General features: G+C 48.6%; 6 protein-coding genes across 10 annotated transcripts; 5 read left to right on the top strand and 1 right to left on the bottom strand.

Annotated features, from left to right (window-relative positions):
- The first annotated feature begins 22,125 nt into the window (after positions 1–22,125).
- Positions 22,126–23,578, top strand: LOC100656375 (interferon-induced transmembrane protein 2-like). The gene is made up of 2 exons (XM_003423068.3): positions 22,126–22,386; positions 22,977–23,578. The coding sequence occupies exons 1-2, from the start codon at positions 22,201–22,203 to the stop codon at positions 23,166–23,168; spliced, it is 378 nt and encodes a 125-aa protein (XP_003423116.1). The 5' UTR covers positions 22,126–22,200; the 3' UTR covers positions 23,169–23,578.
- Positions 23,579–25,923: 2,345 nt separating this feature from the next.
- On the top strand, positions 25,924–28,473 carry LOC100656086 (interferon-induced transmembrane protein 3-like). Its single transcript, XM_010602255.3, has 2 exons — positions 25,924–26,582; positions 28,138–28,473. Exons 1-2 carry the CDS (start codon positions 26,319–26,321, stop codon positions 28,291–28,293), a joined length of 420 nt encoding a protein of 139 aa, XP_010600557.2. The 5' UTR covers positions 25,924–26,318; the 3' UTR covers positions 28,294–28,473.
- Positions 28,474–31,053: 2,580 nt separating this feature from the next.
- LOC135231599 (interferon-induced transmembrane protein 3-like) lies at positions 31,054–33,602 on the top strand. The gene is made up of 2 exons (XM_064287474.1): positions 31,054–31,712; positions 33,268–33,602. The coding sequence occupies exons 1-2, from the start codon at positions 31,449–31,451 to the stop codon at positions 33,421–33,423; spliced, it is 420 nt and encodes a 139-aa protein (XP_064143544.1). The 5' UTR covers positions 31,054–31,448; the 3' UTR covers positions 33,424–33,602.
- Positions 33,603–36,508: 2,906 nt separating this feature from the next.
- On the top strand, positions 36,509–38,703 carry LOC135231598 (interferon-induced transmembrane protein 3-like). The gene is made up of 2 exons (XM_064287472.1): positions 36,509–36,841; positions 38,368–38,703. Exons 1-2 carry the CDS (start codon positions 36,578–36,580, stop codon positions 38,521–38,523), a joined length of 420 nt encoding a protein of 139 aa, XP_064143542.1. The 5' UTR covers positions 36,509–36,577; the 3' UTR covers positions 38,524–38,703.
- Positions 38,704–40,529: 1,826 nt separating this feature from the next.
- On the top strand, positions 40,530–42,164 carry LOC100655803 (interferon-induced transmembrane protein 3-like). Its single transcript, XM_003423067.4, has 2 exons — positions 40,530–40,908; positions 41,541–42,164. Exons 1-2 carry the CDS (start codon positions 40,645–40,647, stop codon positions 41,730–41,732), a joined length of 456 nt encoding a protein of 151 aa, XP_003423115.1. The 5' UTR covers positions 40,530–40,644; the 3' UTR covers positions 41,733–42,164.
- Positions 42,165–46,535: 4,371 nt separating this feature from the next.
- Positions 46,536–47,831, bottom strand: LOC100655518 (interferon-induced transmembrane protein 3-like). Of its 5 annotated transcripts, none has more exons than XM_023542198.2 (3): positions 47,383–47,828; positions 47,026–47,174; positions 46,538–46,900 (listed from the first exon to the last, which is right to left on the bottom strand). In XM_023542198.2, exons 1-2 carry the CDS (start codon positions 47,634–47,636, stop codon positions 47,066–47,068), a joined length of 363 nt encoding a protein of 120 aa, XP_023397966.1. In that variant the 5' UTR covers positions 47,637–47,828; the 3' UTR covers positions 46,538–46,900; positions 47,026–47,065. The 5 variants fall into 5 exon arrangements, with proteins under 5 accessions (XP_023397967.1, XP_023397966.1, XP_023397965.1 ...); XM_023542197.2 differs by having other exon boundaries at positions 46,539–46,858; XM_023542199.2 differs by lacking the exon at positions 47,026–47,174 and having other exon boundaries at positions 46,536–46,900; positions 47,390–47,831.
- Positions 47,832–69,205: the final 21,374 nt, after the last annotated feature.

Below are 69,205 nucleotides of genomic sequence, written 5' to 3'. Positions count from 1 at the left end.
ATTAATAAGTTGCAAGAATCCATAGAGAGACAGCCTGTAGAAATCCAAAACATTAACAACAAAATTACAGAATTAGACAACGCAATAGGAAGTCAGAGGAGCAGACTCGAGCAATTAGAATGCAGACTGGGACATCTGGAGGACCAGGGAATCAACACCAACATAGCTGAAAAAAAATCAGATAAAAGAATTAAAAAAAATGAAGAAACCCTAAGAATCATGTGGGACTCTATCGAGAAGGATAACTTGCGGGTGATTGGAGTCCCAGAACAGGGAGGGGGGGACAGAAAACACAGAGAAAATAGTTGAAGAACTCCTGACACAAAACTTCCCTGACATCATGAAAGACGAAAGGATATCTATCCAAGATGCTCATCGAACCCCATTTAAGATTGATCCAAAAAGAAAAACACCAAGACATATTATCATCAAACTCGCCAAAACCAAAGATAAACAGAAAATTTTAAAAGCAGCCAGGGAGAAAAGAAAGGTTTCCTTCAAGGGAGAATAAATAAGAATAAGTTCAGACTACTCAGCAGAAACCATGCAGGCGAGAAGGGAATGGGACGACATACGCAGAGCACTGAAGGAGAAAAACTGCCAGCCAAGGATCATATATCCAGCAAAACTCTCTCTGAAATATGGAGGCGAAATAAAGATATTTACAGATAAACACAAGTTTAGAGAATTTGCAAAAACCAAACCAAAGCTACAAGAAATACTAAAGGATATTGTTTGGTCAGAAAACCAATAATATCAGATACCAGCACAATACAAGGTCACAAAACAGAATGTCCTGATATCAACTCAAATAGGGAAATCACAAAAATAAACAAATTAAGATTAATTAAAAAAAAAATAATAATACACATAACAGGGAATCATGGAAGTCAATAGGTAAAAGATCACAATAATCAAAAAGAGGGACTAAATACAGGAGGCATTGAACTGCCAAATGGAGAGTGATACAAGGCGATATAGAACGATACAAGTTAGGTTTTTACTTAGAAAAATAGGGGTAAATAATAAGGTAACCACAAAGAGGTATAACAACTCCATAACTCAAGATAAAAGCCAAGAAAAACGTAACGATTCAACTAACATAAAGTCAAACACTATGAAAATGAGGATCTCACAATTTACTAAGAAAAACGTCTCAGACCAAAAAAGTTTGTGGAAAAATGAAATTGCCAACAACACACATGAAAAGGCATCAAAATGACAGCACTAAAAACTTATTTATCTATAATTACCCTGAATGTAAATGGACTAAATGCACCAATAAAGAGACAGAGAGTCACAGACTGGATAAAGAAACACGATCCATCTATATGCTGCCTACAAGAGACACACCTTAGACTTAGAGACTCAAACAAACTAAAACTCAAAGGATGGAAAAAAATATATCAAGCAAACAATAAGCAAAAAAGAAGAGGAGTAGCAATATTAATTTCTGACAAAATAGACTTTAGACTTAAATCCACCACAAAGGATAAAGAAGGACACTATATAATGATAAAAGGGACAATTGATCAGGAAGACATAACCATATTAAATATTTATGCACCCAATGACAGGGCTGCAAGATACATAAATCAAATTTTAACAGAATTGAAAAGTGAGATAGACACCTCCACAATTACAGTAGGAGACTTCAACATACCACTTTCGGAGAAGGACAGGACATCTAAGAAGCTCAATAGAGACACGGAAGACCTACTTACAACAATCAACCAACTTGACCTCATTGACTTATACAGAACTCTCCACCCAACTGCTGCAAAGTATACTTTTTTTTCTAGCGCACATGGAACATTCTCTAGAATAGACCACATATTAGGTCATAAAACAAACCTTTGCAGAGTCCAAAACATCAAAATATTACAAAGCATCTTCTCAGACCACAAGGCAATAAAACTAGAAATCAATAACAGAAAAACTAGGGAAAAGAAATCAAATACTTGGAAAATGAACAATACCCTCCTGAAAAAAGACTAGGTTATAGAAGACATCAAGGAGGGAATAAGGAAATTCATAGAATGCAACGAGAATGAAAATACTTCCTATCAAAACCTCTGGGACACAGCAAAAGCAGTGCTCAGAGGTCAATTTATATCGATAAATGCACACATACAAAAAGAAGAAAGAGCCAAAATCAGAGAACTGTCCCTACAACTTGAACAAATAGAAAGTGAGCAACAAAAGAATCCATCAGGCACCAGAAGAAAACAAATAATAAAAATTAGAGCTGAACTAAATGAATTAGAGAACAGAAAAACAATTGAAAGAATTAACAGAGCCAAAAGCTGGTTCTTTGAAAAAATTAACAAAATTGATAAACCATTGGCTAGACTGACTGAAGAAATACAGGAAAGGAAACAAATAACCCGAATAAGAAAAGAGAAGGACCACATCACAACAGAACCAAATGAAATTAAAAGAATCATTTCAGATTACTACGAAAAATTGTACTCTAACAAATTTGAAAACCTAGAAGAAATGGATGAATTCTTGGAAAAACACTACCTACCTAAACTAACACATTCAGAAGTAGAACAACTAAATAGACCCATAACAAAAAAAGAAATTGAAACGGTAATCAAAAAACTTCCAATAAAAAAAACCCTGGCCCGGACGGCTTCACTGCAGAGTTCTACCAAACTTTCAGAGAAGAGTTAACACCACTACTACTGAAGGTATTTCAAAGCATAGAAAATGACGGAATACTACCCAACTCATTCTATGAAGCCACCATCTCCCTGATACCAAAACCAGGTAAAGACATTACAAAAAAAGAAAATTATAGACCTATATCCCTCATGAACATAGATGCAAAAATCCTCAACAAAATTCTAGCCAATAGAATTCAACAACACATCAAAAAAATAATTCACCATGATCAAGTGGGATTTATACCAGGTATGCAAGGCTGGTTTAATATCAGAAAAACCATTAATGTAATCCATCACATAAATAAAACAAAAGATAAAAACCACATGATCTTATCAATTGATGCAGAAAAGGCATTTGACAAAGTCCAACACCCATTTATGATAAAAACTCGTACCAAAATAGGAATTGAAGGAAAATTCCTCAACATAATAAAGGGCATCTATGCAAAGCCAACAGCCAATATCACTCTAAATGGAGAGAACCTGAAAGTATTTCCCTTGAGAACAGGAACCAGACAAGGATGCCCTTTATCACCGCTCTTATTCAACATCGTACTTGAAGTCCTAGCCAGGGCAATTAGGCTAGACAAAGAAATAAAGGGTATCCGGATTGGCAAGGAGGAAGTAAAGTTATCACTATTTGCAGATGACATGATCTTATACACAGAAAACCCTAAGGAATCCTCCAGAAAACTACTGAAACTAATAGAAGAGTTTGGCAGAGTCTCAGGTTATATAATAAACATACAAAAATCACTTGGATTCCTCTACATCAACAAAAAGAACACCGAAGAGGAAATCACCAAATCAATACCATTCACAGTAGCCCCCAAGAAGATAAAATACTTAGGAATAAATCTTACCAAGGATGTAAAAGACCTATACAAAGAAAACTACAAAGCTCTACTACAAGAAATTCAAAAGGACATACTTAAGTGGAAAAACATACCCTGCTCATGGATAGGAAGACTTAACATAGTAAAAATGTCTATTCTACCAAAAGCCATCTATACATATAACGCACTTCCGATTCAAATTCCAATGTCATATTTTAAGGGGATAGAGAAACAAATCACCAATTTCATATGGAAGGGAAAGAAGCCCCGGATAAGCAAAGCATTACTGAAAAAGAAGAAGAAAGTGGGAGGCCCCACTCTACCTGATTTCAGAACCTATTATACAGCCACAGTAGTCAAAACAGCCTGGTACTGGTACAACAACAGGCACATAGACCAATGGAACAGAATTGAGAACCCAGATATAAATCCATCCACGTATGAGCAGCTTATATTTGACAAAGGACAAGTGTCAGTTAATTGGGGAAAAGATAGTCTTTTTAACAAATGGTGCTGGCATAACTGGATATCCATTTGCAAAAGAATGAAACGGGACCCATACCTCACACCATGCACAAAAACTAACTCCAAGTGGATCAAAGACCTAAACATAAAGACTAAAACGATAAAGATCATGGAAGAAAAAATAGGGACAACCCTAGGAGCCCTAATACAGGGCATAAACAGAATACAAAACATTACCAAAAATGATGAAGAGAAACCAGATAACTGGGAGCTCCTAAAAATCAAACACCTATGCTCATCTAAAGACTTCACCAAAAGAGTAAAAAGACCACCTACAGACTGGGAAAGAATATTCAGCTATGACATCTCAGACCAGCGCCTGATCTCTAAAATCTACATGATTCTGTCAAAACTCAACCACAAAAAGACAAACAACCCAATCAAGAAGTGGGCAAAGGATATGAACACACATTTCACTAAAGAAGATATTCAGGCAGCCAACAGATACATGAGAAAATGCTCTCGATCATTAGCCATTAGAGAAATGCAAATTAAAACTACGATGAGATTCCATCTCACACCAACTAGACTGGCATTAATCCAAAAAACACAAAATAATAAATGTTGGAGAGGCTGTGGAGAGATTGGAACTCTCATACACTGCTGGTGGGAATGTAGAATGGTACAACCACTTTGGAAATCCATCTGGCGCTATATAAACAGTTAGAAATAGAACTACCATACAACCCAGAAATCCCACTCATCGGAATATACCCTAGAGATACAAGAGCCTTCACACAAACAGATATATGCACACCCATGTTTATTGCAGCTCTGTTTACAATAGCAAAAAGCTGGAAGCAACCAAGGTGTCCGTCAACGGATGAATGGGTAAATAAATTGTGGTATATTCACACAATGGAATACTACGCATCGATAAAGAACAGTGACGAATCTCTGAAACATTTCATAACATGGAGGAATCTGGAAGGCATTATGCTGAGCGAAATGAGTCAGAGGCAAAAGGACAAACATTGTATAAGACCACTATTATAAGATCTTGAGAAATAGTAAAAACTGAGAAGAACACATACTTTTGTGGTTAAGAAGGGGGGAGGGAGGGAAGGAGGGAGAGGGTTTTTTATTGATTAATCAGTAGATAAGAACTGCTTTGGGTGAAGGGAAAGACAACACTCAATACACGGAAGGTCAGCTCAGTTGGACTGGACCAAAAGCAAAGAAGTTTCCGGGATAAAATGAATGCTTCAAAGGTCAGCAGAGCAGGGGCAGGGGTCTGGGGAACATGGTTTGAGGGGACTTCTAAGTCAACTGGCAAAATAATTCTATTATGAAAACATTCTGCATCCCACTTTGAAATGTGGCGTCTGGGGTCTTAAATGCTAACAAGCGGCCATGTAAGATGCATCAATTGGTCTCAACCCACCTGGAGCAAAGGAAAATGAAGGACACCAAGGTCACATGACAACTAGGAGCCCAAGAGACAGAAAGGGCCACATGAACCAGAGACCTACATCATCCTGAGACCAGAAGAACTAGTTGGTGCCTGGCCACAATCGATGACTGCCCTGACAGGGAGCACAACAGAGAACTCCTGAGGGAGCAGGAGATCAGTGGGATGCAGACCCCAAATTCTCTTAAAAAGACCATACTTAATGGTCTGACTGAGACTAGAGGAATCCCGGTGGCCATGCTCCCCAGACCTTCTGTTGGCACAGGACAGGAACCATCCCCGAAGATAACTCATCAGACATGAAAGGGACTGGTCAGCGGGTGGGAGAGAGATGCTGATGAAGAGTGAGCTAATTATATCAGGTGGACACTTGAGAGTGTGTTGGCAGCTCTTGTCTGGAGGGGAATGGGAGGATAGAGAGAGAGGGAAGCTGGGAAAATTGTCACGAAAGGAGAGACTGAAAGGGCTGACTCAATAGGGGAAGAGCAGGTGGGAGTACGGAGTGAGATGTATGTAAACTTATATGTGACAGACTGATTGGATTTGTAAACGTTCACTTGAAGCTTAATAAAAGTTAATAAAAAAAAAGTATATATAAAAAAAAAAACTATAGCCTTCAGCATGGATTCACCTCAACATGAAGAAAACAAAAATCCTCACAACTGGGCCAGTAAGCATCATCACGATAAACGGAGAAAAGATTGAAGTTGTCAAGGATTTCATTTTACTCAGATCCACAATGAATGCCCATGGAAGCAGCAGTCAAGAAATCAAACAATATATTGCATCGGGCAAATCTGCTGCAAAAGGCCTCTTTAAAGTGTTGAAAAGTGAAGATGTCACCTTGAAGACTAAGGTGCGGCTGACCCAAGCCATGGTATTTTCAACTGCCTCATATGAGTACCAAAGCTGGACAACAAATGAGGATGACCAAAGAAGAATTGATGCCTTTCAATTATGGTGTTGGCAAAGAATCTTCAATATACCATAGGCTGCCAGAAGAATGAACAGGTCTGTTTTGAAAGAAGTACAGCCAGAATGGTCCTTAGAAACAAGGATGGCAAAACTTTGTTTCACATACTTTGGCCATATAATTAGGAGGGACCAGTCCCTGGAGAAGGACACCATGCTTGGTAAAGTAGATGATCAGCAAAAAGAGGAAGAACCTCAATGAGATGGGTTTACACAGTGGTTGTAACAATGGGCTCGAGCATAACAATGATTGTGAGGATGGCACAGAACTGGACAGCACTTTTTTCTGTTGTATGTATGGTTGCTATGAGTCGGAACCCACTTGATGGCACCTAACAACAACAACAACAACAATGGTGTGAGGTAAGGATATAACTTCATTCTTCTACATGTGGTCATACGGTTGTCTCGACAGCATTTGTTGAAGAGACCAATAGTGCCCACTGGATAGCCCATTGGATGGACTTGGCAGCCACGTCAAAAAATCAATTGACTGTAGACGTCAGGGTTTATTTCTGGACTCCATTGCATTCCATTGATCTATATGTCTACTCTTATGGCAGCGCCACACTGTTTTGATTACTATAGCTTTGTGGTTTGTCATACTGTGGGGGCTTGTGTCTTGGTGTGATGCTGGGAGCTATGCCACCAGTATTCAGATAATAGCAGGGTCACCCATGGAGGATAGGTTTCAGCTGAGCTTCCAGACTAAGACAGGCTAGGAAGAAGGACCTGGCAGTCTACTTCTGAAAAGCATTAGCCAGTGAAAACCTTATGAATAGCAGCGGAACTTTGTCTGATATAGTGCTGGAAGATGAGCCCCCCAGGTTGGAAGTCACTCAAAAGATGATTGGGGAAGAGCTGCCTCCTCAATGTAGAGTCTACCTTAATGACGTGGATGGAGTAAAGCTTTCGGGACCTTCATTTGCTGATGTGGCATGACTCAAAATGAGAAGAAACAGCTGCAAACATCCATTAATAATCGGAACATGAATGTACAAAGTATGAATCTAGGAAAATTGGAAATCATCAAAAATGAATTCAAATGCATAAGCATCAGTATCCTAGGTATTAGTGAGCTGAAATGGACTGCTATTGGTAATTTTGAATCGGACCATCATATAGTCCACTATGCTGGGAATGACAACTTGAAGAGGAGTGGTGTTGCATTCTTTGTCAAAAAGAACATTTCAAGATCTATCCTGAAGTACAACGCTGTCAGTGATAGGAAAATATCCACATGCCTACAAGAAAGACCAGTTAATAGGACTATTATTCAAATTTAGGCACCAACCACTAAGGCTGAAGATGAAGAAATAGAAGATTTTTATCAGCTGCTGCAGTATGAAATTGATCAAACATGCAATCAGGATGCATTGATAATTACTGGTGATTAGAATGCGAAAGTTGGAAACAAAGAAGGATGATCAGTAGTTGAAAAATATGGCCTTGGTGATAGAAACAATGCCAGAGACTGAATGATAGAATTTTGCAAGACCAGAGACTTCTTCATTGCAAATACCTTCTTTCACCAACATAAACAGTGACTATACACATGGACCTCACCAGATGGATCACACAGAAATCAGATTGACTACATCTGTGGAAAGAGACCATGGAAAAGCTGAATATCATCAGTCAGAAAAAGGCCAGGGGCGGACTGTGGAACAGACCATCAGTTGCTCATATGCAAGTTCAAGGTGAGACTGAAGAAAATCAGAGCAAGTCCACGAGAGCCAAAATATGACCTTGAGTATATTCCACCAGAATTTAGAGACCATCTTGAGAATAGATTTGACGCATTGAACACTAATGACTAAAGACCGAATGAGTTGTGGAATGACATGAAGAACATCATACATGAAGGAAGCAAGAGGTCACTGAAAAAACAGGAAAGAAAGAAAAGACAGGAAAGAAAGAAAAGACCAAGATGGATGTCACAGGAGACTCTGAAACTTGCTCACGAACGTTGAGCAGCTAAAGCAAAAGGAAGAAATGATGAAGTAAAAGGACTGAACAGAAGATTCCAAATGGCGGCTCGAGAAGAGAAAGTAAAGTACTATAATGACGTGCAAAGAGCTGGAGATAGAAAACCAAAAGTGAAGAACACGTTCTGTGTTTCTCAAGCTGAAAGAACTGAGGAAAAAATTCAAGCCTTGAGTTGAATAGCGAAGGATTCTATGGGGAAAATATTAAATGACACAGGAAGCAACAGAAGAAGATGGAAGGAGTACACAGAGTCATTACACCAAAAAGAATTAGTTGATGTTCAACCATTTCAAGAGGTGGCATATGATCAGGAACCGATGGTACTGAAGGAAGAAGCTCTGAAGGCATTGGCAAAAGACAAGGCTCCAGGAATTTATGGAATATCAATTGAGATGTTTCAACAAATGGATGCAGCCCTGGAGGTGCTCGCTCGTCTATGCCAAGATTTATGGAAGACAGCTTCCTGGCCAACTGACTGGAAGAGATCCATATTTATGCCTATTCCCAAGAAAGGTGATCCAACCAAATGAGGAAATTATAGAACAATACCATTAATATCATATGCAAGCAAAATTTTGCTGAAGATCATTCAAAAATGGCTGCAGCAGTATATTGACAGGGAACTGCCAGAAATTGAGGCTGGTTTCAGAAGAGGATGTGGAACCAGGGATATCATTGCTGATGTCAGATGGATCCTGGCTAAATGCAGAGAACACCAGAAGGATGTTTACCTGTGTTTTATTGACTATGCAAAGGCATTCGACTGTGTGGATCATAACAAATTATGGATAACATTGTGAAGAATGAGAATTCCAGAACACTTAATTGTGCTCATGAGGAATCTTTACATAGATCAAGAGTCAGTTGTTCGGACAGAACAAGGGGATACTGGTTGGTTTAAAGTCCTTTCACCATGCTTATTCTATCTGTATGCTGAGCAAATAATACGAGAAGCTGGACTGTATGAAGAAGAATGAGGCATCAGGATTGGAGGAAGACTCGTTAACAACCTGCGTTATGCAGATAACACAACCTTGGTTGCTGAAAGTGAAGAAGGCTTGAAGCACTTACTAATGAAAACCAGAGACCACAGCCTTCAGTATGGATTGCACCTCAACATAAAGAAAGCAAAAATCCTCACAACTGGACCAATGAGCAATATCATGATAAACGCAGAAAAGATTGAAGTTGTCTAGGATTTCATTTTACTTGGATCCACAATCAACAGCCATGGAAGCAGCAGTCAAGAAATCAAAAGACGCATTGCATTGGGTACATCTGCTGCAAAGGACCTCTTCAAAGTGTTGAAAAGCAAAGATGTCATCTTGAAGAGTAAGGCGCGCCTGACCCAAGCCATGGTATTTTCAATCGCGTCATATGCATGTGAAAGCTGGAAAATGAATAAGGAAGACCAAAGAAGAATTGACACCTTTGAATAGCAGTGTTAGTGAAAAGTATTGACTATACCATGGACTGCCAAAAGAATGCACAAATCTGTCTTGGAAAAAGTACAGCCAGAATGCTCCTTAGAGGCAAGGATGGCGAGACTGCTTCTTACATACTTTGGACATGCTGTCAGGAGGGATCAGTCCCTGGAGAAGGACATCATGCTTGGCAGAGTACAGGGTCAGCGGAAAAGAGGAAGACCCTCAACGAGATGGATTGACACAGTGGCTGCAACAATGGGCTCAAGCATAGCAATGATTGTAAGGATGGCGCAGGGCTGGGCAGTGTTTTGTCCTATTGTACATAGGGTCACTATGGTTGGAGCAGACTTGAGGGCACCTAACAACAACAACAAAGCTCTGTAGTCTGTTTGGAAGTCAGGAAGTGTGAGTCCTCCAACTTCCTTTTTTTTCTAAGATAGTTTTGGGTATTCTGGGTCCCTTGCAGATTGATAAGAATTTCAGGATCAGATTTTCCGTTTCTGCGATAAAGGCCACTGGGATTTTGACAGCGATTGCCCTGAATTTTCAGGTCACTTTGGGGATGTTGCCATCTTTATATTAATTCATCTGATCCATGAACACAGGGTGTCTTTACATTTATTTAGATCTTTAATTTCTTTCAGCAATGCTTTGGTAGTTTTCAGTGTACAAGTCTTGCACCTACTTAAACTTATTCCTATTATTTTGTTCTTTCTGATGCTGTTATAAACGGAATCGTTTTCCTAATTTTCTTTTTGGATTGCTCATTGCTAGTATATATAAATACAGCTGATTTTTGTTTGTTGATTTTGTATTCTGCAACTTTGCTGAATTTACTTATTAGTTCTGTTAAAAAATTTTCTGACAATGTTAATTTTACAGTTTATTTGGTTTCAAAAATATCCAGGGATGGAAGCATATCTCCCCGCAAAACTAGGAAGTACTTCCCTGAACAAAAGCAAGCTGAGAGTTTTTTTTTTTTTTTTTTAATAAAAGCAGAGAGAGAGAACAAAACAAAACATCTTTCATATATTTTGAGGTCATATAAGAGCAAGATGTACAAAACGCCTAAACATTCAAACTTATCTGCTCAACAAGGTCTGTTTAATGTCTGAACTAAAACTTCTGCTCACTTAAGTAAACGTGCAAGCAGAAGTCTTGTGGTGAAAAAGAGAGAATTTCAAACAGGGGGCCCCACTGTGGGACTAGCCAAGCTTCTTTAACTGTTTAATTCTTTGAAAGAGATTTTAACTCTAATAAGTCTGGAAAATAAAATACAAATTCAACAGCCCTAACAATTTTTTTTTTTTGTCTGTGGTTTCGTGAAGGTTTTCTATATGTATAAGATTATATCGTCTATATTGAGATATTTTACTTCTTCCTTTCCAGTTTGGATGCTTTTTATTTCTTTCTCTTGCCTAATTGTTCCGGTTATAACTTCCAGTACAATGTTGAGTAGAAGTAGCGAGAGCAGGCATCCTTGTCTTGTTCCTGATCTAGGGAGAAAAAGCTTTCGGTATTTCACCATTAAATATGATGTAGCTGTGGGGTTTTTTGTAGGTGTCTTTTATCAGGTTGAGGAAGTTCCCTTCTATCCTAGTTCGTACAGTGTTTTTTTGTTTTTGCTTTTTGTTATAAAAGGATGTTGAGCTTTTTCAAATGATTTTTCTGAATCAGTTGAGGTGATCAAGTGGTTTCTTTCCTTCATTCTATTAATATGGTATATTGCAGTGACTGATTTTCTTAACTTGGCACTCTTGCATTCCTGGATAGAAATCCCACTTGTTCATGGTGTATAATCCTTTCAGTGTGCTGTGGAGTTTCGTTTGCTGGTATTTTATTGGGGATTTTTGCATCTATTTTCATAAAGGAGATTAGCCTGTAGTTTTCTTTTCTTGTGATGCTGCCTCATAGGATGAATTAGCAAGTATTCTCTCCTCTTCTATCTTTTCGGAAGACTATGAGAAGGATTGGTGTTAGTTTTTCTTTAAATGTTTGGTGGAATTCACCAGTGAAGCCACCTGGTCCTGGGCTTTTCTTTGTTGGGAGCTTTTGGTTACTGATTTAATCTTTTTACTTGTTATATGTCTACTCAGATTTTTTATTTCTTCAGTTTGGTGGTTTGTGTCTTTCTAGGAATTTATCCATTTCATCTAGGTTTCCTAATTTGTTGGTGTATGTGATCATTAAGGTTGTGTGTCAACCTGGCTGGGCCATGATTCTCAGTGGTTTGGCAGTTATGATGTAGTTTGGCAGTCGTATGATGACGTGATCACCTCCATGACCAGATGTGATATAATGTGATCATCTCCATGATGGAATCTGTTGTGAGTAGCCAATGAGTTGAAAGGGAGTTTCCTTAGGGGTACAGCCTGCTTCCAGTATAGGTGAACTTTCTGGCAAGGCTCACAGGTTTTGCTCACTCTGGCTCCTATAGTTGGCTCCTGCTTTTCTGACCTACAGTTTTTGTGACTTGAGCTAGCAGCTTACCTGCTATCTTGCCTGCCTATTTTGGAATTTGTCGGTCTCTGCAGCCCGTGAGCCAGGAAAAGCCTCCAGTCTGACCCACAGATTTGGGACTTTCCAGAGTATACAACCGCATGAGCCATTTCCTTGATATAAGTCTCTCTCTATATATATTTATGGTTGAACGTTGACTAATTGTTTTTGGTATAATGACTCTGTGTACTCCTTCCATCTTCTTTTGATGCTTCCTGCGTCATTTAATATTTTCCACATAGAATCCTTCACTATTGCAACTCGAGACTTGAATTTTTTCTTCAGTTCTTTCAGCTTGAGAAACGCTGAGCATGTTCTTCCCTTTTGGTTTTCTATCTCCAAGTCTTTGCACATGTCATAATAACACTTTACTTGGTCTTTTTGAGCCGCCCTTTGAAATCTTCTGTTCAGTTCTTTTACTTCATCATTTCGCTTTAGCTGCTCAACGTTCGTGAGCAAGTTTCAGAGTCTCCTGTGACATCCATCTTGGTCTTTTCTTTCTTTCCTGTCTTTTCAATGACCTCTTGTTTTTTTCATGTATGATGTCCTTTATGCCATTCCACAAGTTGTCTGGTCTTCAGTCACTAGTGTTCGATGCATCAAATCTATCCTTGAGATGGTACTAAAGGAGGAAGTCCAAGCTGCTCTGAAGGCATTGGCCAAAAACAAAGCTCCAGGAATTGACAGAATATCAATTGATCAATTGAGATGTTTCAACAAATAGGTGTAGCGCTGGAGGTGCTCACTCGTCTACGCCAAGAAATATGGAAGACAGCTTCCTGGCCAACTAACTGGAAGAGATCCATATTTATGCATATTCCCAAGAAAGGTGATCCAACCAAATGAGGAAATTATAGAGCAATACCATTAATATCACATGCAAGCAAAATTTTGTGGAAGATCATTCAAAAATGGCTGCAGCAGTATATTGACAGGGAACTGCCAGAAATTCAGGCCGGTTTCAGAAGAGAACATGGAACCAGGGATATCATTGCTGATGTCAGATGGATCCTGGCTAAAAGCAGAGCATACCAGAAGGATGTTTACCTGTGTTTTATCGACTATGCAAAGGCATTCGACTGTGTGGATCATAATAAATTATGGATAACATTGTGAAGAATGGGAATTCCAGAACACTTAATTGTGCTCATGAGGAACCTTTACATAGATCAAGAGGCAGTTATTCAGACAGAACAAGAGGACACTGATTGGTTTAAAGTCAGGAAAGGTGTGCGTCAGGGTTGTATTCTTTCACCATACCTATTTAATCTGTATGCTCAGCAAATAACCCGAGACCCTGGACTATATGAAGAAGAAGGGGGTATCAGGATTGGAGGAAGACTCATTAACAACCTGCATTATGAAGATGACACAACCTTGCTTGCTGAAAGTGAAGAGGACTTGAAGCACTTAGTAATGAAGATCAAAGACCACAGCCTTCAGTATGGATTATACCTCAACAGAAAGAAAACAAAAACATAAAGACATATGTTGGTCACAACTGGACCAATAAGCAACATCATGACAAACGCAGAAAAGATTGAAGTTGTAAAGGATTTCATTTTACTTGGATTTACAATCAACAGCCATGGAAGCAGCCGTCAAGAAATCAAAAGATGCATTGCATTGGGTAAATCTGCTGCAAAGGACCTTTTTAAAGTGTTGAAAAGTAAAGATGTCACCTTGAAGACTAAGGTGTGCCTGACCCAAGCTATGGTATTTTCAGTTGCATCACATGCGTGTGAAAGCTGGAAAATGAATAAGGAAGACCAAAGAAGAATTGACACCTTTGAATTGTGTTGGCGAAGAGTATTGAATGTACCATGGACTGCCAAAAGAACGCACAAATCTGTCTCAGAAGAAGTATAACCAGAATGCTTCTTAAAAGCAACGATGGCGAGACTGCGTTGTACATACTTTGGACATGTTGTCAGGAGGTATCAGCTTCTGGAGAAGGACATCGTGCTTGGCAGAGTACAGGGTCAGTGGAAAAGAGGAAGACCCTCAACGAGGTGGATTGACACAGTGGCTGCAGCAATGGGCTCAATAGTAACAACGATTGTAAGGATGGCACAGGACTGGGCAGTGTTTCGTTCTGTTGTGCACAGAGTCACTATGAGTCAGAACTGACTCAACGGCACCTAACAACAGTGACACAAGTTGCACTCCCTATAATGTGACAGCACACTCCTCCTTTCCACCCTGGATTTCACGTGTCCATTCAACCAGCTCCTGTCCCCTTCTGCCTTCTCATCTCACTTCTGGATGAGAGGTGCCCATTTAGTCTTATATATTTACTTGAGCTAAGAAGAACACTCCTCACAAGTATCATTTTATGTCTTATAGTCCAGACTAATCTTTGTCTGAAGAGCTGGCTTCAGGAATGGTTTCAGTTTTGGGCTAAAAGAGAGTCCAGGGGCCATGTCTTCCGAGGTCCCTCCAGTCTCAGTCAGACCATTAAGTCTGGTCTTTTTACTAGAACTTGAGTTCTGTACCCCAATTTTCTCCTGCTCCATCAGGGACTTTCTGTTGCGTTACCTGTAATGGTGGTCATTGATGGTAGCCAGGCACCATCTAGTTCTTCTGGTCTCAGGCTGATGGAGTCTCTGGTTTATACCGCCCTTTCTGTCTCTTGGGCTCATATTTTCCTTGTGTCTTTGGTGTCCTTCATTCTCTTTTCCTCCAAGGGTGTTGGGACCAATTGATGCATCTTAGATGGCCACTTTCTAGCTTTTAAGACTCCAGATACCCCTCACCAAAGTGGAACACATAACATTTTCTTAATAAACTTTATTGTGCAAATTGACCTAGTTGTCCCCTGAAGCCATGGTACCCAGAACCCTGCCCCTGATACTCTATCCCTTGAAGTCTTTGATTATATTCAGGAAACTTCTTAGCTTTTGGTTTAGTCCAGTTGTACTGACTTCCCCTGTATTGTATGTTGTCCTTCCCTTCACCTAAGATAATTCTTGTCTACTATTTTTTTTTTTTTTTTTTTAGTTAGTGAATACCCCCTCTCTCCCTCCCTACCTTCGTAACCATCAAAGAATGTTTTCTTCTGTGTTTAAACCTTTTCTTGAGTTCTTATAATAGTGGTCTCATACAATATTTGTCCTTTCACAACTGACTCATCGCTCAGCATAATGCCTTCCAGATTGATCCATGTTATGAGGTGTTTTGTAGTTACATGTTCTTCATCATTTCATAGTATTCCATTGTGTGAACACACCATCATTTGTTTATCCATTCATCTGTTGATGGGCACCTAGGTTGTTTCCATCTTTTTGCTATTGTGAACAGTGTTCCCGTGAACATGGGTGTGCATGTATCTATTCACCAACACTTCATTTTTAAGTACAAATCTGTAACAGTCAAGATGAGCTAGATTGTGCTGTGGTAACAAACAATCCAAGGAATCCCTGGGTGGTGCAAGGGGTTAAGTGCTCGACTGCCAGCTGAAAGGTTGGTGGTTTGAAGTTGCCCAGAAGTGCCTTGGAAGAAAGGTCTGGCAATCTACTTCTGAAAAATCACAGCCTTGAAAAACCCTGTGAAGCAGTTATACTCTGCATACATGTTGTCATGTGTTGGAGTCAACTTGATGGCAACTAACAACAACAACAAACAATCCCACATCTCGGTGACTTAAAATAAAGCTTTGCTTCTTGGCCATGCTACGCCTTCATGTGGCTTTTTGGTCGTTCAGGGTCTAGTATTTCAGTCACTCAGGGACTCAGGCTGGAGGCTCCTCTGAGCATGTGCTTCCATGACTGCAGGCTGGAGCAGGGGAGTGTCACACACAGTTTCTTTCTTTCTTTTTTTTTTAATTTTTATTTTGGTTTAAGTGAAAGTTTACAAATCAGGTCAGTCTCTCATATAGAAATTTGAATATACCTTACTATGTACTCCTAGTTGTTCTCTCCCTAATGAGACAGCACACTCCTCTCCACCCAGTATTTCCTGTGTCCTTTCAGTCAGCTTCTGTCTCCCTCTGCCTTCTCATCTCCCCTCCAGACAGGAGCTGCCCACATACTCCCATGCGACTACCTGATCCAATAAGCTCACTCATCATCAGTATCCTTTTCGATCCCTTAGTCCAGTCCAATCTCTGTCTGAAGAGTTGGCTTTGGGAATGGTTCCTGTCTTGGGCTAACAGAAGGTGTGGGCACCATGACCTCCAGGGTCCTTCTAGTCTCAGTCAGACCAGTAAGTCTGGTCTTTTTACAAAAATTTGAGGTCTGCATCCCACTGCTCTCCTGCTTCTTCAGGGATTCTCTGTTGTGTTCCCTGTCAGGGCAGTCATCGGTTGTAGCTGGGCACCATCTAGTTCTTCTGGTCTCAGACCGATGTAGTCTCTGATTTAATTGGCCCTTTCTGTCTCTTGGGCTCATAATTACCTTGTGTCTTCGGTGTTCTTCGTTCTCCTTTGCTCCAGGTAGGTTGAGACCAATTGACACTTCTTAGATAGCCACTTGCTAGCGTTTAAGACCCCAGACACCACTCTCCAAAGTGGGATGCAGAATGTTTTCTTAATGGATTTTATTATGCCAATCTACCTAGATGTCACCTGAAACCATGGTCCCCAAAACCCCATCCCTGCTACACTGGCCTTCGAAGTGTTCAGTTTGTTCAGGAAATGTCTTTGCTCTTGGTTTAGTCCACTTGTGTTGACTTCTCCTGTATTGTGTGTTGTCTTTCCCTTCACCTAAATTAGTTCTTGTCTACTACCTATTTAGTGAATACCACTCTCCTTCCCTCCCACCCCACTCTCGTAACCATCAAAGAATATTTTCTTCTCCATTTAAACTTTTTCTTGAGTTCTTATAATAGTTGTCTTATACAATATGTGTCTTTTTGCAACTGACTAATTTCACTCAGCATAATGCCTTCCAGATTCTTCCGTGTTGTGAAATGTTTCTCAGATTCCTCATTGTTCTTTACTGATGTGTGATATTTCACTGCACACACAGTTTCCTAAAGATTTTGTCCAGGAGCAACGCCCATCACCTCTGCTTCTATTTCATTGACCAAAGCAAGTCTCATGATCTCACCTAACGTCAGGGCCAGGGCGGGTGGGGAAGTGCTTCCCTGCCATTTGTGCAGAAGGAGGGAAGCTGGAATATTTGGTGAGCAGCACCAATGACAACTATAGTCAAGTATGCAAACTTCCAAGGAGCTGGGGGGTTATAGCCTGAAGGAGAGGAGAGCTAACCTGGAGGAGATGGCGAGGAACCAGGGTGGTCACTCCAGCACCTCTAGGCTCCAAATACCGGGCATATGGGTGTGGAGGAGGGTGGAGCCTCCACGTGAGATGGCTGAGAGGCAGTTTCATCATCCAGGGGAGAGCTGGGTTTCAGGTACAGCAAGAATTTAGGAGTACCCTGTCCTATAGGAACTGTTCACCCTGAAACTCAGGGAATAATGCTTTCATCCTCTGTTCCATCCTCCCCCAAGTCTTCTCTAGTATCTGCCCTGATTTTATGTAGCCATCTGGTGCAGCTGCCCCAGTCTTCAAGCACTGGTTCCCCACTTGTTCTGGCTATACTCTTCATGGCTGCAGCTATCACCACCAACTTCTGAAGAAAGGGCTTGGGGAGAAAGGGACTGTTGCTGTTGGACAAATACCTTGTTGTCAATGTTGCACGACTGGAAAGAGAGGAAATCTACTTTTGGAGATTATTTCAGATCGCTTCTGTGGAAGATAAATGCTACGTGCACCTTATTTTTCAGTGAAGTAAACTCCATCTATTCCACTCCACTTACACCTTGTGTGTAGCAATGATGAGGTAGAACCATAAGTCAACTTTCAAAGCTTCAGCCAGAACCGGCAATAGAATTTTCAGGCCCTTTGCGAAACTGAAAACATGACGCCCTTTGTTTGAGGACAACTAAGAATTTTCAGATGGCAACAGCTGAGCATCAAACCAAGCACAGGCCCGTCTGAACACAGAACTGTGATGCCAGCCCTGCTTCCCGCAACCATAACCCAGCCCAGGGATGGGACCAGACACTGAGAGGGGGTCCTGTGGCAGTGTTTCCTCTAGCTAGATCCTGGATGGGTGAATGAGGGATGCTACAGTTCCTTCTTCTTTGTTCTATTCGTTAGAAGCAACTGTCTACGTCAGCACACACTCAAGGGGAAGGGGATCACCTCCATCCCCTGAGGGAGTCTCAGAGCATTAGTAATCATATGTTAAACCGCCTCAGGGGAGGAGCAGCAGCCTGGCTGAGCCAGGGCCTGGGGCTGGGCTGGAGAAGGTGGGCTGACAGCACATTGAGGCTGAGAGAGAGTTTCAGGGCTGAGACAGGATTCAAGGGCTTGGTTGTGGGAGCAGCCAGGGGGAAAGGAACCCTGATTGGGAAGGAGTATCAAGAGAAGGGACTGCTTGAGCTCTGGAGTCTCTCCCTCAAAGTGGAGTTTCTAACACACAGAGATGAAACTTTCCTTGATAGACAGCTCTTCCTCCAGCCTGGCCACCGCAGGCCTTGTTTCATGAACTTCTGGCCGACCTGGCCTGAGGCTGGTTATCTGCAGACACCACCATGCTCCTCCATCCCCCGCGAGTGTCCAGCCTCCTGCTGGGAGCTCCTGGTCCTGCTCCTGGCCATCATTGACTGCAGAGGAGCCCCCTCTGTCCTCATAAGGCTGCTCATCCCCCAGTGTCCCCTTTTCACACCCCCCACCCCACCATGGGGCATCGCCTGGTGTCGCCCAGGCCTTCCTTTGCCAGGTCACCTAGCCCCTTCCTTTGGCCCTCCCAAGTGTCTTTCAGCCCTCTCCGTCCTCTTGGACCCACCCATCACAAAGCCACAGGTGCAGGGGAGGGATTTTCCTGAAATTCCATCACCCCTTCAAGATAAGGTCTTGTGATAGAGTTTTCCATACCCATCTGGGCTGGGATGTCAGCTGGATGGAACCCTATGTATCTGTGCCTGCTGCCCCGCCCATGCAGAGAAGGCCACAGGGAAGCTTTGTTGATCAGCTGAGTGAATGTACCATCTAGCACCATCTCATTCATGGGATGGTGCAGTGGTTAAGAGCTAGGGCTCTTAGCTATGGCTGCTAACCAAAAGGTCAGCCATTTGAATTCACCAGCCATTCCTTGAAAACCCTCTGGGGCAACTAAGAATTTTCAGATGGCAACAGCTGAGCATCGAACCATGAGTCGGAATCAACTTGACAGCAAGGTTTTCTTTTTTTAATCTCAGCTTGGAGCCTGCATGCAGTAGGTCCTTCCAGGGTGTTTGTTAAATGCTGACCTGTGATGGCCCTCTCTTCTCCCACTTTCATACAGGTGGCTTCTCAATCCAGGGGGAAAGGGCATGACCATGGTAACTCCCAGTGTGTGGGAGTGGCATGATTTGATCCCAGGTCCCTGCCCATCTCCCCTGGGAGGTGACTGGTGCAGAGAAAGAAAACCTGCTTTATCCATCACACAAGTGCTGGTGCTAGGACAGGGCAGCCAGTCCCCGAACCCAAGGCAGCATCCTCTAGGAATGCGGAGAGAGGTACAGGGCACAGATCAACCATAGCATGTCAGTAGATATGAAGAAATGAGCACCCAGAGGCTGGAGAGCGTTGGGTCTGTTTTGGGCAGGGAGTTCCAGGTCCTTTCTGAGGAGGTGACCTAACATAAGCAGCCAACAGTGGAAGTGAGAGTAACAGGGATGTGGCTCATTAAGAAAGAGGTGCCCAGATCCCAGGATGGGGTGGGGCCAGGTTAGGGGGGCTTCTGGGTTTGGGTTGATTTCTCTAAATGGAAGTCCCTGGGATTTGAGCAGGAATGTGGCAAAATTTGATTTTGGTTGTTGCGGTCCCTTTGGCTGCTGTGAAGGCAATAGACCGAGGGGCCAACTTACCTGATGGCAGGCAAAGGCAGACAGGGATCCACTTGGACTGGCTTGGGGGTGGACCCAGGTGCCCGTGGGTGAGCATGGGGTACTGAGAGGAGGGCTCCGCTAAAGGGACAAGGGTCTCACTCCAGGAGAAGGAAGTTCAGAGCAAGACGGGATGGGGCCCACGTTCAGTGAAAAAAGCCCTCAAGTGGAGCACGGCTCCTGGGGCTGGGAGCAGGTAGGTAGAAGGAGAACTGGGACTGGCAGGGGCTTGTTCACTGGCTGCGAGAATAACAAGCCGGCACAGAAATGGAGTGGCAAGTGGGAAAACATGCTGTGGTAAATATCCTGTAGCCACATTAAGAAAGCAAAATGAAATTGTGAAAGGAATTTAATGATCTCTTTTGTTCAGCCCAATATGCCCAAAATAATATTATCTCAACATACAGCCAACAAAGATGATCATTGATGAAATAGCTTGCACCCTGTCTTGTCCTGAAGTCTGCAGAAGCTGGTGTGTGTCCTACACTAAAGGGCTTTCCCCAAGTGCAGGGCCTCAGAAGCTGCCCAGTCTACCCAGGAGCACTGCCAGCATAGAGGTGGCCACAGGGAAGGACCAGCAAAGGGGACCAAGGCAGGGAATTCAAGGAGGGAGAGAACCAGTGAGCTGGTCCCACAAGCCAGGAAGGGCTGCAGGGAAGACGGTTGACCAGCAAGCCTGGAGCCCCAGGGAGCCAGGTCAGGCTGGAGAGCTGAGTGGCTGGGCCCAGCAAGGGGGCCCCCGGTGGCCTTGACAAGACCCCTTAGGGAGGCAAGGAGGAACAGCTGCTGGGTGCGGGTTCCCAGGGGGCAGGTGGGAACTCAGGAGGCCTGGGGAAGGGGCAGGGGCCTCGGGGCCCCAACCTAAAATGAGGTGTGCATGTGTTTTTCAACAAAATTGAAGAGCAGAGCTGTCATTTCTCAGCTGAGTCATGGAGGAACTGTGGACTCACAGGTGCTTTACCTTGCAGTGCTCTGATTTCCCCACCTTTCTGTGGGCTGAGGCAGGAAAAGAAAAGCTTGGTAACCTCAGGAAGCCACTGGGGGCAGGGATGTCACAGCCCCTGCTCCTTGGGGGTGGGGTTCAGCCCAGGGCCTCCATCCTACCCCTGAGGCCCCTCAGGCCCTTGTATAACTTGATGAGGGGCAGGAGGGAAGGAAGGGGCATACCCTGGGGCACCGTGCTCCCCTGAACCATGATGCCGCCCAGTTGTCAGCAGGTACTCTATACCCAGTTCCTGGTGACCCTGGAAGAAGGCCTGGGGGCTCCTGGGGGCAGCAAGCCTTGGCTCTGAGTCTATGATCTGTAGCTAGGAGGCACATCAAGTTTAGGGAACCCAAGCCTCCTTTGGGAGCCTGGACTTTAGCCCCAGGGAAGGGTAGTGGGTTTAAAAGGAAAAGACCTGAACCAGGAGATTTGTAGGCTTGGGAGGAATCCCTCTGGGGGTTCACCTCCCTCTGGGGGTTCACCACCCTCTTAGGGTTCACCTACCTCTAGGTTCCACCTCCCTCGGGGGCCCTGGAATGTGGCGGTCAGTGTGAAGACCCTTTAGGGGGGAAGTGAGGACCTGAAGCACGCTAGGGGCCAGGGTGGGAAGCCAGCTGGGGCAACTTCCAGGCTAATGAAACATCCCCAGGTCACCCACACACTAAAGGGGAAGCTGAGGGGCAGCTGAGCAACTTCCTGACCTAACAGCACCCCCATATCCCTCAGCCCTTCCTCTCACACAGCTCTAGAGTAATTGGAGCCACAGGAATTTGTCCCCCCTGCCCCCCCCCATCAACGCCCAGCCAATTCATCAATTTACAAAACACCAGGAAACAGAAATTACTGAGAAAAAGGAACTACTGAGTCTTTGGGGGGGCTGAGGTGGGAGGCCCTAGCAAGGACCCTCCCTCAGCATCCGGAACCCATTAACACTTCATCTGGGCATCACTAAGCTCACTTCCCTACCCTTCTTTACACGCGACAGCACTGATCCCCCCAAACCCAGGAGATGATCAAGGAGGGGCAAGAAGTGACTGTGGTGGGGGCACCCCACAATTCGGCACCCGTGATGTCCACTGTGATCAACATCCAGAGGGAGATCCCTGTGCCTGACCATGTCATCTGGTCCCTCTTCAACACACTTTTCCTGAACTGGTGCTGCCTGGGCTTCTTAGCCTTCGCCTTCTCAGTGAAGGTGCGTGTGGGTGGTGGTGTGCCAGGGTGGGGTGTGCGCTCGGGGTGCCCTCTGCCCAGATGGGTCTGGGGCGGGCTGGAGCCTCTATGTGTCTGTGTGTGTGCAGGTGTGTGTTTGTGTGTGTCTTTTGTCCGTGTGTGTGTGCTTCTGTGTGTTGGGGAGTCTATCCCAGTGTAGGTCTGCAAAGAAGCTACAAGGGGTCCATGGGGATGGCTGTGGTCAGACTTTACTCCCCCAGCCCCAAGGACTTCTCCTTCCCTCATAGCCTTATAAAGAAAATTCACCCCACCGGCCCTCAGGCTCAGAAAACACAAAGTGCAGGCACTTGGGGACATGGGGCCATAGCAGAGGGAAAGGAACCCAAGGCTCCCTGGAGGGACTGAGGGGCTGTGGGGAGGTACCGGCCCCAGCAAGGAGGGACAGAAACTGTCCTGTTTGGGCTCTAGGGAGCTGTGGGGGTCCCCGATGTGGGTGAGGGCACGTGCAGGCTGCACTGTGGACCGAGGACCAGGGGGACCTGAAATCCAACATCAGCTCCTGGCTCCCAGCAGATTCCCTCCCAGGTCCCCTCATTATCTTGTCTCCCCCAGTCTAGGGACCGGAAGATGGTGGGTGATTTGACGGGGGCCCAGAGCTACGCGTCCACCGCCAAGCGACTGAACATCTCTGCCGTGGTCATTGGTCTCGTACTGACCATCATCACTGTCATTCTTTTTGCAGCTCGATTAGTGATATTTTTCCACTTCCTTTTACACTCAATAAAGAACCGTCAACATTATTAGTCGCTGCCCACTGCTGCAGCCCGAGCCCTCCCACCGCTGGCCCTGCATCCTGCCTGTTGACCCCCACTGCTGGCCCTGCATCCTGCCTGTTGACCCCCACCCCCTTTTACAGCAGTTTTCACATTTGTCTCTGTCTATGAATGAATTCAATAAAGTGCCTGTGTGTGTAACAGTGCTGTGACATCGCCTGGGCTGGGGGGAGGGGGGTCTGCCCTGGTTCTCCAGCCTGGTCCTGAGCCTGAGCTGAGGCTGTGAACAGGGCGGGGCTCTCAGCAATCCTGTCTCTGGACCAGAGAGAAGGGAGAGCCCTTCCTTCTGCAGGACGCTTCTCTGGCCACGGCTGGGCACACCTAGGGGAAGGTGGGCGGCCCCAGCTGGCTGCACCTCCTGCTCCATGAAGCTGGGACAAGACTGAGATGCAGTGTTGCCAGCCCTCCCTGACTTGGCTGGTGTGGCTCCAGTGAGTCGGGTTGGGGGACCAAATCCTAGAAACAAAGGCTAGAAGACCCTTCAGTGAGGCTCTCTGGCACATTGAGGACACTGAGGAGCTGAGCCTGGGCCTCTGCTGGGTTGGGGGCTGCACACGGCGGGGTGGGGCCATCCTCACCCGGATCCAGGGGAAGAACATGCCTGGGGCAGATATAGAGCAGGGTGGGGAGTGGGCCTGCTGGCTGAGGGCAAGGGCGGATGGTGCACAAGGCCCCTCCCTCCACCCCCATTCTGCAGGAGGAGGGAGTCTCCCTGGGGAGGTGTTGAGATGTCTGGAGGACCCAGGCCACCCTGGGACCTTTCCCATGGCCAGCGTTCAGGCTTGTCTCAGAAAGCTGGCCCTTCTGGTACAGATGCACCGCCCTTTGGGGGGATCCCGGCACGTCTGGGTCCTAGCAGAGGGCAGGGTACCAGGTCCTGTCTGCTGAAGCCACTAGCTTGTCAACCTATGTTTTTTGTGGCTATCCTGGACCCCCCCCCCATTTCATCTGTCCTAGAGTAAAAACTCCTGACTCTGTTAGAATAAAATGATTGTAGTGTAAAAAATCACAAACTTTAGTAAAGCAAAAAGAAAGTTTTATTTGGCATATACTCAAAAAGGACTAAAGTGGGAAACGGACCAGGTGCTGCCACAGCCAGGTCTGCCTGGTTCCAGGAATTGGTGAGTCATCAGCATATGTTAACACCCCAGAGGGGCAAAACCACTGGACGCTTCACCTTTTCAGATTGGCTAAAAACTGCTAGATCAACGGGATTCTACATTTTGAATCGTCTTTCTTAATAATCGCTGGTGCAGGTTTCAGTAACGACAGTCAGGAGGGTCTTCATTTATCTGACAAATCTTACTAAAGGTAATAAAAAAGATAAGAGTGGAAAGTATGTGGGTCTTTTGTGCTGTTTATGGTTTGTTTATGAGAAAGCTTCCCGACACGATGTTTTCCAAGACTGTTCTAGCTATTGTCTTTATACCTCTGGGCCCAGTTGATGTGTCCTGTGAGCCCTTGTGGGTTCAGCTTCAGCTGGGTCACATTTTAGGACAGGGAATAACGGCTCCAATATAATTTCCTAAATCAAAAGCAAAGAGATTTATCGGAAGTTCAAACACTGTTTGAACCGAGAAGCGTTCGGCTTCAAAGATGAAAACAACCCTTCCAAGCAGCTGCTGGGTACGGGTAACAGGAGTTTAAAAGGGCAAAAACCACCAGTAGAGGGGCATAGCTAAAACATTTCTGATTGTTGACAGCTGGTTTAGTCAGAACAGGGGTTGTGGAAAAGTAAAAGGTATTGTACGGAGGTTCAAAAACCATTTTTCAAGAGAGCTCCAGAGGTATCGGTATCTTTGACAATCTGCTTAACCACCAGGCGGTCCTCTGCTTCACACCTGTGCACGCCAAGTGATCTTAAGGCCATCCTGGCCCAGCCGGCATAGTGGCCCTACAGGGCGGGGTTCGGACTGCCGTCCCTAATCGCTGCACCACCAGGGCTCCAAGGTCGCTTCCCAGAAACAGTCGAGCTAACAAAGTGGGGTCCGGCCTCGGCTGAGCCAAGTGCCGTGAACGTCGGGGCGCTCTCGCAGCAGGGCGCTCTGCTGTGGCGGAGGGGCGCGCGCGACGCCGCCAGCTCACCCGGAGGCCCACGGAGGTGAGCACGAGGGGGCCCCGACGAGGACCCGGGGGCGGCCTGGTGGGGAGCCGGCGCCCGGGCCCCTCCTGGGTGGGACCGGGGACGCGCACCGGGCGGGAGCGGCGCCATGGCGCCCTCTACCGGCGGCCGGCGCAGTGCCCGGGCCCGGGGGACCAGCTGCCCCAGGACCAGACGTGGCCGGTGACCCCTCGGATGGCCGGTGCTCAGGGTGCCTGGCGCTGTCAGGTTTGGGCCGGAAGCCCACCCGAACTGCGCTAACTCGAGAGGCTGAAGAGGGTTCTGCCAGGTGATGAGACCTCGCCCTGCAGCCAGCAAGCAACTGGCGATGTGGAGCCTCTGAAAAATTGCAGGCGAGGCCTGATGCGTGATGAGGGCAGCTTGTCAGTTTGGAGGCCCCGGGTGCAGACCGCCGGGCTCACCCTGGCCCAGCAAAGCAGCAGGCTCCAGTCCGGGACTGCACCACCGGCCGAGGGTTCAGATGTGCGGGGGCCTGGCGTCCACGGGACAACTGGGGGTGTGAGGTCCGGGAGAGGTCGGCGAGGTTAGGGAGGTGGGCGGGGCTTTGGAGGGCTCCGCGGGGGCTCGGTTTCCTCTGGGGTGCACCTCCCTCCGGGGACTGGGCTCTCCTGGGCCATGGAGTGTGTGTGGGGTGGGGGTCCTGGCAGGGATTTTGTAAGTGGACAGTCAGGTCCTGGAGCAAGACAGGTCAGCTGGAGCCACCTCTAGTCCCGTAAAATGTTCCCAGGGCACACCCACGACTTAAATGGGGGTGTGGGTTCATCTGAACTACTTCCTGACCTAATCGGACCCCATCTTACTCTCGGCCCTCCCCCCCCCCCCAACCCCTCAGTAACTTGAGCCTCAGGAATGCATCCCGCCTCCTTAGTCTGTGGCCAATCTCAGTTATCCAAAGCCAGGAAATAGAAACTTCTGAGAATCGAAACTACTGGGGAAAGGAGAGTCTGAAACAGCCACCCCACACCAAACCGTGTCGGCTGCCGGTCATCTTTGGGCACCATGAACCATACTTCCCAACACTTCTTCCCGCACGCCGTCACCGGCTCGCTCTCAACCTCTGAGACGCTCAAGGAGGAGCACGAGGGGGCCGCGCTGGGGGTGCCCCTCGGCCTGGTACCCCACAACTCGGTGCCCATGACGTCCACCGTGATCAACATCCGCAGCGACACCTCCGTGCCGGACCATGTCGTCTGGTCCCTCTTCAACACGCTCTTCATGAACTTCTGCTGCCTGGGCTTCGTGGCCTTCGCCTACTCCGTGAAGGTGCGTGCAGGCGCCGCTGTGCCAGACACGTGGGGATTCTCCGCGCGGGTGGGAGTGGGCGCTCGGGTGACTTCTGCCAAAAAGGCCTGGGTGAGCGAGGGCATGTGTGTGGGTGTGTTTGTGTGTGTGCGCTATGGGCATGTGTGTGCCGGGCACCTGGCGGATTCTCCAGGAGGATGGGAGTGGGCACTGATTTCGGAGATATTATTGGAGCCATTAGTCCCTGTCCTTGAGCACAGAGAATGTGACACAGCTGAAGTTGATCTCACAAGGACACATCAGCTGGGTCCTGTGGTATAAAGACAATGACTAGGACAATCTTAGGAAACATCGTTAAGGAATATTTCACACCCGCAGCTGGAATCCACCAGCTGCTCCTTGGAAACCGTATGGGGCAGTTCTACTTTGTCCTGTAGGGTGGCTATGAGTGGGAATCCACTCGATGGCAATGGGTTTTCACACAAACTAATCAAACTGAGCACCAAGGACTTCCCACTCTTAGCTTTTTCTATTAGCATTTCGTGCACAGAAGGTCTGTTGGACCAGAAGCTGTCCTTACTGAAGCCTGTACCAGTCATTGTTAAGAAAGATGATTCAAAATGTAGAATTATAGTGATTTAGTTTTTTTTAGCCCATCTGTGAAAAGCTGAAGCTTTCAATGGCTTTGGCCGTTTGTGATGTTAATATATACTGACGAGACTGGTGATGGACAGACATGGCTCTGGCAGCATGCCAGCCCATGTTCCCTCTTCTGCATTATTCTGTAATATGTCCCTGGACTCGGGCAGACATTAGCTCTGGCAGTATACTTGTCTGTTTCCCACTTTTGCCTCTTTGAACATGTGCTGAATAAAACCTTTCTTTTTGCTTTTACTAAACTTTGTGATGTTTTACCCTAGAACAGCGCTCAAGGTGCCTTCCTCCTAGAAGGGCCCGGGGCTAGAAAGGGCCCGTGTGTGTACTTGTGTGAATATTTTTGTGTATCTCTCTTGTGTGTGCATTTTGTGTGTGCTTCTGTGTGTGTGTGTGTGTGTCTGTATCCTGGGGGATCCTTCCCAGAGGAGGTCAGCGATGATACAGTGCGGGGGGGGGGAGCGGGGGGGGGCATGGGGATGGTCATGATCAGCCATTGTTCCCACCACTTCCAAAGAAATGTTTCTCACAGTTAACAGAGAAGTTCATCCCTCGCCTCGCCTTAAGCCCCCAGGCTGGCTCCGAAAACACAAAGAACTCTCACTTGGGGACTTGAGGTGGAGGGCAGCAATGGGGCCACAGCAGAGGAAGGAGAAGCCCAGGGCTACCTGGAGGGACTGAGGGGCTGTGAGGAGGTCCCTTCCCCAGCAGGGAAGGACAGGAACTGCCCTGTTCAGGCTTTAGGGAACGGTGGGTGCCCCTGACGTGAGTGAGGGCTGGTACAGGCTGCACTGGGGACAGAGGACCAGGGTAACCTGAGTGCTGCACTGGGGACAGAGGACCAGGGTAACCTGAGTGCTACCATCAGCTCCTGGCTCCCAGCAGCTCCCCCCAGATACCCTCATCATCTTGTCTCCCCCAGTCTAGGGACCGGAAGATGGTGGGTGACTTGACGGGGGCCCAGAGCTACGCTTCCACCGCCAAATGCCTGAATATCACCGCCCTGGTCTTCAGCCTCCTGTTGGTCATCACTTTAATCATTGGTCTTATTACTCTCTTAATGAGGAGAGCAGCTTAACAGATGATAAAGAACCGTCAACACTATTAGTCGCTGCCCACTGCTGCAGCCCGAGCCCTCCCACTGCTGGCCCTGCATCCTGCCTGTTGACCCCCACCCCCTTTTACAGCAGTTTTCACATTTGTCTCTGTCTATGAATGAATTCAATAAAGTGCCTGTGTGTGTAACAGTGCTGTGACATCGCCTGGGCGGGGGGCGGGGGGGGTCTGCCCTGGTTCTCCAGCCTGGTCCTGAGCCTGAGCTGAGGCTGTGAACAGGGCGGGGCTCTCAGCAATCCTGTCTCTGGACCAGAGAGAAGGGAGAGCCCTTCCTTCTGCAGGACGCTTCTCTGGCCACGGCTGGGCACACCTAGGGGAAGGTGGGCGGCCCCAGCTGGCTGCACCTCCTGCTCCATGAAGCTGGGACAAGACTGAGATGCAGTGTTGCCAGCCCTCCCTGACTTGGCTGGTGTGGCTCCAGTGAGTCGGGCTGGGGGACCAAATCCTAGAAACAAAGGCTAGAAGACCCTTCAGTGAGGCTCTCTGGCACATTGAGGACACTGAGGAGCTGAGCCTGGGCCTCTGCTGGGTTGGGGGCTGCACATGGGGGGGTGGGGCCATCCTCACCCGGATCCAGGGGAAGAACATGCCTGGGGCAGATATAGAGCAGGGTGGGGAGTGGGCCTGCTGGCTGGGGGCAAGGGCGGATGGTGCACAAGGCCCCTCCCTCCACCCCCATTCTGCAGGAGAAGGGAGTCTCCCTGGGGAGGTGTTGAGATGTCTGGAGGACCCAGGCCACCCTGGGACCTTTCCCATGGCCAGCGTTCAGGCTTGTCTCAGAAAGCTGGCCCTTCTGGTACAGATGCACCGCCCTTTGGGGGGATCCCGGCACGTCTGGGTCCTAGCAGAGGGCAGGGTACCAGGTCCTGTCTGCTGAAGCCACTAGCTTGTCAACCTATGTTTTTTGTGACTATCCTGGACGCCCCCCCCGCCCCGTTTCATCCGTCCTAGAGTAAAAACTCCTGACTCTGTTAGAATAAAATGATTGTAGTGTAAAAAATCACAAACTTTAGTAAAGCAAAAAGAAAGTTTTATTTGGCATATACTCAAAAAGGACAAAAGTGGGAAACGGACCAGTTGCTGCCACAGCCAGGTCTGCCTGGTTCCAAGAATTGGTGAGTCATCAGCATATGTAAAAACACCCCAGAAGGGCAAAACCACTGGACGCTTCACCTTTTCAGATTGGCTAAAAACTGCTAGATCAACGGGATTCTACATTTTGAATCGTCTTTCTTAATAATCGCTGGTGCAGGTTTCAGTAACGACAGTCAGGAGGGTCTTCATTTATCCGACAAATCTTACTAAAGGTAATAAAAAAGATAAGAGTGGAAAGTATGCGGGTCTTTTGTGCTGTTTATGGTTTGTTTATGAGAAAGCTTCCCGACACGATGTTTTCCAAGACTGTTCTAGCTATTGTCTTTATACCTCTGGGCCCAGTTGATGTGTCCTGTGAGCCCTTGTGGGTTCAGCTTCAGCTGGGTCACATTTTAGGACAGGGAATAACGGCTCCAATATAATTTCCTAAATCAAAAGCAAAGAGATTTATCGGAAGTTCAAACACTGTTTGAACCGAGAAGCGTTCGGCTTCAAAGATGAAAACAACCCTTCCAAGCAGCTGCTGGGTACGGGTAACAGGAGTTTAAAAGGGCAAAAACCACCAGTAGAGGGGCATAGCTAAAACATTTCTGATTGTTGACAGCTGGTTTAGTCAGAACAGGGGTTGTGGAAAAGTAAAAGGTATTGTACGGAGGTTCAAAAACCATTTTTCAAGAGAGCTCCAGAGGTATCGGTATCTTTGACAATCTGCTTAACCACCAGGCGGTCCTCTGCTTCACACCTGTGCACGCCAAGTGATCTTAAGGCCATCCTGGCCCAGCCGGCATAGTGGCCCTACAGGGCGGGGTTCGGACTGCCGTCCCTAATCGCTGCACCACCAGGGCTCCAAGGTCGCTTCCCAGAAACAGTCGAGCTAACAAAGTGGGGTCCGGCCTCGGCTGAGCCAAGTGCCGTGAACGTCGGGGCGCTCTCGCAGCAGGGCGCTCTGCTGTGGCGGAGGGGCGCGCGCGACGCCGCCAGCTCACCCGGAGGCCCACGGAGGTGAGCACGAGGGGGCCCCGACGAGGACCCGGGGGCGGCCTGGTGGGGAGCCGGCGCCCGGGCCCCTCCTGGGTGGGACCGGGGACGCGCACCGGGCGGGAGCGGCGCCATGGCGCCCTCTACCGGCGGCCGGCGCAGTGCCCGGGCCCGGGGGACCAGCTGCCCCAGGACCAGACGTGGCCGGTGACCCCTCGGATGGCCGGTGCTCAGGGTGCCTGGCGCTGTCAGGTTTGGGCCGGAAGCCCACCCGAACTGCGCTAACTCGAGAGGCTGAAGAGGGTTCTGCCAGGTGATGAGACCTCGCCCTGCAGCCAGCAAGCAACTGGCGATGTGGAGCCTCTGAAAAATTGCAGGCGAGGCCTGATGCGTGATGAGGGCAGCTTGTCAGTTTGGAGGCCCCGGGTGCAGACCGCCGGGCTCACCCTGGCCCAGCAAAGCAGCAGGCTCCAGTCCGGGACTGCACCACCGGCCGAGGGTTCAGATGTGCGGGGGCCTGGCGTCCACGGGACAACTGGGGGTGTGAGGTCCGGGAGAGGTCGGCGAGGTTAGGGAGGTGGGCGGGGCTTTGGAGGGCTCCGCGGGGGCTCGGTTTCCTCTGGGGTGCACCTCCCTCCGGGGACTGGGCTCTCCTGGGCCATGGAGTGTGTGTGGGGTGGGGGTCCTGGCAGGGATTTTGTAAGTGGACAGTCAGGTCCTGGAGCAAGACAGGTCAGCTGGAGCCACCTCTAGTCCCGTAAAATGTTCCCAGGGCACACCCACGACTTAAATGGGGGTGTGGGTTCATCTGAACTACTTCCTGACCTAATCGGACCCCATCTTACTCTCGGCCCTCCCCCCCCCCCCAACCCCTCAGTAACTTGAGCCTCAGGAATGCATCCCGCCTCCTTAGTCTGTGGCCAATCTCAGTTATCCAAAGCCAGGAAATAGAAACTTCTGAGAATCGAAACTACTGGGGAAAGGAGAGTCTGAAACAGCCACCCCACACCAAACCGTGTCGGCTGCCGGTCATCTTTGGGCACCATGAACCATACTTCCCAACACTTCTTCCCGCACGCCGTCACCGGCTCGCTCTCAACCTCTGAGACGCTCAAGGAGGAGCACGAGGGGGCCGCGCTGGGGGTGCCCCTCGGCCTGGTACCCCACAACTCGGTGCCCATGACGTCCACCGTGATCAACATCCGCAGCGACACCTCCGTGCCGGACCATGTCGTCTGGTCCCTCTTCAACACGCTCTTCATGAACTTCTGCTGCCTGGGCTTCGTGGCCTTCGCCTACTCCGTGAAGGTGCGTGCAGGCGCCGCTGTGCCAGACACGTGGGGATTCTCCGCGCGGGTGGGAGTGGGCGCTCGGGTGACTTCTGCCAAAAAGGCCTGGGTGAGCGAGGGCATGTGTGTGGGTGTGTTTGTGTGTGTGCGCTATGGGCATGTGTGTGCCGGGCACCTGGCGGATTCTCCAGGAGGATGGGAGTGGGCACTGATTTCGGAGATATTATTGGAGCCATTAGTCCCTGTCCTTGAGCACAGAGAATGTGACACAGCTGAAGTTGATCTCACAAGGACACATCAGCTGGGTCCTGTGGTATAAAGACAATGACTAGGACAATCTTAGGAAACATCGTTAAGGAATATTTCACACCCGCAGCTGGAATCCACCAGCTGCTCCTTGGAAACCGTATGGGGCAGTTCTACTTTGTCCTGTAGGGTGGCTATGAGTGGGAATCCACTCGATGGCAATGGGTTTTCACACAAACTAATCAAACTGAGCACCAAGGACTTCCCACTCTTAGCTTTTTCTATTAGCATTTCGTGCACAGAAGGTCTGTTGGACCAGAAGCTGTCCTTACTGAAGCCTGTACCAGTCATTGTTAAGAAAGATGATTCAAAATGTAGAATTATAGTGATTTAGTTTTTTTTAGCCCATCTGTGAAAAGCTGAAGCTTTCAATGGCTTTGGCCGTTTGTGATGTTAATATATACTGACGAGACTGGTGATGGACAGACATGGCTCTGGCAGCATGCCAGCCCATGTTCCCTCTTCTGCATTATTCTGTAATATGTCCCTGGACTCGGGCAGACATTAGCTCTGGCAGTATACTTGTCTGTTTCCCACTTTTGCCTCTTTGAACATGTGCTGAATAAAACCTTTCTTTTTGCTTTTACTAAACTTTGTGATGTTTTACCCTAGAACAGCGCTCAAGGTGCCTTCCTCCTAGAAGGGCCCGGGGCTAGAAAGGGCCCGTGTGTGTACTTGTGTGAATATTTTTGTGTATCTCTCTTGTGTGTGCATTTTGTGTGTGCTTCTGTGTGTGTGTGTGTGTGTCTGTATCCTGGGGGATCCTTCCCAGAGGAGGTCAGCGATGATACAGTGCGGGGGGGGGGAGCGGGGGGGGGCATGGGGATGGTCATGATCAGCCATTGTTCCCACCACTTCCAAAGAAATGTTTCTCACAGTTAACAGAGAAGTTCATCCCTCGCCTCGCCTTAAGCCCCCAGGCTGGCTCCGAAAACACAAAGAACTCTCACTTGGGGACTTGAGGTGGAGGGCAGCAATGGGGCCACAGCAGAGGAAGGAGAAGCCCAGGGCTACCTGGAGGGACTGAGGGGCTGTGAGGAGGTCCCTTCCCCAGCAGGGAAGGACAGGAACTGCCCTGTTCAGGCTTTAGGGAACGGTGGGTGCCCCTGACGTGAGTGAGGGCTGGTACAGGCTGCACTGGGGACAGAGGACCAGGGTAACCTGAGTGCTGCACTGGGGACAGAGGACCAGGGTAACCTGAGTGCTACCATCAGCTCCTGGCTCCCAGCAGCTCCCCCCAGATACCCTCATCATCTTGTCTCCCCCAGTCTAGGGACCGGAAGATGGTGGGTGACTTGACGGGGGCCCAGAGCTACGCTTCCACCGCCAAATGCCTGAATATCACCGCCCTGGTCTTCAGCCTCCTGTTGGTCATCACTTTAATCATTGGTCTTATTACTCTCTTAATGAGGAGAGCAGCTTAACAGATGATAAAGAACCGTCAACACTATTAGTCGCTGCCCACTGCTGCAGCCCGAGCCCTCCCACTGCTGGCCCTGCATCCTGCCTGTTGACCCCCACCCCCTTTTACAGCAGTTTTCACATTTGTCTCTGTCTATGAATGAATTCAATAAAGTGCCTGTGTGTGTAACAGTGCTGTGACATCGCCTGGGCGGGGGGCGGGGGGGGTCTGCCCTGGTTCTCCAGCCTGGTCCTGAGCCTGAGCTGAGGCTGTGAACAGGGCGGGGCTCTCAGCAATCCTGTCTCTGGACCAGAGAGAAGGGAGAGCCCTTCCTTCTGCAGGACGCTTCTCTGGCCACGGCTGGGCACACCTAGGGGAAGGTGGGCGGCCCCAGCTGGCTGCACCTCCTGCTCCATGAAGCTGGGACAAGACTGAGATGCAGTGTTGCCAGCCCTCCCTGACTTGGCTGGTGTGGCTCCAGTGAGTCGGGCTGGGGGACCAAATCCTAGAAACAAAGGCTAGAAGACCCTTCAGTGAGGCTCTCTGGCACATTGAGGACACTGAGGAGCTGAGCCTGGGCCTCTGCTGGGTTGGGGGCTGCACATGGGGGGGTGGGGCCATCCTCACCCGGATCCAGGGGAAGAACATGCCTGGGGCAGATATAGAGCAGGGTGGGGAGTGGGCCTGCTGGCTGGGGGCAAGGGCGGATGGTGCACAAGGCCCCTCCCTCCACCCCCATTCTGCAGGAGAAGGGAGTCTCCCTGGGGAGGTGTTGAGATGTCTGGAGGACCCAGGCCACCCTGGGACCTTTCCCATGGCCAGCGTTCAGGCTTGTCTCAGAAAGCTGGCCCTTCTGGTACAGATGCACCGCCCTTTGGGGGGATCCCGGCACGTCTGGGTCCTAGCAGAGGGCAGGGTACCAGGTCCTGTCTGCTGAAGCCACTAGCTTGTCAACCTATGTTTTTTGTGACTATCCTGGACGCCCCCCCCGCCCCGTTTCATCCGTCCTAGAGTAAAAACTCCTGACTCTGTTAGAATAAAATGATTGTAGTGTAAAAAATCACAAACTTTAGTAAAGCAAAAAGAAAGTTTTATTTGGCATATACTCAAAAAGGACAAAAGTGGGAAACGGACCAGTTGCTGCCACAGCCAGGTCTGCCTGGTTCCAAGAATTGGTGAGTCATCAGCATATGTAAAAACACCCCAGAAGGGCAAAACCACTGGACGCTTCACCTTTTCAGATTGGCTAAAAACTGCTAGATCAACGGGATTCTACATTTTGAATCGTCTTTCTTAATAATCGCTGGTGCAGGTTTCAGTAACGACAGTCAGGAGGGTCTTCATTTATCCGACAAATCTTACTAAAGGTAATAAAAAAGATAAGAGTGGAAAGTATGCGGGTCTTTTGTGCTGTTTATGGTTTGTTTATGAGAAAGCTTCCCGACACGATGTTTTCCAAGACTGTTCTAGCTATTGTCTTTATACCTCTGGGCCCAGTTGATGTGTCCTGTGAGCCCTTGTGGGTTCAGCTTCAGCTGGGTCACATTTTAGGACAGGGAATAACGGCTCCAATATAATTTCCTAAATCAAAAGCAAAGAGATTTATCGGAAGTTCAAACACTGTTTGAACCGAGAAGCGTTCGGCTTCAAAGATGAAAACAACCCTTCCAAGCAGCTGCTGGGTACGGGTAACAGGAGTTTAAAAGGGCAAAAACCACCAGTAGAGGGGCATAGCTAAAACATTTCTGATTGTTGACAGCTGGTTTAGTCAGAACAGGGGTTGTGGAAAAGTAAAAGGTATTGTACGGAGGTTCAAAAACCATTTTTCAAGAGAGCTCCAGAGGTATCGGTATCTTTGACAATCTGCTTAACCACCAGGCGGTCCTCTGCTTCACACCTGTGCACGCCAAGTGATCTTAAGGCCATCCTGGCCCAGCCGGCATAGTGGCCCTACAGGGCGGGGTTCGGACTGCCGTCCCTAATCGCTGCACCACCAGGGCTCCAAGGTCGCTTCCCAGAAACAGTCGAGCTAACAAAGTGGGGTCCGGCCTCGGCTGAGCCAAGTGCCGTGAACGTCGGGGCGCTCTCGCAGCAGGGCGCTCTGCTGTGGCGGAGGGGCGCGCGCGACGCCGCCAGCTCACCCGGAGGCCCACGGAGGTGAGCACGAGGGGGCCCCGACGAGGACCCGGGGGCGGCCTGGTGGGGAGCCGGCGCCCGGGCCCCTCCTGGGTGGGACCGGGGACGCGCACCGGGCGGGAGCGGCGCCATGGCGCCCTCTACCGGCGGCCGGCGCAGTGCCCGGGCCCGGGGGACCAGCTGCCCCAGGACCAGACGTGGCCGGTGACCCCTCGGATGGCCGGTGCTCAGGGTGCCTGGCGCTGTCAGGTTTGGGCCGGAAGCCCACCCGAACTGCGCTAACTCGAGAGGCTGAAGAGGGTTCTGCCAGGTGATGAGACCTCGCCCTGCAGCCAGCAAGCAACTGGCGATGTGGAGCCTCTGAAAAATTGCAGGCGAGGCCTGATGCGTGATGAGGGCAGCTTGTCAGTTTGGAGGCCCCGGGTGCAGACCGCCGGGCTCACCCTGGCCCAGCAAAGCAGCAGGCTCCAGTCCGGGACTGCACCACCGGCCGAGGGTTCAGATGTGCGGGGGCCTGGCGTCCACGGGACAACTGGGGGTGTGAGGTCCGGGAGAGGTCGGCGAGGTTAGGGAGGTGGGCGGGGCTTTGGAGGGCTCCGCGGGGGCTCGGTTTCCTCTGGGGTGCACCTCCCTCCGGGGACTGGGCTCTCCTGGGCCATGGAGTGTGTGTGGGGTGGGGGTCCTGGCAGGGATTTTGTAAGTGGACAGTCAGGTCCTGGAGCAAGACAGGTCAGCTGGAGCCACCTCTAGTCCCGTAAAATGTTCCCAGGGCACACCCACGACTTAAATGGGGGTGTGGGTTCATCTGAACTACTTCCTGACCTAATCGGACCCCATCTTACTCTCGGCCCTCCCCCCGCTCCAACCCCTCAGTAACTTGAGCCTCAGGAATGCATCCCGCCTCCTTAGTCTGTGGCCAATCTCAGTTATCCAAAGCCAGGAAATAGAAACTTCTGAGAATCGAAACTACTGGGGAAAGGAGAGTCTGAAACAGCCACTCCACACCAAACCGTGTCGGCTGCCGGTCATCTTTGGGCACCATGAACCATACTTCCCAACACTTCTTCCCGCACGCCGTCCCTGGCTCGCTCTCAACCTCTGAGACGCTCAAGGAGGAGCACGAGGGGGCCGCGCTGGGGGTGCCCTTCGGCCTGGTACCCCACAACTCGGTGCCCATGACGTCCACCGTGATCAACATCCGCAGCGACACCTCCGTGCCGGACCATGTCGTCTGGTCCCTCTTCAACACGCTCTTCATGAACTTCTGCTGCCTGGGCTTCGTGGCCTTCGCCTACTCCGTGAAGGTGCGTGCAGGCGCCGCTGTGCCAGACACGTGGGGATTCTCCGCGCGGGTGGGAGTGGGCGCTCGGGTGACTTCTGCCAAAAAGGCCTGGGTGAGCGAGGGCATGTGTGTGGGTGTGTTTGTGTGTGTGCGCTATGGGCATGTGTGTGCCGGGCACCTGGCGGATTCTCCAGGAGGATGGGAGTGGGCACTGATTTCGGAGATATTATTGGAGCCATTAGTCCCTGTCCTTGAGCACAGAGAATGTGACACAGCTGAAGTTGATCTCACAAGGACACATCAGCTGGGTCCTGTGGTATAAAGACAATGACTAGGACAATCTTAGGAAACATCGTTAAGGAATATTTCATACCCGCAGCTGGAATCCACCGGCTGCTCCTTGGAAACCGTATGGGGCAGTTCTACTTTGTCCTGTAGGGTGGCTATGAGTGGGAATCCACTCGATGGCAATGGGTTTTCACACAAACTAATCAAACTGAGCACCAAGGACTTCCCACTCTTAGCTTTTTCTATTAGCATTTCGTGCACAGAAGGTCTGTTGGACCAGAAGCTGTCCTTACTGAAGCCTGTACCAGTCATTGTTAAGAAAGATGATTCAAAATGTAGAATTATGGTGATTTAGTTTTTTTTAGCCCATCTGTGAAAAGCTGAAGCTTTCAATGGCTTTGGCCGTTTGTGATGTTAATATATACTGACGAGACTGGTGATGGACAGACATGGCTCTGGCAGCGTGCCAGCCCATGTTCCCTCTTCTGCATTATTCTGTAATATGTCCCTGGACTCGGGCAGACATTAGCTCTGGCAGTATACTTGTCTGTTTCCCACTTTTGCCTCTTTGAACATGTGCTGAATAAAACCTTTCTTTTTGCTTTTACTAAACTTTGTAATGTTTTACCCTAGAACAGCGCTCAAGGTGCCTTCCTCCTAGAAGGGCCCGGGGCTAGAAAGGGCCCGTGTGTGTACTTGTGTGAATATTTTTGTGTATCTCTCTTGTGTGTGCATTTTGTGTGTGCTTCTGTGTGTGTGTGTGTGTGTGTCTGTATCCTGGGGGATCCTTCCCAGAGGAGGTCAGCGATGATACAGTGTGGGGGGGGGGAGCGGGGGGGGGCATGGGGATGGTCATGATCAGCCATCGTTCCCACCACTTCCAAAGAAATGTTTCTCACAGTTAACAGAGAAGTTCATCCCTCGCCTCGCCTTAAGCCCCCAGGCTGGCTCCGAAAACACAAAGAACTCTCACTTGGGGACTTGAGGTGGGGGGCAGCAATGGGGCCACAGCAGAGGAAGGAGAAGCCCAGGGCTACCTGGAGGGACTGAGGGGCTGTGAGGAGGTCCCTTCCCCAGCAGGGAAGGACAGGAACTGCCCTGTTCAGGCTTTAGGGAACGGTGGGTGTCCCTGACGTGAGTGAGGGCTGGTACAGGCTGCACTGGGGACAGAGGACCAGGGTAACCTGAGTGCTACCATCAGCTCCTGGCTCCCAGCAGCCCCCCCCCCTCCAGATACCCTCATCATCTTGTCTCCCCCAGTCTAGGGACCGGAAGATGGTGGGTGACTTGACGGGGGCCCAGAGCTACGCTTCCACCGCCAAATGCCTGAATATCACCGCCCTGGTCTTCAGCCTCCTGTTGGTCATCACTTTTATCATTGGTCTTATTACTCTCTTAATGAGGAGAGCAGCTTAACAGATGATAAAGAACCGTCAACACTATTAGTCGCTGCCCACTGCTGCAGCCCGAGCCCTCCCACTGCTGGCCCTGCATCCTGCCTGTTGACCCCCACCCCCTTTTACAGCAGTTTTCACATTTGTCTCTGTCTATGAATGAATTCAATAAAGTGCCTGTGTGTGTAACAGTGCTGTGACATCGCCTGGGCGGGGGGCGGGGGGGGTCTGCCCTGGTTCTCCAGCCTGGTCCTGAGCCTGAGCTGAGGCTGTGAACAGGGCGGGGCTCTCAGCAATCCTGTCTCTGGACCAGAGAGAAGGGAGAGCCCTTCCTTCTGCAGGACGCTTCTCTGGCCACGGCTGGGCACACCTAGGGGAAGGTGGGCGGCCCCAGCTGGCTGCACCTCCTGCTCCATGAAGCTGGGACAAGACTGAGATGCAGTGTTGCCAGCCCTCCCTGACTTGGCTGGTGTGGCTCCAGTGAGTCGGGCTGGGGGACCAATTCCTAGAAACAAAGGCTGGAAGACCCTTCAGTGAGGCTCTCTGGCACATTGAGGACACTGAGGAGCTGAGCCTGGGCCTCTGCTGGGTTGGGGGCTGCACATGGGGGGGTGGGGCCATCCTCACCCGGATCCAGGGGAAGAACATGCCTGGGGCAGATATGGAGCAGGATGGGAAGCGGGCCTGCTGGCTGGGGGCAAGGGCGGATGGTGCACAAGGCCCCTCCCTCCACCCCCATTCTGCAGGGGGAGGGAGTTTCCCTGGAGAGGTGTTGCAACAGGGGTTATGTCTGATAGCTGATCCTGTCTGCTGAAGCCAGTGACTTGTCACCCTATGTTTTCCATGCCCATCCTGGACTCCATCCTTCCCCCCACCTTTCAGCCCCCTTCTCCCCTAGTGGAGGGGTGCTCTGCAGCGACAACGGCGCTGCATATAATACCCGGTCACCCTGGAGTTCCATGGATGTGAGCACAAGCGGAGAAAGGGCACACTGGCCACACCTGGGTGGGACAAGGAACACACATTGGGTGGGAGAGGTGCTGTGGTGCCTTCTGCTAGTGGCCAGCACAGCCCCTACGTCTGGGGGACCAGCTGCCCCAGGACCGGTCCTGGGTGAATGGTGGCATCTAACGCCCCCTCAGATGGGAGACACTCAGGATAGCCTAGTGCGGTCAGGTTTGAACCAGAAGCCCACCTGAGTTGCGCTAACTTGAGAGGCTGAAGAGTCTGGCAGGTGACAAGACCCCCTTGTGCAGCCAGCAAGCAACTGGCCCTGTGGAGCCTTTCAAGAACTGCAGGCAGGCCTGATGCGTGATGAGGGCGGACTTCTCAGTTTGGAGCCCCCAGTGCAGACTGGAAACCCTGGTGGTGTAGTAGTTAAGTGCTATGGCTGGTAATGGAGAGGTCAGCAGTTGAAGTCCACCAGGTGCTCCTTGGAAACTATGGGGCAGTTCTGATGCACTCCATAGCAACAGCTTTGGGTTCTTTTTGGGTTAGGTGCAGACCACCGGGCTCACCCTGGCCCAGCAGAGCAGCAGGCTCCAGTCTGGGACTGCACCACCGGCCGGGCAGAGGGTTCAGATGTGCGGGGGCCCGACGTCCACAGGACAATTGGGGGTGTGAGGTCCGGGAGAGGTGGGCAAGATTAGGGAGGTGGGCGGGGCTTTGGAGGGCTCCCCGGGGGCTCGGTTTCCTCTGGCGTGCACTTCCCTCTGAGGGCTGAGTTTTCCTGGACCGTGGAGTGTGTGTGGGGTGGGGGGGGGAACCTGGCAAGGGTCTGGAAAGTGGACAGTGAGGTCCTGCAGCAGGCCGGGGCCGGAGAGAGGCCAGCGGGGGCCACCCCTAGTCCCGTAAAATGTTCCCAGGGCCCACCCACGCCTTAAATGGGGGTGTGGGTTCGCCGGAACTATTTCCTGACCTAAGGGGACCCCACCTTAGCCTTCAGCCTTCCCCGCCCCTCCTCCCGCCCCCGGAGTAACTTGAACCTCAGGAATGCGTCCCGCCTCCTTAGTCTGTGGCCAATCTCAATTATCCAAAGCCAGGAAATAGAAACTGCTGAGAAATCGAAACTACTGGGGAAAGGAGACTCTGAAACTGCGACCCCACACCAAACCCTGTCGGCTGCGGGTCATCTTTGGGCACCATGAACCATACTTCCCAACACTTCTTCCCGCACGCCGTCACCGGCTCGCTCTCAACCTATGAGACGCTCAAGGAGGAGCACGAGGGGGCCGCGCTGGGGGTGCCCCTCGGCCCGGTACCCCACAACTCGGCGCCCATGACGTCCACCGTGATCAACATCCGCAGCGACACCTCCGTGCCGGACCATGTCGTCTGGTCCCTCTTCAACACGCTCTTCATGAACTTCTGCTGCCTGGGCTTCGTGGCCTTCGCCTACTCCGTGAAGGTGCGTGCAGGCGCCGCTGTGCCAGACACGTGGGGATTCTCCGCGCGGGTGGGAGTGGGCGCTTGGGGTGCTCTCCTCCCAGACGGGCCTGTGTGGGTCCATGTGTGAATGTTTTTATGTGTGTGTTTCTCTCGTGTGTGTGTGCTTCTGAGAGAGTATGTGTGACTGTGTCTTGGGGGGTTCCTTCCCAGCGTAGGTCAGGGATGACGCTTCAGGGATTGCATGGGGATGGTCGTGATCAGTCCTTGTTCTCACAACTTCCAAAAAAATGTTTCTTACAGCTAACAGAGAAGTTCATCTCTCTGGTTAGGCCCCCAGACTGACTCCGAAAACGCAAAGAGCTCTCACTCGGGGACCTGAGGGTGGGGGGCAGCGCTGGGACCCCAGCAGATGGAGAGGAGCCCGAGGCTCCCTGCAGGGACTGAGGAGCTGTGAGGAGGTCCCTCCCCCAGCAAGGAGAGACAGATGCTGTCATGCTTGGGCTCTAGGGAGCTGTGGGGGTCCCCCATGTGGGCGAGGGCCAGTGCAGGCTGCACTGGGGATGGAGAACCAGGGGGACCTGAGTGCTGACGTCAGCTCCTGGCTCCCAGCCGCTCCTTCCCCAGGTCCCCTCATCATCTTGTCTCCCCCAGTCTAGGGACCGGAAGATGGTGGGCGACGTGACCGGGGCCCAGAGCTATGCGTCCACTGCCAAGTGCCTGAATATCATTGCCCTGGTCGTCAGCCTCCTACTGACCATCGGGTTCATCATTCTTTTAGCCACTGGTGCGGTGGTGAGCCTCCAAGCCATTTCACAGATGACAGAGAACCATGGGGGCTACTAGTCGCTGCAGCCGGAGCCCTCCGGCCCCCCACCGCTGGCCCTGCATGCTGCCCCACCCCCTTTTACAGCAGTTTTCACATTTGTATCTGTCTATAAATGAATCCAATAAAGTGCCTGTGTGTGCAGCAGTGCCGTGACATTGCCCGGGGAAGGGGCCCTGCCCTGAGTCTCCAGTCTGGTCCTGAGCCTGAGCTGAGGGGGTCGCCCCACCTTGTCCCACCACCAACCAGGCTGGGCTGAGAAAGCAGGGCACACCCTCAGGCCTGGCTGTTCTGGCCTCAGGTGGGGCTGTAGCTGGGCTGGCATCCTTGGTGGGGGTCCCTTCAACCCTGAGGTCTGAACCCTGATGCGGGGAGATGGCACTGGGAGCACAGGACCCTTGAACCCAATGATGCCCCCCTGGCCTCACAGGGCACAGTGGACCCTGACTCAAGCACTCTGTGGGATGTTTGGGTCAAGGGGTCACCTCTCTTTGAGTACACCTGGACAATAGCCGTTCTGATATGGCTGTGAATGGGGTGGGGCTCCCAGAGATCTGTGGTCTCTGGAGTAGAAAGAAGGGAGAGCACCTGCTTCTAAAGGGTCCTCTGGCCACTGCCAGGGACACCGAGGGGAAGGTAGATGGCCCCAGCTGGCTGTGCCTTTTGCTCCGTGGCACTGGGCTGAGGCAGAAGCTCCTCCTGACTCAGCTGGTAGGGCTGGTGGACGAAGTCCTGGAACCAAAGGCAGGTGGCCCCTGCAGGGAGGGTCTCCAGCAGATAGAGGACACAAGCACTGGGCTTTGGTCTCTGCTGGGATGGAGGCTTCAAGTCAGGGAGGTGGGGCTGTCCTTGCTCAGACCCAGGGGAAGAACCTGCCTGGTGTAGACATGGAGCAGGGTGAGGAGTGGTCTGCTGGCTGGGGCACTGGCAAATGGTGCTGGCCATAGCCTCTCCTTCCACACCCTGAAGGGCAGGCTCCCTGGGGAGGTCGTGAGATTTCTGGGGGGCCCAGGTCATACTAGGATCCTCCCCATGAGGGCACCTTCAGGCTGGTCTCAGGGGGTGGGCCCTCTGACACAGATGTCCAGTCCTTTGGGGGGTGTCCCAGCACATCTTGAGTTCCAGCAGAGGGGACCATGACTGGTCCTTTCTGCTGAAGCTCTTGGCTTGCCCTCCTGTTTCTCCTGGAGAATCCCGGGTCTATCCTGGACCCTACCCCCTCACCTTTCGTGCTCGTTCCCCCTCCCGCAATGCCATACTCCAAGACCCCTCCCATGGGTGGACACACTGCTGTGGCCGAGGGGCACACACAGTGGCACTCTCTGCTGTGAGAGACAGGGAGGCCTGACCAGGATGGGGAGATGAGACAGTAGGGAGAGGGCTCAGACAACCCTGCCTGGGTGGGGACCCAGAACGTTCTCTGAAGAGGGAGCGGGGCTGTGGCGTCTTCTACTGGTGGCCAGCCAGCCCCCTGGCCTGGGGGACCAGTTGCCCCAGGATTCAACCCATCCAGAATGGTTGGGTCCAATGTCCCCTAGGAAGGGCCTGGCACTGTCGGGTTTGGGCTGGAAGCCCACCTGAACTGCACTAACTTGAGAGGGTGAAGACGGTCCTGCCAGGTGATGAGACGCCCCCCTCCTGCAGCCAGCAAGCAACTGGCAATGTGGAGCCTCTGAAAAATTGCAGGCGAGGCCTGATGCGTAATGAGTGCGGACTTGTCAGTTTGGAGGCCCCGGGTGCAGACCACCGGGCTCACTCTGGCCCAGCAAAGCAGGAACTGCACAACTGGCCCAGGGTTCAGATGTGCAGAGGCCCAGAGTCCACGGGACAATTGGGGGTGTGATGTTGGGGGACATGTGGGCGAGGCTAGGGAGGTGGGTGAGGCCGCAGAAGGTGGATGGAGGTGGGGGGTAGGAGGACCGGACCTAGGAGGTGATAGGGACAGGGGAAGAAGAGGGGTGGGGGGAGGAGGGGCAGGGAAGTGAAAGGGTTGGGGAGGTAGGAGGCACAGGAAGACGTCCCTTAGAGAAAATAAACTTCCCGCTCTTCCCCCTGATGAGGTCTGGGGAAGACAGGGACAGGCCTCCCTGAGATCCTGCAGTCAGGATATCCCCCGGGGTGGGGGGAAATGAGGGCGGAGAGGAACATGGAGCTGCACCTCCTGGCCCCGGACTCTTCGGGTCTCTGTGCTTGCTACCCAAGCCGGCAGTGGCCTTGAAATGCCCTCTGCTGGAAGGCAGTCAGGGCCCAGGACCGACCAAGGCCGGAAACCGCCCAAACACTCTGGGTCCTGAGAAATGTGGTGTACTCCCTCAGAAGGGAAGGGTGTGGTCGGTACGCCTCCCCTCAGGAAGCTCCAGACAGCCCCTTGGGCCGGCTCCAGCCTCGGCATCCTGGGACTGTTTGGAGATTGGAGGTGGGGGGGGGGTTCCTATGGGAAAAGGGACAGGGAAATGGTGGAGCTGGAATATTCTAGGTTGTGGTAAGTACGTGGGCTACAAGGGGGTGCGGGGGGGTGGCAATCTGTGTACAGAAATTCCAGGTAAAAAAGGGGAGGTAAGTATGGGAGGGTAAAGGTAATGAAATGGCAGAACATGGTAACTGTTGGGGGGCTTATTTTACTAGTCTGCTTGCTGTGTAGTGTTAAAAATTTTGCATAATAAAAGAACAGTGGAGCTGCAAAGGGCGAACTCCCAACTAAAGGAGGTATACTTGGCCAGCCAGCGGCTGGTGAAGGTGAGGACCCTGGACAGGGCCCCTGACTCGCAGATGGCATCTGGGCTGAGGCACTGGAATCTTGAGTCCCTCAGCCCCCTGACCCCTCTGAGCTGCCCAGGCCCCTTTCCTGTTAAGAGCCCCGCCCCACCTGCCCCAGGCTGCAGAGATCCCACCCCCGTGTTCCTTGCAGCGTGCTCTCTCTCTGTCAGTGCCTGCCCTGGGACTCCTGACATTAGCTCAAAGCAGGGTTGAGTGACAACGGGACCCCATGGAGATGGGCTTTCTGCCATCACCATGTAGCCTCAAACTTCACTCACTGTTAATGTGTGGATCCTACTGTTGATGTGAGCCACTAACTTCCCACACTCATGGGGAAGCTGTGAGGCTTCAATATTTTAGGGAACCTAGATTTCTGCATACTTTTAAAAGCCACCACAAGCCTATGAGAGAAGAAAGTGATTAAATTCCAAGGAGCTGCAGGACCTGGCCCACATGTGCCAGGAGGGAGGCCACGGGGCCGGACTCAGGGTGGTGGCTGCTGAATAGACAGAGGTAATCGATGTGGAAGCACACTCTGGAATTCAGGCTTAACACCGTGTGACACCCCCTCCCCAGGCGGATCCGAGAAAACCGGAAAAAGCCACGCCCCCACTAATGAGATGGCAGTGTCGGAGCGGTCGCACACGGTCGGGAGGGGACCGAGAGGTCCGGGAAGAGGAAGTGCCGGAGCTGATAGAGCCGGAAAGGCCCAACCCTGACCGCGCCGGCCATCCGAGGGGACGTCCCACCCGCCCCCCACGCGGGCCTGGTCCCCCGCCGGCTCGTCCACAGACCCGGGCCCGCGCCGGCCGCGCGCAGGGGCGTCGTTGCCCGGCTCCCTCTGCCCAGCGCGTTCTCTGTTCCCTCGCAGTCGGGGTCGGGCGTCGCCCCTCGTTCTCACCCCAGAGTATGCACAGGAAGGCGGGCGCCCCTCCCACAGCGGAGCGCCCACCAGAGGGAGGGGCCCTGGAGTTAGGGTGCTGCGTGGGAAGGGAGTGAATGGTCGGAGCTGAGGCGGGGTCCACGATGCGGCCTGGAAGCACAGGGGGAACACAGACACCGCAGACGTCGTCCCCTCCGATAGTACCCAGACATGGCCGGATCCTCCATGACCTCCTGGCGAGGTCAGAGTGAGAAGGACCCAACCCCTCAGACCAGCCTGAGGGTGGGTCTGGACCTCCCAGACACCTCACTGCCTCCCCAGGGAGCCTGCCCCCTTCCCTCACTCTGCAGGACATTGAGAGAAGCCACCTGTGCCCATTGGCCTCTGCCCCAGCCAGCAGGCCTGCTCCCTCTGGGGGACCAAGAAGGAATATCTGCCCAGGGCAAGTTATTCCCCTGGATGTCTCCACCAAGGTGCAGCCCCACCCCAGCAGAAGCCCAGGCCCAGTACCTCAGTGTCCTCAATGTGCCAGAGACCCTTCCTGGAAGCACTGCTCCCCCTGCACCCCGCCATATTTGGTTCCAGGAATTGGTCCCTCAGCACTCAGGGTTTCTGTCCAAGGGGCTGAGAGACCACCAGGACTGACCACTGGTTCCACAGACACCTCACAACTGAGGGCTATGCCCACCACCAGGCCCTGGCTGCTCCTCACAGGAGCAGGGACAGGGTAGTTGTGCCCACAGGAGGCAGCACACCAGGAAGGGACAACAGCTGGGTGGCCCAGGAGGGGCAGCGAGGGCCAGGCTCCATCAGATCTATGCACCTCCAGACCCAAGAGTCACAGTGCCTTCCAGGGGATGGGAGGGTGCTGAGATACACACCCGGCAACCGGCTGACAGTCGGGGGTCTTCTTTGGGGCCAGGAGTGTTCTGTACCCAGTGCTGCCCCCCAGAGAAGACCACCCTGTATCAGGGTTCTGACCTCAGGGTTGGAGGGACCCGCATTCAGTACCCCAATCCAGCTACAGCCCCACCTGAGGCCAGAACAGCCAAGCCTGAGGGTGTGCCCTGCTTTCTCAGCCCAGCCTGGTTGGTGGTGGGACAAGGTGGGGCGACCCCCTCAGCTCAGGCTCAGGACCAGACTGGAGACTCAGGGCAGGGCCCGCTCCCCGGGCAATGTCACGGCACTGTTGCACGTACAGGCACTTTATTGGATTCATTTATAGACAGATACAAATGTGAAAACTGCTGTAAAAGGGGGTGGGGCAGCATGCAGGGCCAGCGGTGGGGGGCCGGAGGGCTCCGGCTGCATCGACTAGTAGCCCCCATGGTTCTGCAACATCTGTGAAATGGCTTGGAGGCTCACCACCGCACCAGTGGCTAAAAGAATGATGAACCCGATGGTCAGTAGGAGGCTGAAGACCATGGCAATGACATTCAGGCACTTGGCAGTGGACGCGTAGCTCTGGGCCCCGGTCACGTCGCCCACCATCTTCTGGTCCCTAGACTGGGGGAGACAAGGTGATGAGGGGACCTGGGGAGGGACCGGCTGGGAGCCAGGAGCTGACGTCAGCACTTAGGTCCCCCTGGTCCTCCATTCCTCGTACAGCCTGCACTGGCCCTCACCCACATGGGGGATCCCCACAGCTCCCTAGAGCCCAAGCATGACAGTACCTGTCCCTCCCTGCTGGTGGAGGGACCTCCTCATAGCCCCTCAGTCCCCCCAGGGAGTCTGGGGCTCCTTTCCCTCTGCTGGGGTATGGCGCTTTCCCCCCAGGTTCCCAAGTCTGTGCACGTGGTGTTTTCTGAGCCAGCCTGGGGGCCTGTGGGATGAATTTCGTTATTAGCCTGTGAGGGAGGGTGAAGTCCTTGGGGCCATGGGAGTAAAGGCTGACCATGGCTATCCCCATGCTCCCCCTGCAGCGTCACCATGAACCTATGCTGGGACTGACTCCCCAAGACACAGACACACAGACACATAAAAGAGAGACAGACGCACACATATACTCAAGGACACAGATCCTTGCTCACCCCAGACCTCTGTGGGCAGTGGGCAACCCGAGTGCAGCTGACGCTCTCGTGGAGAATGACACGTGCACCTTCACGGAGTAGGCGAAGGCCACGAGGCCCAGGCAGCAGCAGCTCATGAAGAGCGTGTTGAAGAGGGACCAGACGACGTGGTCAGGCACGGAGGTGTCGCTGCGGATGTTGAACACCGTGGATGTGATAGGTGCAGAACTGAGGGGCGCCCCCAGCACAGCCACTTCATGCTCCTCCTTGACCATCTCCTGGGTTGGGGGGAAGCAGTGCTGTGAGCTTGAAGGAGGGTTTGAAAGTGCGCTTTTTGACGCTGAGACCAGTTGTTAGTGAGGTCCAATGCTGAGACCCTACCTCCCAGGGCCCTCCCTTTCTGAAGTAGTTTGCATTTTTCCAAAGTTTCTATTTCCTGCTGTTTTGTAAATTGAAGAATTGGCCAGAAACTAAGGAGGGCGGAACAAGTTCCTGAGGCTCAAATTACTGTCAGGCTGGGTGAGAGGAAGGGCTGAGGGCTATGGGGGAGGTGGGGACTGTTAGGTCAGGAAGTTACTTGGCTGCCCCCCAATTTCCCCTTCAGGGTGTGAGCGGGCCCTGGGAACAGTTTCCAGACTGGGGGTCACCACTGTACACTTCCCCACTGTCCCTCAGCCTGCTGTGTGTCCTCACTGTTCCCTTGCAGGGCCCCTGCCAGGCCCCCACACTCCGGATGCCCTGAGGGAGGTGGACCCCCAGAGGAGGCTGAGCCTCTAGAGGAAGGTGGACCCTCAGAGGGACTCCTCCCAAGCTCACACTCACCTGGCTCAGGTCTCCCTTGCTGCAATCCTTTGCCCTTTCCTAGGGCCAAAGTCCATGCTCCAGGTGGGGATTCAAGAGTCCCTAAAACTCAGTGTGGCTCCTGGTTACAGGTCAGAGATTCAGGACCAAGGCTGGCTTCCTCACAGGAACCCCCAGACCCCCTCCCAGGGTCCCTGGGAATGGGGTACGGGACACCTCCTGACGAGAGGAGGAGCGGTGGTGGGTGGCAGGGATGGACCAGGGGGAGCACAGGGCCTCAAGGTGTACCCCCCTCCCCCTGCCCCTCATCATTTATGCAGGTGTGTGGTGGGGGTGCTCCGTGGCTGTCAGGCTTGTGCCTCCCTTTTCAGGGGGAGGCTGTGTCAGCTCAGAGCCAGCACAGGGGCATCTGATCACCCACAGGGCCAGGTTGTCCCCCTGCTGTCTGAGCCTTTACCTGCCTAGAGATTGTGTGGGGTGTGTGTCCTGTTGCAGACCTATCGTCCTTCACCTGGAGGCACAGGTGGGTCAAGGCTCCCAGACCAGCCTCAAGGTGCCCCTCTCTGCAGTTACAGTCTCCATGGTACCCAACACTTCCTGTTTGCGTTATTGTTCTCAGCCGTGTAAGTAACTCCTAGTATTAACTCTTTTGTTGAAGCACCTCATGCGGCTTCTGTGATCCTCCTGGACCATTCTGGGTCAGAGGGTTCCTGATGAAGGTGTTCGGGAGGTTGGGATCCCCGTTGGGGTAGGTGTGGGCGGAGCAGGGTGTCCGGGGAGAGAACCTGGCCCTGGTCTCTCCTGCGTGGGTGTGATCAGAGAGGGGCAGGGACACGAATTGTCAGCTGGCAGATGCTAAGTCAGCAGCATTGGGCATTTGCCGATTTCTGTAACTGTCCCCTACCCCGGTATGTCCCCACTCATTGGCCTTAACAGCTGATCCCTGGAACGCTGGGAACACCTTGAGCCTGGGCCCGTGGTGGGGGGCAGTTCAGCTAAGTCTCTACCCATGAACTTTGGGCCTGTCCTTGTGACATGTCCAGTAGATGGGAAATTATTGTGGAGTAAGCCAGATCTCAAAATGTGTTTGCATATGGCCTTGTCCTCTTGCAGCTCTGACGTAGCCAAGAACACTGTTTAGGAAGGCCGCACGTCCTAGCCAAGCCCAGTCCTGAGGCAGTGCCATGGCAACTGCCCCACGGTATTAGCCAGAGTTAATGTTTGCTTTTCTTGTTGGCATCATTATTGCCCAATAGCTAGCTAAAACAGTGTCTAACAGACAGGGGTTAAAGATGTAACAGTGGGTGAAACACTAAAAAAAAAAAAAAAAAAAACAAAAGGCAGAAGATAATCAGGAATATTGTGTTTATAATCTAAAAATATTGGTAATTATATTAAGTGTGGGTTGACGGAGTACCCACGAAGTACTATTTAAAAATCTGTACTTTCAAGGGGTGTACACTGAAAAGGGACAGAATTAGAAAAAGGCAAAACAACAGAAGCTGATAGAACCAACTCAATAGAGTAAAAGCTTTTTAAAAATCGGTAAAAATGTAGGAGATTTGAACAAAACGGTAGCATAATCTGACCAGCGTGTTGTAACGTGTAGGCTAAGCGCTCAAAGCACAGATGTAGAATGCACACTTGTATCACCACCAAGACAAAAGTAGAATCATCAAAGAATTACCAACTCGAAGAAAGAGAAGGGAGTGAAGAAGTGCACAGCAGATAAAGCCAAGTTATTAAACTTCTCCAAATAGAAGTTAAGGACGGCCAGAGCTAATTTAAAATAAGAAACTCCATGCTTACAGGACATGGAACTTTGATGTTGTTGTTTTTAGGTGCCACCAATTTGATTTTGACTGGTAATGACCCCAGATGACAGAGTAGAACCGCCCTATAGGGTTTTCGAGGCTGTAATCTTTACGGAAGCAAATTGCTGGGTCTCTCTCCTGTAGAGCCTCTGGGTGGGTTTGAACCACCAACCTTTTGACTAGCAGCCGAACACCATCATTGTACCACAAGAGTTCCTTTAACTTTGATATAAAGATGAAGAAAAGTTGAACTTTATAAAATGAAAATATATCATAAAAATATTAACCACAAGAGACCTGGTACATCTATACTAGTACATCTATACTAGTACCATTCCATGTGACATTAAGGAAAAAAGCATCACTAAATGGATATTTCAAGACTGAAAAACGAGCGCCTACACCTGGGCATATCAGACTCAAAGCACAAAACATCTTGAAAAAAGCGCCAGATTAAAAATCAAACCCCAAAACAAAACAACAACAAATCTTACTTGCAGAAAAATTAGGATAAAAAATTACATGGGCCATCATGTCAGAAACTGTACAAGCAAGGAAACAGTGAAATATTTTGTGCTGAAAGAAAAAAAATTGCCTACATAGAATTCTGTTTCCAGTGAAATTATTCTTCAAAAGTGAAATAAAAGCTTTCTCAGACAAACAGAAACAGGGAATTTGTTTGCAAACAGATCTGTCCTGTAATAAATGTTAAGAATTATTTAGGCAGGAATAAAGTCATATAGGTTAGAAACATAAAGGAGGGCCATCAGGGAAGAAATAAATGAACATGAAATAAATTTTATTTTGCTTATTCTTAACTGAGTGAAAAAGAAGAATGACTGTTGGGTAAGAGTAAAAATATTAACAGTGTATTGAATGACTACAGCATATGGCTAAGGGAAAAGAATGGCGGTAATATAAGGAGCAGAGGTAGGACGTGGGAATACCGTGTTATGTTACTTACACTACATGTGAAGCAGTATAGTGTTATTTAAGGGTGAACGTCAATTAGTTATTGGGTAACATCAGCAAGAATGATGAAACAAAAATCTCTGAAAAACCTCTTTGTATTGAAAGAAACGAGAACACCGGCAAAAATGGTCAGACATAACTTTTCAGTGCTATGGAAAATTAACAAAAGTCTTGCACTAATCTAGGAATAGCTTAATCTAGAAGGCTGACTGCCGTCATTAGGAGGGAGACTGCTGTTTCCTACTCAGTCAAATTCCACAGGGCAACAGATTTGGTTGCTAGGCAACGTGTATGCTGCCCCTGTTTCCTTCGGCCATGACTGAACGCTTTCTAACTGGTTCCAAGCCCTGAGGAAAATGCTCAAGTCTTCATAAGAACAGCAAGCTTCATGGTGTTTTAACTTGCTGTACTCATGTCCACCTCTCCCTACCAGCTGTTTGGTAGCTTTTAAAACCAACAACCCGCAACCACGGTGAAGGCCAGTCCCTGAAATTACTGGAGGGACAGAGAAGTGCTGAAAACAGGGAATTATCATTATTTGACTGGTGTGATGGTGCCCCGAAAGACACCACTCACAAGGCTTTTCTTTTTTTACCCAGCTTGGAGCTTGCACGGTGCAAACAGTCTTTGCTCCATGGGCATTTGCTAAAAAAAAAAAAAAGAGTCAGCAGCGATTGTTTAACACTGTGGCCGCTTGAGACAGTGGATGAAAGTTGGGGCAAACAACAGGCTAACCAAAAAGCTTAAAAGGAAAAGATGGAAAGTGAGATGTGCACAGGTGGCTTTGAAAAGCTCCAACAAAAAGAAACCCAGTTAAAAAATGGGCAAAGGGCTTGAATAGACATTTCTCCAAAGAAAAAATACAAATGGCTAACAAACACATGAAAAGATGTTTAACATCAGTCTTCACTGTTGTTGTTAGGTGCTGTCAAGTTAGTTCTGACTCATAGTGAGCGTATGCACAGCAGAACGAAACACTGGTTGGCTCCGTGCCATCCTCACAATCGTTGCTATGCTTGAGCCCACTGTTGCAACCACTGTATCAGTCCATCTCATTGAGGGTTTTCCTCTTTTTCGCTGTCCCTCTACTTTTCCAAGCATGATGTCCTTCTCCAGGGACTGATTCCTCCTAACAACATGTCCAAAGTATGTGAGGTGCAGTCTCACCATCCTAGCTTCCAAGGAACATTCTGGTTGTACTGCTTCCAAGACAGATTTGTTCATCCTTTTGGTAGTCCATGGTACGTTCAACACTCTTCGCCAACCCCACAATTCAAAGGCATCAATTCGTATACTGTCTTCCTTATTCGTCATCCATTCTGTCTTCCTTATTTGTCATCCAGCTTTCACATGCATATGAGGTGATTGAAAACACCCTGGCTTGCGTCAGGCTCACCTTAGTCCTCAAAGTGACATCTTTGCTTTTTAACACTTTGAAGAGATCTTGCAGCTGATTTGCCCAGTGCAATGTGTCTTTTGATTTTTTGGCTCCTGCTTCCATGGTTGTCAATTGTGGATCCAAGTAAAATGAAATCCATGCAACTTCAATCTTTTCTCCATTTAACGTGATGTTGCTTATTGGTCCAATTGTGAGGATTTTTGTTTTCTTTATGTTGAAGCATAATCCATACTGAAAGTTGTAGTCTTTAATCTTCATCAGTAAGTGCTTTAAGTCCTCTTCACTTTTGGCAAGCAAGGTTGTGTCATCTGCATAACACAGGTTGTTAATGAGTCTTCCTGCAATCCTGATGTCCTGTCCTTCTTCGTATAGTCCAGCTCCTCGTATTACTTGCTCAACACACAGACTGAATAGGTATGGTGAAAGGATAAAACCCTGATGCACACCTTTCCTGACCTTAAACCTCGTAGTATCCCCTTGTTCTGTTCAGATGATTGCCTCTTGATCCATGTGCAGATTCCTCACAAGCACAATTAAGTGTTCCGGAATTCCCATTCTTGGCGATGTTATCCATAATTTGTTATGATCCACACAGTCGAGTGCCTTAGCATACATAGTCAATAAAACACAGGTAAACATGGACTGCCAAAAGAACAAACAAATCTGTCTTGGAAGAAGCGCAGCCAGAATGCTCCTTAGAGGCAAGGATGGAGAGATTATGTCTTACATATTTTGGACATGTTGTCAGGAGGGATCAGTCCCTGGAGAAGGACATCACGCTTGGCAGAGTACAGGGTCAGCGGAAAAGAGGAAGATCCTCATCGAGGTGGATGGACACAGAGGCTGCAGCTCAAGCATAGCAACGATTGTGAGGATGGTGCAGGACTGGCCAGTGTTTCGTTCTGTTGTGCATAGGGTTGCTATGAGTCGGAACCAACTTGACGGCACCTAACAACAACAACAAACATCTTTCTGGTATTCTGTGCTTTCAGCCAGGATCCATCTGACATCAGCAATGATATCCCTGGTTCCATGTCCTCTTCTAAATCAGGCTTGAACTTCTGGCAATTCCCCACCGATATACTGCTGCAGTCATTTTTGAATGATCTTCAGTAAAATTTTGCTTGCATGTGATATTAATGATATTGTTCAATAATTTTCTCATTTGGTTGGATCGTCTTTGTTGGGAATAGGCATAAATATGGATCTCTTCCAGTTGGTTGGCCAGGTAGCTGTCTTCCAAACTTCTTGGCATAGATAAGTGAGGACTTCCAGCATTGCCTCTGTTTGTTGAAACATGTCAATTGGTATTCCATCAATTCCCTGACCCTTGTTTTTCACCGGTGTCTTCAGTGCATCTTGGACTTCTTCCTTCAGTATCATAAGTTCCTGGTCATGTGTTACCTCCTGAAATGGTTGAACGTCAACCAATTCTTTTTGGTATAGTGATTCTGTGTATTCCTTCCATTTTCTTTTGATGCTTCCTGTGTCGTTTAATATCTTCCCCATAGAATCCTTCAGTATTGCAACTTGAGGCTGGAATTTTTTCTTCAGTTCTTTCAGTTCAAGAAATGTTAAGCATGTTCTTCTCTTTTGGTTTTCTATCTCCAGCTTTTTGCACATGTCATCATAATACTTTGTCTTCTCGAGCTCTTTTACTTCATCATTTTTTCCTTTTGCTTTAGCTACTCGATGTTCAAGAGCAAGTTTCAGAGTCTCTTCTAACAACCATTTAGGTCTTTTCTTCCGTTCCTGTTTTTTTTTTTTTTTATGACCTCTTGCTTTCTTTATGTATGATGTCCTTGATGTCATTCCACAACTCCTCTGGTCTTTGGTCATTAGTGTTCAGTGTGTCAAATCTATTCTTGAAATGGTCTCTAAATTCAGGTGGGATATACTCAAGGTTGTACTTTGGCTTTGGTGGACCTGTTGTAATTTTCTTCAGGTTCAACTTGAACTTGCATGTGAGTGATTGGTGGTGTGATCCACAGTCGGCCCCTGGCCTTGTTCTGACTGATGATATTGAGCTTTTCCATTGTCTCTTTCCACAAATGTAGTCAATATTCCTGTGTATTCCATTTGGCAAGGTCCATCTGTATAGTCCAGTTTTATGTTGGTGAAAAAAGGTTTTTGCAATGAAGAAGTCATTGGTCTTGCAAAATTCAATCATGTTATCTTTGGCATCATTCCTATCACCAAGGCCATATTTCCCAACTATCAATCCTTCTTTCTTTCCAACTTTAGCATTCAATCACTAGTAATTATCAGTGCATCTCGATTGCATGTTTGATCAATTTCAGACTGCCAAAGTTGGTAAAAAGCTTCAATTTCTTCATCTTTGGCCTTGGTGGTTGGTGTGTAAACTTGAATAACAGTAATATTAACTGGTCTTCCTTCTAAGCATATGGGTATTTTCCTATTGCTGCCAGCTTTGTACTTTAGGATAGATCTTGAAATGTTCTTTTTGACAAGGAATGCAATGTCATGCCTCTTCAAGATGTCATTCCTGGCATAGTAGACCATATGATTGTTCGATTCAAAATGACCAATACCAGTCCTTTTCAGCTCACTAATGCTGGAAGGTGTACTCCAACACAGACAGAGACCCTTGACAAAGACTGGGAGACTTTTTTGTTCCAGGTGTTTAAGGAAATCTTTGTCCAAATATTAGCTCACCACAAAGCTAACTGAGCAGACTTCGGTAGCCATACAGGACAAACAGAACAGACTTTACAGAATTAGTTCAGGAAAGTCACCAAGAAAACTCTACCAACAACAACAAAAAATAAAAAAATAATGTCTGGGAAGGGAGGTGTGGTGGTTAGGGTTGTGTGTCCACTTGGTTGGGCCGCGGTTCTCAGTGGTTTGGCAGTTATTATGTAGTTTGGCAGTTGTGTGGTGATGTGGCTTGGCACGTATGGAATGATGTAATCAACTCTTTAATGAGATCTGCTATGAGCAGCCAATCAGTTGAGATGGAGTTTCCTTGGGGGTGTGGCCTGCCTCCAGTATATAAATGGATGCTCCAGCATGGCTCTTGCTGTAGATTCTGCATCTGGTTCATCATCATCAGGCCTCCAGCCCTTGGGAGTTGAGCTAGGAGCTTACTTGCTGATTTTAGGATTAGTCGCTCTCCACTGCCCATGAGCCAGAGGCCTGCCATCTGACCTGCTGATCTTGGGTTTGTCAGTCCCTGCAACTACCTGAGTCAGGAGAAGCCTTCAGCCTTCAGCCTGACACATGGACTTGGGACTTGCCAGCCTCTACCTACAACCATGTAAGATATATCCTTGTGGTAAATCTCACTCTCTAAGTACACACACACACACACACACACACACACACACACACATGCACATATATAGTTGTGTGTTCACTTGGCTGGGCCATGATTCTCAGTTTTACATTATAAGCATGCACGTGCATGTGCACACATACACACACGCGTATATCTATGCTTCACTGGTTTTGCTTCTCTAGAGAACCCAGCCTAAGACATTTGGTAGCAAGAATGGTTCTAGAGAAACAAGCTGTAAGGATAAGTTTTCTAAATTGGCTTTCAAGTCTGGTTAGTCTTAAAGTTACTGATGATTCTGCTTCCAGTAGTAAAGAGGGCACTGATAATTTATCGTGTGAGTTGGCAATAGAAATACTCAAAATATCACCAAGAATAGATCAAGTAATGGTGAGAGGCAAGTCTCTGGGTGATCGCACGTTTGATAATTTTCTACAATTTTGACAGAATGAGAAGTATAAGGAAACTAGCTGATTGGTCCTATTTTCGCTAAAGTGGTGAAAGAAAGAGATGAGCTCAGGTCTTTAGAGTCAGAGCTCAAGCACCACACAAATGACCTCAAAGTTGCCACTTGTGCCCTGAAAAAAATTCTTATGTCTTGTAGTAACAGAACTGATATTGCTGAAAACCAAACCCAGAGTCTTATGGTAAGAGTGGCTGAATTACAACACCAACTCAATTGCCAACCTCTAGAGGTATCTGAAGTTAAAATCAGAACATTGAATGAGAAGAAATGGGATCCTGAAACTATAATCAGGAAGCTGGGGACACTGAGCCCCTAAATTCCATTGAATTACTCCTACCAACACAACCAGCCCTCTCACTCCCATCTGGAGAGGTTACTTCATGTTTGTCTGCTAAATGACCCTCTCTAGTAAAAATATTAGTAGCTCCACTCCCATCTAACAAGGTTAACACAGCCTTTGTCTGAGTCACTGCCTGGGGCATCGCCTGGGGCAGATGCTTTACAAGACCATGCTGAATGTTCTCAAAACACTTCCCCACCAATTTTGGCTTCTACACCTGTAACTAGACTTAATCCCAATGAGCCCCAAAAGGTAAAGTACAAAATGTGACCTAGGATTAAGTGCACAACACTCCAAAAGAACTGTTTGACGTTTCTAATATGTACAAAAAAAAAACCTGGGGAATATGTGTGGGAATTGCTATTAAAGGCATGAAATAATTGTGCAAGGAACATGAAAATGGGTCAACCTGAGTTTATTGATATGGGCCCCCTAAGCACAGATTCTTCAGTCAATGTTTCAGCTCGAGAAGTTAGGAAAGAATCTAATAGCTTATTTGGTTGGTTTGCTGAAGCGTGGATTACAAGGTAAAACGCTAAATCGAGTTGAAGTCCCAGACCTGCCTGGGTTTGCTGTGGAGGAAGGTATCAAAAGGCTTAGGGAAACTGGCATGCTAGAGTGGATTTATCAGGCTAGACCCACAGACCCACACATAGAATGCCCAGAGGACGTACCTTTTACCACAACTGTGAAGAACAAATTTGTGAAGAGAGCCCCAGCATCCCTGAAAACCGCTGTGATTGCTATTTTATGTAAATCAGATTTGACAGTGGGAACTTCCTTCAATGAATTAAGATCCCTAACTACAATGGGGCTTATTAGAACCCATGGTAGTAGGGGCCAAGTGGTGGCACTCAATTGACAAAGACAAGGTGGGTGTGGTTAACATAATGGGCAATGGAATCAAAGCAATAAACAGAATAGTCTGACTTGTACGGTCTTATGGCGTTGGCTGCTTAGTCATGGCCCCCAAAAGTCTGTCAGTTTGTCATACTGTGGGGGCTTGTGTGTTGCTGTGATGCTGGAAGCTATGCCACCAGTATTCAGATACCAGCAGGGTCACCCATGGAGGACAGGTTTCAGTTGAGCTTCCAGACTAAGACAGACTAGGAAGAAGGACCTAGCAGTCTACTTCTGAAAAGAATTAGCCAATGAAAACCTTAAGAATAGCAGCGGAACATTGTCAGATATAGTGCCAGAAGATGAGCCCCCCAGTTTGGAAGCAATCAAAAGATGACTGGGGAAGAGCTCCATCCTCACAGTAGAGTGAACCTTAATGACGTGAATGGAGTTAAACTTTGGGGACCTTCATTTGCTGATGTGGCAGAACTCAAAATGAGAAGCAGCTGCAAACATCCATTAATATCACATGTAAGTAAAATTTTGCTGAAGATCATTCAAAAGTGGCTGCAGCAGTATACTGACAGGGAACTGCCAGGAATTCAGGCCAGATTCAGAAAAGGATTTGGAACCAGGGATATTATTGCTGATGTCAGATGGATCTTGGGTGAAAGCAGAGAATACCAGAAAGATGTTTACCTGTGTTTTATTGACTATGCGAAGGCATTCAATTGTGTGGACCACAGCAAATTATGGATAACATTGCGAAGAATGAGAATTTGAGAACACTTAATTGTGCTGATGAGGAACCTGTACCTAGATCAAGAGGTAGTCCTTCAGACAGAACATGGGGATACTCCACGGTTTAAAGCCAGGAAAGGTGTGCATCAGGGTTGTATCCTTTCACCATACCTATTCAATCCGTATGCTGAGCAAATAATCCGAGAAGCTGGACTGTATGAAGAAGAATGGGGCATCAGCATTGGAGGAAGACTCATTAACAACCTGTGTTATGCAGATGACACAACCTTGCTTGCTGAAAGTGAAGAGGACTTGAAGCACTTACTAATGAAGATCAAAGACCGCAGTCTTCAGTATGGATTGCACCTCAACATAAAGAAAACAAAAATCCTCACAATTGGACCAATGAGCAACATCATGATAAACGGAGAAAAGGCTGAAGTTGTCAAGGATTTCATTTTATTTGGATCCACAATCAACACCCATGGAAACAGCAGTCAAGAAATCAAGAGACGCATTGCATTGGGCAAATCTGCTGCAAAGGACCTCTTTAAAGTGTTGAAAAGCAAAGATGTCACCTTGAAGACTAAGGTACACCTGACCCAAGCCATGGTGTTTTCAATTGCATCATGCATGCAAAAGCTGGATAATGAATAAGAAAGACAGAAGAAGAATTGACACCTTTGAATTATGGTGTTGGGGAAGATTATTGAGTATACCATGGACTGCCAAAAGAATGAACAAATCTGTCTTAGAGGAAGTATAACCAGAATGCTCCTTAGAACCAAAGATGGTGAGACTACATCTTACATAATTTGGACATGTAGTCAGAAGAGATCACTACCTGAAGAAGGACATCATGCTTGGTAAAGTACAGGGTCACCAAAAAAGAGGAAGACCCTTGAAGAGATGGATTGGCACAGTGGCTGTAACATTGGACTCAAGCATAACATTTGTGAGCATGGTGCAGAACTGGGCAGTGTTTTGTTCTGTTGTACATAGGGTTGTTATAAGTTGGAATCGACTCAACAGCACATAACAACAACAACTTAGTCATGGTGTCCCTAGGAGTGAAATAGATAGAAAATCTGCTAAATATTTACTTGATCTGTACAAGGAGATGAATTCTAGGTCAGGTGAACAGTCCAACTTGAATCACCAGAATATAGAGGCAGTGTCCCTCAATCAAATTCCCAAACTTGAGGAAGTTTACAGACCCACAATCCATGCCTCTACTTAGGAAAATAATAAACCAAAAGCAACACCAAGTTCCTGGAGAGATTGCAGAGGTTAGCGCCACCATTAAGGACTTGAAGGATGCAGGGGTGATGATTCCCACCACATCCCCATTCAACTCACCTACTTGGCCTGTGCAAAAGACAGACGGGTCTTGGAGAATGACAGTGGATTATGGAAAACTTAACCCAGATGGTGACTCCAATTGCAGCTGTTGTTCCTGATGTAGCCTCATTGCTTGAGCAAATCAATGCATCTCCTGGTACCTGCTATGCAGCTATTGATCTGGCTAATGCCTTTTCCTCCATACCTGCATCGAAGGACGACCAGAAGCAGTTTGCCTTCAGCTGGCAAGGCCAGCAATACACCTTCAGGTGCCTACCTCAGAACTATATCAACTCTCCAGCCTTATGTCATAATTTAGTCTGCAGGGACCTTTTCCCTTCCGCAAGATGTCACACTGGTCCGTGACATTAATGACATTATTCTGATTGGACCTAGTAAGGAAGAAGTGTCAATGACTCTGGACTTATTGGTAAAACATTTGCATGCTAGGGGACGGGTAATTAATCCCAGAAAAATTCAGGTACCTTTCACCTAAGTGAAATTTCTAGGGGCCCAGTGGTGTGGGGATTGTAGAGATTTTCCTTCTAAAGTGAAGGGTAAGTTATTGCATTGGCTCCTCCCACAGCCAAAAAGGAGTCACAAGGCCTTGTGGGAATCTTTGGATTTTGGAACAACATATTCCTCATTTTGGGGTGCTACTCTGGCCTATTTATCAAGTGACTCAAAAAACTGTTAGTTTTGAGGGGGGCCCAGAACAAGAGAAGGCTCTGCAACAGATTCAGGGTGCCATGTGAGATGCTCTGCCCCTTGGGCCATATGACCTGGCTGATCCAGTGGTGCTTGAAGTGCCTGTGGCAGATAGAGATCCTGTTTGGAGCCTTTGGCAGTCCCTATTTGCGAATCACAGCACAGACCTTTAGGATTTTGAAGCAAAGCCCTACCATCCTCTGCAGATATCTACTCTTCTTTTGAGAAACAGGTTTTGGCTTGTTACTGGGCCTTAGTAGAGACTGAATGGTTAACCACGGGACACCAAGTCACGATGCGGCCTGAGCTGCCCATCATGAACTGGGTGTCATCTGACCCAAAGAATTATAAAGTTGGACGTGCACAGCAGCACTCCATCATTAAATGGAAGTGGTATATACAAGATCGTGCCCAAGTAGGACATGTGGGCAAGTAAGTTGCCTGAGGAAGTGGCCCAAATACCCATGGTCCCCACTCCTGTCTCATTACCTTCCATCTCCCAGTCTGCACCTATGTCCTCATGGGGAGTTCCTTACGATCAGTTGACTGAAGAAGAGAAAGCTTGTGCCTGGTGTACAGACCGTTCTGTGTAATACGCAGGCATGCTGCCCCTTTCTGGGACGTCCCTGAAGGATAGTGATGAAGGGAAATCCTCTCAATGGGCAGAACTTTAACCAGCGTACCTGATTTTTCACTTTGTCTCAAAGGAGAAATGGCCAGATGTGTGATTGTACACTGATTCAAGGGCTATGGCCAATGGTTTTGCTGGATGGTCAGGAAAGTGGAAGGAACATGATTGGGAAATTGGAGACAAGGATGTATGGGAGGAGGTATGTGGATAGACCTCTCGGAATGGACCAAAGAATCGAAGATACTTGTGTCTCGGTTGAGTGCTCACCAAAGGGTGATCTCAGCAGCAGAGGACTTTAACAATCAAGTAGATAGGATGATGAATTCTGTAGAAACCACTAATCCTCTTTCCCCAGCTACTTCTGCCATTGCTCAATGGGCTCATGAAAAAAGTGGCCATGGTGGCAGGAATGGGAGTTATGTGTGGGCTCAGCAACGTGGACTTCCACTCACCAAGGCCAACTTGGCTACAGCCACTGCTGAGTGCCCAATCTGCCAGCAGCAGAGACCAACACTGAGTCCCCGATATGGCACCATCTCTCAAGGTGATCAGCCAGCAACCTGGGGGCAAGTTGATTACATCGGGCTATGTCCATCATGGAAAGGGCAGCGTGTTTTTCTTACTGGAATAGACATTTACTCTGGATATGGATTTGCCTTCCCTGCACACAATGCTTCTGCCAAAACTACCATCCATGGACTTACAGAAAACCTTATATACCGTCATGGTATCCCATACAGCATCACCTTGGATCAAGGGACTCACTTCACAGCAAATGAAGTGTAGCAATGGGCCCTTGCTCATGGAATTCACTGGTCTTACTATGTTCCCCTGCTGGTATTTGAATACTGGCAGCATAACTTCCACAAGAGCCAAAGTATGACCTTGAGTAAATCCCACCTGAGTTTAGAGACCATCTCAAGAACAGATTTTTTTGCGTTGAACGCTAATGACCGAAGACTAGATGAGTTGTGGAATGACATCAAGGACATCATATATGAAGAAAGCAAGAGGTCATGAAAAAGATAGAAGAGAAAGAAAAGACCTAAATGGATGTTAGAAGAGACTCCAAAGCTTGCTCTTGAACACTGAGTAGCTAAAACAAAAGGAAAAATGATGAAATAAAAGAGCTGAACAGATTTCAAAGGATGACTCGAGAAGACAAAAAATATGATAAGTGCAAAAAGCTGAAGTTAGAAACCAAAAGGGAAGAACAAGCCCAGCATTTCTTGATCTGAAAGAACTGAAGAAAAAAAAAAAATTCAAGCTTCAAGTTCCAGTACTGAAGGATTCTATGGGAAAAATATTAAACGACTCAGGAAGCCTCAAAGGAAGATGGAAGGAATACACAGAGTTACTACACCAAAAAGAACTGGTTGATGTTCAACCATTTCAGGAGGTAACATATGATCAGGAACTGACAGTATTGAAGGAAGAGGTCCAAGCTGCACTGAAGACACTGGTGAAGAACAAGGCTTCAGGAACTGACGGAATACCAATTGAGATGTTTCAACAAATGGATGCAGTGCTGGATGTGCTCACCCATCTATGCCAAGAAATTTGGAAGACAGCCACCTGGCCAACCAACTGGAAGAGATCCATATTTATTCCTATTTCCAATAAAGGTGATCCCACAGAATGTGGAAATGATCAAAAAATATCAGAAATATCACATGCAGGCAAAATTTTGCTGAAGATCATTCGAAAGCAGCTGTAGCAGTATATTGACCGGGAACTGTCAGAAGTTCAAGCTGGTTTTAGAAGAGGACGTGGAACCAGGGTTAATGTTGCTGAGGTTAGATGGATCCTGGCTGAAAGCAGAGAATACCAGAGAGATGTATTTGTGTTTTGTTGACTATGCTAAGGCATTTGACTGTGTGGATCATAACACATGGATAACATCGTGAAGAACGGGAATTCTGGAACACTTACTTGTACTCATGAGGAATCTGTACATGGATCAAGAGGCAGTCATTTGAACAGAAGAAGGGGATACTGCATAGTTTAATGTCAGGGAAAGTGTGCATCAGGGTTGTGTCCTTTCACCATACCTGTTCAATCTGTATGCTGAGCAAATAATCTGAGAAGATGGACTATATGAAGAATTGGACATCAAGATTGGAGGAAGACTTATTAAGAACCTGCCTTATGCAGATGATACAACTTTGCTTGTTGAAAGCGAAAAGGACTTGAACCACTTACTAATGAACATCAAAGACCACAGCCTTCAGTAGGAAACAGGCTGCTCAGCCATATCTTGAACAGTGCCTGAGCCAATTTTTTTTCCTTCTTCTTTCTCTCCTTTCCCTCCTCTAGCCCATCCCTGCCTCCAGGTAAGATCCTGATGTTTGTTAGCTCCCCAAATGGTTAAGTGTAAATCAATGTTTCCTCTAAGACTGTGGAAAACAAGTCATATTGATCTAAGCCTGTCAAATAAGACAAAAAATAGCACCAGCTACCCCCTGAGCTGATGGGATAATGGCAGGAAAAGATCAACATGTTTGAGATACTACCACCAAAACCAAACAGGAGAAAGAGAGAGCAAATTACACAAGTCCCTAAAACTTATGACCCCTTTTCCCTTAAAAACCCAAACCCATTGGTAGTCTGGTGAGACAGACGACTTTAGGAGGAGATCATTACCCTCTATCTCCATATACCGGTATCTCTAATAAAGCTCTTGCTACCCACCTCACCCCGTCTCAAGAATTGGCTATTTGCAGCAGGCGGCTCTAACTCGGGAATTGCAGTAACAAGTGTGGATTACACCTCAACATAAAGAAAACAAAAATCCTCACAACTGGATCAATAAGCAGCATCATGATAAATGGAGAAAAGGTTGAGGTTGTCAAGGGTTTCATTTTATTTGGATCCACAATCAGCACCCATGGAAGCAGCAGTGAAGAAATCAAAAGACACATTGCATTGGGCAAATCAGCTTCAAAAGACCTTTAAAGTGTTGAGAAGCAAAGATGTCACCTTGAGGATTAAGGTGAACCTGACCCAAGCCATGATGTTTTCAATTGCCTCATATGAATGTGAAAGCTGGACAATGAATAAGGAAGACTGAAGAAGAATTGACGCCTTCGAATTGTGGTGTTGGGGAAGAATATTGAATGTACCATGGGCTGCCAAAAGAAGGGACAAATCTGTCTTGGAAGAAGTACAACCAGAATGCTCCTTAGAAGCAAGGATGGTGAGACTATGTCTCACATACTTTGGACATGTTATTAGAGGGCATCAGTCCCTGGAGAAGGACATAATTCTTGGTAAAGTAGCGGGTCAGTGAAAAAGAGGAAGATCCTTGATGAGATGGATTGACACAGTAGCTGCGACAGTGGGCTCAAGTGTAGCAACAATTGTGAGGATGGCACAGGACTGGGCAGTGTTTTGTTTTGTTGTGTATGGGGTCAATATGAGTTGGAAATGACTCAATGGCACTTAACAACAACAACAACACTATGTTCCCCATCATCCTGAAGCACCTGGCTTGATAGAACGATGGAACGGCCTTCTGAAGCACAATTAGGGTGCCAGCTAGGTGGCAACACCTTGCACGTTTGGGACAATGTTCTCCAGGAAGCTGTATATGCTTTCAACCAGCATCCAATATATGGCGCTGTTCCTTCAATAGCCAAGATTCATGGGTTCAGGATCAAGGGGCAGAAATGAGAGTGGCTCCCACTCACTATTATCCCTAGTTACCCAGTAACAAGGGTCACAAGAATTTTACTTCCTGTCCCTGTGATCTCATACTTTCCAGGTCTAGAGGTCTTAGTTCCAAAGGTAGGAGTACACCCACCTGGAGACATGTCACTGATTCCATTGAACTGGAAGTTAAGAATGCCACCTGGCTGCTTTGGGCTCCTCATGCCTCTGGATCAACAGGCAAAGAAGGGAGTTACTATACTGGCTGGTGTGACTGATCCTGATTACCAAGAGGAAATCAGATTGATATTACATAATGGAGGTAAAGAAGAGGATGTTTGGAATGCAGGAGATCCCTTAGGATCTCTTAGGACTACCATGCCTGTGATTAAAGTCAATGGAAAACTACAGCAACCCAATTCTGACATGACTGCTAATGGCCCAGACCCTTCAGGAATGAAGGTTTGGGTCACCCCACCAGACAATGGGAATATGGAATGGGTGGTGGAAGAAGTAGTTCTGAATATCAGTTATGACCACGTGGCCAGTTGCAGAAATAAGGACTGTAATTGTTAGGAGTATTTCTGCTTTGCATGTGTGGATGAAATATTTTTGTTTTCTTCACTTATAAAATATAAAATGTTAACAGGGTTATTGCATTTTTGGTTTTGTGTGTGTTCATTGTGTCATGTTAGGTGCAAGTATGACTTTATAATTTTCTTTAGTCAGAGATTGTGTATGGTTTGAGGAGAGGTGTACAGGTGCCAAGGGGTGGACTGTGATGGTTAAGATTGTGTGTCAACTTGACTGGGCCGTGATTTTCAATGGTTTGGCAGTGGCATGATGTTGTGAATACTTCCATGTTTAGATTTGATATAACGTGATCAACCCCATGATGGGATTGTCTATGAGTGGCCAATCAGTTGAAAGAGATTTTCCTTGGGTGTGTGGCCTGCATTGAATATAAGTGGACATTCTGGCAAGGCTTGTGGGCTTCTACTTGCTCTGGATCCTGCAGCTGGCTCCTGTTCATCTGACCTCTGGTTCTAGGGACTTGAGCTAGCAGGTTACCTGCGGTCTTCCCTGCCAATTTTGGAATTTGTTGGTCTTCACAGCCTGTGAGCCAGAGCCCTGCTCTCTGACCTGCAGATCTTGGGTTCACCAGCCTCTGTGGCTATGTGAATCAAGAGAAGCCTCCAGCCTGACCCACGAACTTGGGATGTTCTAGTCTCTACAACCGCATGAGCCATTGCCTTGATATAAATCTCTCTGTATATATACTTACACATATTACTGGTTTTGCCTCTGTAGAGAAGCAGCCTAAGACAGGGCACCTCTTAGTACTACCATGTCCTGTGATTAAAGTCAATGGAAAACTACAGCTACACAATTCCAATATGACTACTAATGGCCCAGGCCCTTCAGGAATGAAGGTTTGATTCACCCCACCAGGCATAGAACCACAGCCAGCTGAGATGCTTGCTGGGGGTAAAGGGAATACAGAACAGGTTGTGGAAGAAGGTAATTCTAAATACCGGCTACAACTACATGGCCAGTTGAAGAAATGAAGACTTTAATTGTTATGGATATTTCTTCCTTGTATGTGTGCATCAAATATTTTTGCTTTCTTCACTTATAAAATGTAAGATGTAAACAGGGCTTGTGCGTTTTTGGTTGTAAGCATGTTAATTGTATCGTGTTAAGTGCAATTAAGACTTCATAATTGCCTTTAGAGATTTTGTATGGTTTAGGGAGGTGTATATAGGTGTTAAGTTGATAAGGGATGGACTGTGATGGTTGAGGTTGTGCATCAACTTGGCTGGGCCTCGTTTCTCAGTGGTGTGGCAATTATGATGCAGTTTGGCAGTTGTGTGGTGATGTGGCTTGTCAGTTATGTAATAATGCCATCAATTCCATGATGAGTTCTGCTATGAGCAGCCAATCGGTTGAAAGGGACTTTCCTTGGAGGTGCGGCCTGCTTCCAGTATAAAATGGATGTTCCAACAAAGTTTTCACTCTGGATCCTGCATCTGGCTTGTCATCATCTGACCTCCAGTTCTTGGGGCTTGAGTTAACAGCTCATCTGCTGATCTTAGGATTCATTGGCTTCTGCAGCCTGTGAGCCAATGGCCTGCCGTCTGACCTGTCAATCTTGGGGTCATCAGCCACTGCAGCTATGTGAGTCAGGAGAAGCCTCCAGCCTGATGCCTGACCCACAGACTTGGGACTTGCCGGCCTCTATAACCATGTGAGGCATTCCTTTGAGATAAATCTCTCTCTCTCTAAGTATATATATGCAGCCCTGGTGATACAGTGGTTAAGAGTTTGGCTACTAACCAAAAGGTCAGCAGTTTGAATCCACCAGCTGCTTCTTGGAAACCCTATGAGGCAGTTCTACTCTGCCTTACGGGGTTGCTATGAGTTGGAATCGACCTGATGGCAACGGGTTTTATACACACACACACACACACACACACACACACGCTTCACTGATTTTGCTTCTTTAGGAACCCAGTCCAAAACAGGAGACAAATCTGAGCATCTCCGTCCCTAAGCAAAGTCCAGAGCAAGTGATCCAATTGCAGCAATCTACACCTGCTTTTGGTGGGAAACATCTTTCTCTTCATTCAGTCGGGTTCTGATAAGCTCATCCCTAGACATCCAAGCTAGGTCACAATGGGTACCAGTCATAGACTTGGAAGTTCACACACACTTCCCTGCATTTCAGGCCAGCCAGTCCGTTTTCTTTCACTCTTTCATCCCTAGCACCCATGGGCTAGGTCAACAGGCACCCCCTGTAAGCTTAGGAGTCCATACAACTCCCTGCACTTCTGACTAACCAGGCTTTTCTCTCTATATCTGATCCTTAGCCTCCATGGGCTAGATCAATGGGTGACAGAGGAACATGTCCAAACTCACCATGTCTCTTCATCGCTGCACTTTCCCCACTTCCATTCATTTGGCGGACGTAGGTGGCCACCTCAGGTGAGTATACCAGGCTTTCTACTCACTGGCCCCCTTTAACTTCCAGTCCTGGAAGGGGGTTCTGATAACCAAAAACACCAAACCAAACCCAGTGCCGTCGTGTCGATTCTAACTCATAGCGACCCAATAGGACAGAGTAGAACTGCCCCTATAGGGTTTCCAGGGAGCGCCTGGTGAATTTGAACTGCCAACCCTTTGGTTCACAGCCATAGCACTTTAACCACTATGCCACCAGAGTTTTCAATGGGGACTGACTTGTCCTGCCTCAATGCACCCAAAGGCAAACTGCTTGCTTGCTCTAAATTCAAAAAGCAAAACAGTCATTTTTTTCCCCTGCATGTCTTTCTTTCAAATGCAAATCTCTTGTTCTCTCAACAGTTCTGGGTAGGTCTGCATGCCTTTTCAAATGCAAAATTTCCTGACTCTAAAGGGTTAGAGTGAGGCTCAGGTATATGGAGGGCTACTGCATTGAAGTGAACAGCTTGTGTTTCTTTTGGGCAAATCCTAGTTCCCCTTTTAGCGTATCTAATTAAAATATTGGTTGAAGGTGGAGTTACACACTCTGTAATCTATAATACCAAATATTCATTTGTGTCATACGTTTGGGTCTGTTTTACAACATTAAGTAGGAAAAACATTCAATATCCATAATACATTCAAATAAACAAATAACCCTTTTAAAAACATTCCAGTTTCATTTTCTCCACCCTTTGACTATCTTTCCATTAATATGCATATGGCCTTGGGACTTTGGCTGGTTGGAACCAGAAGAACTTGGCCACCTATCAATCATCCCATTTGACTAGCCTGGCCCTTGCCACTCCATATATGGCTTTTCTCCCCTCAGCTGTAGCATAACATCTCTCATCTTCCAGTCATTACAGACAACAGCCAAAATAACCATCTGAGAATCAAAAGTTTCACTTCCCAAACCCCTTCAATCTTTCTCTTACATACTTCCATGAGTCTGGAACCATTGCAATAAATCCCACTCCTGATAGCAGCTGTAAAAATGGCGTGGTGGTCACCTCCCACGGCTGATTCCTATGAGGCAGAGGTCAGACATACCTCCTCTCACCAGCCCTTTTTACCAATTCTGACACCATCTGTCCTTCCCAGGGTGCTCTTTGCTTCTCTGCTGAGTTCGCTAATTCATTGCAATGGTCACACAAAACGCAGACCATACTCACAGCTATGTGGTTTATTAAGGGAATAACAGGTTACAATTCAGGTTCAGGGATGTTCAGAATACAGTTCCTCAGATCAGGGCAGTCTCTTCTCAGCTGTTCCCACAGGCTGGTTTCTCCCTGGACATTGGCCTCTTAGCCCCTTGGCCTGGCTTCTGCCTTACTTGGTCAAGTGTTACAAAGCTCTTTTAGCCCTCTGGATGAGTGCCCAAGGGCACCCCACTCTCCAGTAAGCTTTCTGCCGGAAGGCGCTCAGCTTTCTCACTCCTTGAGCTGAGAAGCTCACCACACTATCTCCTGCTGGTCTCCTGCCTGTCTCCTGTTCTGCTGCTGCTGTTTCTTGCCATCTCCAGTGTTATAGCTCTCCCCTCCCTGTCTTCAGTGTTACAGCTCTTCCTCTCATTCTCTCAGTGTCTCCCTTTAAGCCTAGTGGGATGACAAAACTGACCAATCACCTTGCTAGGATTCCATATACCTCATTTGCGTAGCCTCGCCCATTCATTTAGTGGTTGTTACAAAGACTAATGGCTAGAAGGGCCATATTAAGTAAGTCACTGCACTGCAGGGGCCTAGAAAATTCAGTGGGGAAAGAATAGTGTTACAGCAAATGCTGGAGGGACAATGGATAATCACATGCAAAAGAATGAAGTTGGGCCCTTATATCCCATCATACAGA

This window comes from Loxodonta africana, chromosome 7, assembly GCF_030014295.1.
Source record: "Loxodonta africana isolate mLoxAfr1 chromosome 7, mLoxAfr1.hap2, whole genome shotgun sequence".
NCBI classification, from domain to species: Eukaryota; Metazoa; Chordata; class Mammalia; order Proboscidea; family Elephantidae; genus Loxodonta; species Loxodonta africana.
Note: the sequence above shows the minus strand (reverse complement) of the source record. Positions and strands in the feature narration are given on the sequence as shown.

Bases quoted from the DNA above. Each gene is read 5' to 3' on its own strand.
- LOC100655518 (XM_023542198.2), bottom strand. From the start codon at position 47,636: ATGGTCAAGGAGGAGCATGAAGTGGCTGTGCTGGGGGCGCCCCTCAGT. The intron at 47,175-47,382 runs GTGAGCAAGGAT...TTCATCCCACAG, and splicing joins ACTGCCCACAGAGGTCTGGG to GCCCCCAGGCTGGCTCAGAA.
- LOC135231598 (XM_064287472.1), top strand. From the start codon at position 36,578: ATGAACCATACTTCCCAACACTTCTTCCCGCACGCCGTCCCTGGCTCG. The intron at 36,842-38,367 runs GTGCGTGCAGGC...TGTCTCCCCCAG, and splicing joins CCTTCGCCTACTCCGTGAAG to TCTAGGGACCGGAAGATGGT.
- LOC135231599 (XM_064287474.1), top strand. From the start codon at position 31,449: ATGAACCATACTTCCCAACACTTCTTCCCGCACGCCGTCACCGGCTCG. The intron at 31,713-33,267 runs GTGCGTGCAGGC...TGTCTCCCCCAG, and splicing joins CCTTCGCCTACTCCGTGAAG to TCTAGGGACCGGAAGATGGT.
- LOC100655803 (XM_003423067.4), top strand. From the start codon at position 40,645: ATGAACCATACTTCCCAACACTTCTTCCCGCACGCCGTCACCGGCTCG. The intron at 40,909-41,540 runs GTGCGTGCAGGC...TGTCTCCCCCAG, and splicing joins CCTTCGCCTACTCCGTGAAG to TCTAGGGACCGGAAGATGGT.
- LOC100656086 (XM_010602255.3), top strand. From the start codon at position 26,319: ATGAACCATACTTCCCAACACTTCTTCCCGCACGCCGTCACCGGCTCG. The intron at 26,583-28,137 runs GTGCGTGCAGGC...TGTCTCCCCCAG, and splicing joins CCTTCGCCTACTCCGTGAAG to TCTAGGGACCGGAAGATGGT.
- LOC100656375 (XM_003423068.3), top strand. From the start codon at position 22,201: ATGATCAAGGAGGGGCAAGAAGTGACTGTGGTGGGGGCACCCCACAAT. The intron at 22,387-22,976 runs GTGCGTGTGGGT...TGTCTCCCCCAG, and splicing joins CCTTCGCCTTCTCAGTGAAG to TCTAGGGACCGGAAGATGGT.